Genomic DNA, 71663 nt, shown 5'->3' on the forward strand with positions numbered 1-71663 from the left:
AGAAGGTAGGTTTCGAGCGAAATCAGAAAATATCTCTTAAGCGGAATTAGAAGGTTATGACTTTACGAGCGAAATCAGGTATTTCGCTCCAAATGGACAAGTGATTTCGAGCGGAATCAACTTTTTCAGCGAAGAACTTTTCGAGCGGAATCAGGTTTTTAGGTTGTTTTTACCATTTTTAATCCGATTTTTAACCTGATTCTTTCTAGGCTTTGTTAATTCTATGTTTTACACAATATACTCGAAATTCAGTCCATTTCAACCGTTGGAACTAGTTCAAATCAGAAAAGTATGTGAAGAAGGGAGTAGAAATGAGAAAATCCGGTAGAATCAAGCTGCTATGGTATGAACTCCTCGTCCTGAGCTCTGATACCACTTGCTGGACCGTGTTGTGACCCTAAACAGTCAGTAAAAGGCAGTTCATCTTCATATACAGAGGCGGAATCAAAGTAAATGAAGTCACACAGCTTTATCCTCTTAATTTCCTTTCTATTAATGCTTTCCGAGTCGATTACAATGATTTCTGACAAAATTTTGGCAGCACCTCGACTCTAATTCCGCTCCAAAATTACTGAATGTGATCACACATCAGGTATTTATAGTGATGCTGATTCTGCTCGAAACGGTCTGAGCGGAACCTCATGATCATCATCAGGAGCGGAATCACCTATTATAGTTTGGAGCGGAATCATACATTTGACACCTGGAGTGGAATTAACATATTACCTGATTTCGCTTCAAATGACACAAGTGTCATTTGGAGCGGAATTACATGCTAAAATCCTATTCTTGATTTTCGTGCTCCAATCTGACCTATCTAGACCTAAGACTTTATTAAGACACAGTTAACAGACATTCAGTGCACCAACAGTCGGCAACACAATCAGGTAGAGCTCGAATATACTTCTTGATGGCCATGTCTGGCGTCTTGACTTGATCGGGACAGATAATGCTAAGCTGCTTGAAGCGAGCAGTTAAAGCAGCATTGTCTTCGTCCTTCTGCTTGATGTTCCAAAACTCGTCCTCCAGCTTTTGGCGTTCATGGGGAGGGCAGAATTCGTCCATCATGATGGCCTTCAGCTCTTCCCAAGTCAGCTCATAAGATGCATCATTCCCGCGTTTGTTTCGTTCGGCCGTCCACCAGTCTAGAGCTCGGGACTGGAAAACGCCGGTCGCATTTAGGGTACGGAGATTCTCAGGACAGCCGCTTTGGCGCAGAGTGACTTCAACCAAATCAAACCATTGAAACATGGCGGTAGGGCCATCTTCTCTGGTGAATTCTTTTGGTCCGCATGCCTTTAACTGTTTGAAGCTGAAAACATTCTTGTTGGCATCTTTAGGAGCGTCAGTTCGCGACTCCTCGGACGATTTGCTGACATTTTCATACACCTCGCTTACAGCCTTTGCCACTTGCTTGGCGATGATAGCAGCAAGACGACGGTCTCTCTTTTCTTGGCGGGTAAGAGGGGTTCGGTGTCCAGAAGACGACATGGTCTACAATAGACATTGTCGTGGGTTTCAGACACAACAATTCGAATCTCACCTCACACGTCTACTACTTACTAAAGCTCAGGAACACGATAAGGCATAAATCACATAATCATATAGTCACAAAATCACAGATTCATGTAATCACAGAGGCACAGAAGCACATAGAGCACAGAATCACAGAAGCACATAAGCACCTAAGCACATACACAATTAAGCACAGTTGTAGTCAGATTACATAAACCTATCCTTCCAAGTTCATGTGTCGTTCAAGTAGCATCGTATAGTCGTATGGCATGTCGAGTAGTATAGTATAATCGTATATCGTAGCATAATGTTGTCTAGAATTGCAGCGACTTGTTATCGTCTTGAGATAGAATAGCAACGCTAGTCATGTGTGTCGATCGAAGTGATAGCAAAAATCGAATAATCCTCCAAAAATTCAAACACATAACAGGTAAATACACATAAAGCACAGAAAATCGACAAATTATCAGAGTCTGCGGTTGCGGGCTCAGAATCGAAACACATAAAATCGAAAGATAGATTTTCTGCGGCTATTAGACGTCGACTACCCAAAGCGATTCGACTATTCTCAATAGACTTGTCGTCTCATTTTGACTTTCGGGATCGTGTTTCTGCCTCGATTCTTGGGCATTCAGCACATATTCCCTAGGTCATACTCGTGAGTTTAGGTCGTTGGAGTCCGTCGAGGCTTTGGTGAGATGGGTAAAAGTTGGAATAAGTTGCCAAGGTTTGGGTTTCACCCCTAGCTTAGCAATTTCTTCCTTGTTTTAGCAAAAATTGAGGAGATTATTCATCAAAATATGGATTTCACTCCTGATTTGGTATAATTCTCCTCGTTCGTTAACGAAAAATAATGAGGAAATCATTGATAAATTGATAAACTTAGCATTGGCCAAGCAATTTAGTCGAGAGTTTGCGGTTTTCACACCTAATCTTGACTAAATCGCTCGAGTTCATTTGAAAATTCGAGTGCAGTGAAAGTGCAGGAAATGGCGATAGGTAACACATAAACTTGGTCTGTTGGTTCTTAACTATAGTCTAGGTCTCTAAGACAGCGACCCGGACTAGGTCGTGTCTAGCCTAATTCCCAATAGTTATGGCTCTGATACCAATCTGTCACACCCCAACCGAAGGCGGAATCATCGGGGCATGGCACTGAGCGAAACAGATTGTCCAGAAGTTTCCACAACAACTATTAATACTATTCAGTTAAATGATACGTCCCATACCGTATCCCAAATAATAAAATAAATTATTACAGATAACAACCAGTCAAGTATTTCTGTTAATACAACTCAGATTTAAATAAAATAAAATATTGTTCAAATGCCTCTAGAGACTCAATCTGCAAGATCTACAGAAAACTATGCTCTAGACGCTTATTCTAAGCTCGCCTTCCTAGCAGATAAACACCTTAAATACCTATCACATACGTTAAAATAAAGTCAATACATAAAATGTAAAGGTGAGCATACAAGTTTGATAATAGCATATAGAGTTCAGAATAGTTTACGCATAACCAGCACGTACATAGAGGAAAACGAAGCATGTTAATTCTCGACATGGATCTATCGATACCAATGACTGCAGGTTGACTGTCCAAGACAGTTCGCAATACATGATTACCACCGTAATCCATGCAAGTAATTGTCCTTAACAACCCCCGTGTGAACGGGTGCTGAGTCCAAACTATAGTACTACGTCGTTAAGGCAGGTAGACACCATTCCACGTGTAAACATAAAAACAAGCATTCATTTAGTCACGTAATACATGCAGAATGGTTAGCGTTTAAATAACTGAGTAGTGTGTTCAATTGTGATTTTAGATAAGTAACGTATGTAACACCCAAACGTGCTAAAGCAAAAAGGGTTCGAGTATACTCACAGCGAATGATTGATGGATTGAAGTGAGCGCTTGAGAGTAAGGTTAGCCTGAGTAGTTCGATAGCATAACGATGAGTAACGCGTGAAATGGAAACAAGTGTAAATGGGTCGAACAGCCTGGTCGATCGAACAGTAGGTTCGATCGAACGGGTTGTTCGTTCGGTTGGACAATCCGTTCGGACAGCCTGTTCGATCGGCCGGTAGGCTCGATCGGTTGGGCTGTTCGAGTGGATTGTTTCTTCCTCTGAGTAGGATGTGTTTGTGTATGATGGCTTGTCCTTTTGAAGTTTTCGTTGTAGTATTTGAGAACACTGAAGTGTCCTTACCTTTCAGGTCGATCGATCGAACGGTCTGTTCGATCGGCCGGCTTAACCGATCGGTTAGGTACTTCAGATATGGTCCTCAGCAGGATGTCACCTGATCGAACAGCATGTTCGATCGGGTGGCACTCCAATACGTTGAACGAATTGAAAATTGATTAAGTGTTGAAGCATAGTATCTCATGATCCGATGAGTAATGTTATCGAACAGCTCTTTCGATCGAACATCACTTCGTTCAATACCATACTTCATGAAACTTGTCAAAGTATGGGGCCACTTGCTAGCCGATCGGCTGGCCTGGTCGATCGGCTGACATGTCTGATCGATTGGGTTGTTCGTTCGAACAGCCTGTTCGATCGATCAGCATCCTGACCTGGTCGGCCTATTCGCCTAACATTTGGCTGTCTTGATTGTTTGACGTTTTATCGAGGTACTTTGACAACGAGCTAAACCATGGAACCTTCGTCCTTACTTGTTTCCCCTGCTCGGACAGGAATCACTCAAGTCCGGCCGGTGAACGGTTCGGAACGGAGTCTAGAGTTTAACCTGAGATCGGTGAACCTCGCAGATAGAATCCGAATCCCGAACCACTCAACCATTAGAATGTTTAGTGAGTTGGCTCAAGCTCCGTTTCTACCGGTTTGAAGGCATTGAGTGTAAAAGAGTTGGAAGAAAGTTGGAAAATCCATCTTTCACTCCTTTACATCGTGTAAATGTTTAGATCTAGGATAGATCTTTGTTTGTTTATGTGGAAATCAGTTAGATCCAAGTGATTCTTGGTGGAATGAGGCCAAAACATGGAGTTCTTGAAGAACACCATGATGACATCATCCTAGAACACTTAGATCTTGATGATTTCACGGTTAGAAATCAAGATTTGAAAGATAGAAAGGTGAAGAAGTGTGCATAGATCAAAATCATACAAGAATTAGGATGAAATCTTACCGGGATTGAAAGAAATCTGAGAAATAGTGAGGAACACGAGCTGGTCGGACAGAGAGTTTCCAAAAGTGGAAAGAATGACAATGACAGGGCTATTTATAGGCTTCCAAAAGGGGAAAGTGCTGGCCGATCGGCCAGGCATCCCGATCGGACAGCCTGCTCGATCGGACAGCCTGTCCGATCGGCTGGGCTATTCGATTGGGTGAAAGCCTGATCGATCCGCAGCCTGTTTTGGGTGTTCGGTGCGACGATTTCTGATATTTCGATTTCGATTGAAGACGATACGAATACGATAGAGTTCCTATTCAAATTACTTTTAGTCCCAACTACTATATCTACATACAAGCATCTTCATTCCACATTCGACTTCAATTTTGATTGAGTTCGATTAAGTTTCGAGTTTCGATTCGATTGATCACCACACATAACATAAAGTAAACACGCACAAGTAACACGTAAGGCACACACACACGTATAAATAATACCAAGGTCGCGTAATTTGAGCTTCGAGTTCGATAATGATTCGATTAGCTTGATTGTTGATTGATTTAACTTTATCGCATTGTTACTTCCTACTATTCAAGGTCGATAAGCGTTTCACGTCGATTACATGTTCGATTACTTTGATTCTTCTGATTAAAAACACTTACTCCACATAATACAATTAAAACATAAAAGAGACTATTTACAGTCAAAGGAGTCAACTTGACTTTGACTTTGACTTTGACTTTGACATTCGGTAACACGGGGTGTTACAATATGGTTGAGGGAGAGCCCAATACATATCGCGAAGTGGTTTCCTCTTCAGAATGACCTCAATGGAAAGATGCAATAAGGAATGAAATTGATTCTATATTGCAAAATCATACTTGGGAGTTAGTAGATCTTCCACCTAGTTGCAAACCACTTGGATATCGTTGGATATTCAAAAGGAAGATGAAAACTGATGGAAGTATTAATAAATACAAGGCTAGGTTGGTGATTAAAGGATTTAGACAAAAGGAAGGTCTAGATTACTTTGATACCTACTCGCCTGTGACGCGCATAACCTCGATTAGATTGGTTCTTGCTATAGCGGCTTTAAGAAATTTGGAAGTTCACCAAATGGGCGTTAAAACCGCATTTCTAAATGGCAATTTAGAAGAAGAGATTTACATGGAGCAAGCTGAAGGTTTCTCCGCCCCAGGTCAAGAGGGTAAAGTATGTAAACTCGTCAAGTCTTTGTATGGCTAGAAGCAAGCACCAAAACAATGGCACCAAAAGTTTGATCATGTCATGATTGACAATGGTTTCAAAATAAATGAGTGCGACAAATGTGTGTATTTCAAAGACACAAATGAAGGTTATGTGATTTTATGCCTTTATGTAGACGATATGCTTATCATTGGGAGTAATGATAAAATTATCAAAGCTACTAAAAGCATGTTGAAAGCGAGATTTGACATGAAAGACATGGGTTTAGCGGATGTGATTCTTGGAGTAAAGATCATTAGAACCCAAGATGGTCTTATGTTAAGTCAATCTCACTATGTGGATAAAAGTCTTGAAAAATTCAACTCGGGAGATACGAGTGTAGCTCGAACTCCAGTTGATACCTCCCAACATCTCAAGAAAAATAAAGGAGATGGAGTTGCTCAGTTAGAGTATTCAAGAATTATTGGCAGTCTAATGTATCTAATGACATGTACTAGACCCGACTTGGCTTACGCGGTGAGTAGGCTATGTAGATACACCAGCAATCCGTGCGCGGATCATTGGAAAGCTATCACGAGGGTGCTTAGATACATAAGATACACAAGAGATTATAGACTGCATTATACCTGACAACCAGCAGTGATCGAAGGATACACTGATGCAAACTGGATATCGGATAATAAAGATTCCAAATCAACAAGTGGTTACGTGTTTACACTTGGAGGAGCTGCCATTGCTTGGAAGTCTTCTAAGCAAATGGTCATGGCAAGATCCACAATGGAATCTGAATTTATCGCCTTGGATAAGTCAGGCGAGGAGGCGGAATGGCTACGTCAATTCGTGGAAGATATTCCAAGATGGCCAAAGCCTTTGCCAGCCATATGTGTATATTGTGATAGCCAATCAGCGATTGGTAGAGCACAAAGCTTGATGTACAATGGCAGATCAAGGCATATGCGACGTAGACATAACACGGTACGACAACTACTCTCAACGGGTGTTATCACAATTGATTATGTGAGATCAAAGGATAACATTGCAGACCCGTTTACAAAAGGCTTAAGCAGAGAGTTAGTAGAAACGTCATCAAGAGGAATGGGACTAAAGGCCGTGGTAAATGGGAATATGAGAGAAACCTAACTTAGTTGACTGGAGATCCCAAGATCTAAATTCAATAGGACAACTTAATCATATTACCAAAACGGTCACTATGGGGGAGTACCCCAAACAACATAAAAGGGAGTTATATACTTCCTAGTCCATTCCAATCAGTGGCATTGAAGTGAGGCTAAGCATATTAAGGTTAACGATTTCGGGAAATCAAATAACCATGATGCTTTTAATGATTCAGATGAATCACCTATGTTAGAGAGAAGTGGGGTCGCTTCAAATGGATTTGTGGGGTGCGCAAATCCTAGAGCTCTCGCAGAACCAGGCTAGTGTTCCAGGACCATAATAGGACACGACAATGAGGAGTTGGCCAAACCAGGGAGAGTATTGTGTGAAGTGTATTGTCGTTTACACAAATGGGGGTATGTTCAAGGACATCGCGTCTACAAACCGCTAGTAAGCTAAGTATGCTTCACAAAAGAAGGTTCAAAGGCATCAACCTACCTATCTTGCAATACTCAACTGTCGAAGTTTATCGTTGAAAAGTGTAAGGAAAAGATCGATTTCCATACATGTGGGGGATTGTTGGAAATTTGATGAAAATAGCATTTTTCATGTGGGGGATTGTTGGAAAAAATAGGTGAAAATAGCATTTTTCACAAATATAGGAAAATGATTTTTTCCTATTTTTGGACTAGAAATAAATATAATAAAATGAGCGGGTTTTATATATTTATTTGTGGGTTTGTGTTCTATGTTGGAAGAACTTCGCAACGAACTAAACCACGTCCAAAACGGAGCTAAGATGAAAGAGATATCGATGCTCAAAGTTGGGTGTTTGGAACATTCAATGCTGAAACAAAAGGGAAAGTAGCACCTTGTCCCACATCGGATGAGAGATGGAACTTAAATGGGTATTTAAGGCGGAACTCTCCATCCTTATTGTTTCATGGAAGCACACACTAGTGTCCTCGCGAAGGGTGCGGAACCCTAACTCGCACACGCGCGCGCGCGCGGCGTGGGCGATGAGGCGCAATGTGGCGCTTCGATGGCGCACTTTGCACGCTCGCATCGCCGTGAGCCGCTTGAGAGCCGCCTTTGTATTTTTGACCAGGTGTGCGTGGTAGATCACAGAGGCTGCAAGGACCAAGTGGTAAAGTGGCGTGCGGATTCGAAGCGCGTGACGTGGCGCACGCGCGCATGGCAGTGAGCCAAAAGGACGCACCGCGCATGGGCGTGCAGACCTGGGCGCGCGCGCACCAGTGTGTCTTGCGCAACCATTCTGTTTTGTGACTCAAACCAGTTCATCTCCACCACTGCAGAGCAACACCAAGAATATAACAGCAATTCACTTTCTCTCCACAACTTTTCTGATCTCTCTCTTGCATTTTCAAGGTAACCTTCAGGTTGTAGGCGAACTCCAGCAGTGCTACTGCTCTGGCTGTTGTACCCTGGGAAACAAAACGAGTACTCTTGAGAGACTCGGAATTTGTTTTAAGGGAAGCGTGTTGAACACGTGCCTTACTCTTCTTCTTCTTCTACATTTCTTGTACTTTGGTTATTTTCAGTTGTAATTGTACTAGTTGGTTAGGCTTTCTCATTTCTGTATTGTAATTATTTAATAAAATTTGTTTTATTTTATTTAATTACGCGAACGGTTCCTACAAAAAATTGTAAGCTGATAAAAATCATAGTCAGACTATATAAATATTATTTGGCTTGGGTAATCGTTGGTATATATAAATTTGTTTATATATGTAGAAAAAGTGTATCGTATAAAATGTTTTTTTAACGTACATTGCGTACGCGATTAGAAATCACATGTTATACACAAACCCGGACATGTCTTAATCGCATGATTCACAAACTCGGACATGTCACAAACTCAGACATATCATAATCGCACGTTATATATCAAAATCGCATGGCTGACAAAACCCGGACATGTGTATAAACTCACATGGCTCTTAAACTCGGACTCCCCAAAAAATGGTTGTTCGCATGTTATATATCAAAATCGCATGATCATAAACTCGGATAACCAAAATTACAAAATCGCATGTTATATACAAATCGCGTACGCAATGTACATTAAGGGATATTGTACAATAATCGGCCTCTATATATGTAAATACGTATAGTTTTGTACTATAACTTGATATCGTTGTCGCTCAACAAATGCAAAAAAAATAAACAAGCCAACTGACTGAGCAATGAACCGACTCGAGTTAAAGACAAGCCTAATACAAGTTCAGTTTATGGTATGGCTGGAAAGATCGAATGAAGCCGGCTCGGCTAGTATTATTAATAGCTAAAGACCAAGACCAGGTTGATGTGGTTTTACAAATGTCAACAACTTTTTACAACCTTTATGAAAAAAGTGTAACATCTCCAACTGAAATCAGGTTTACTTCATAGTTTGATATGAGAAGATTTGTATTAAAAAGAGAGAACAGGGTGCATGCTATGAGTATTTCTGTTATTATCCTTCAAACCATACCATAAACGAATCTACCCATATATCCTGTCTTATTAACTTTTTTTTAATACCATATAAATAATCTCCAAACACAGGTCATGTAATAACTAATAATGCCACCAATTTATTTATAAAAATGAGTGTCATGTTTTTTTTTTTTTTTTTTTTTTTTTTTTTTTTTTTTTTTGTAAACAAAAAAACCTAAATTCAAAAAAAATAGTAAAAAAGCTTCATCTCATTTAAAAATTATAATAACAAATTGCATAACATACCCTTTGGGTTTTTGTATATACAATAATAACACATGTAATAGCTCCTAACTCCTGGGAGTGAAACTTTTGCATGGTACAATGGAAGCATCACAAATTTACATATATTTTCTTCCTGAATCCAGCAGATGATAAATCTAACCCAACTCGCTTAAGTTGAACGAGTCGAGCTCAAGCTTAGTTAGGATCGGTTCGGCTCATTTACATACTTTTGAATGACGATGAACCCGTTTTGACCCATTATCCGACCCGTCAATTCTGCCACTGTTAGATACAGAATGTGAGGGAAATAAGAGTTATCAAGTTTCTTCATCGTTTACTTGTGTCTTTTGTTTTCAATGTTCTTGACATCATGTGTTGTTTGGACAAAATCTCAGCCGTTTGTTGACGTCCAAACATGTCTGAGTTCTTTAGTATCAAATTTCGTGTGGACGGATCGACAACATAGCCTTGACCGGACATCCATTCCAGCAACTGAAGTAGCAGGTCCTTCTTTTCTGGTTGAGCTATGTAACGCGTTATTGCCATGGAAAATAAACCCTGAAATTAAAATATTGCAATAGGTAATTTTATTGCGACTTCAAGTCATAATAAGCAAAAGGTATATCTAAATTACCTGACCGATCTTGTATCCGGAGTTATGGATAGCCTTCATGACATCATTTATCAAATTTATATTACCGAATCTCATAAATGAACTAGAAAACCTCTTGAGAGCGGGCCGAGAGATCAACCTTGCATTATCCTAAACAACGTATTACACATTTTTAGCCCTTGACACCAGGGGTGCAGGTTTTAAGGGGCGGGGAGGGGCGCCCGACCCCCCGAACTTTTCGGTCAGTAGTGTTATATATGTACGTTTCGTATAGGATTTTGTAGGTATATACGTTTTCAACCCCCCGGTTTTATAAAAAAAATTAGGTATATACGTTTTCGACCCCCCGGTTTTAATTTTTTTATTTATAAAGCCCAAATAAAATATTTAATTAGCCCAAATATTATAGCCCAAATCATTATATTTGGTAGAATACTAGAATGTATATTAATGTATATCGTTTACCTTCAAATGGTATCAGATCAACAAAGAAAAGTAACGCACCTTGAACACGACATATGCATCTTTATAAAGCCGTCCAGCTATGAGAATGTAAAGAACCTTTTCGTGAAGATCCTTGCACATTGGTTTTTTGCTATATCTCAGCATATTATATACCGTATATGCTTCCGAATGGGCACCCGTTTTACCAAGATGAAACATTAAATTAGAACAAATTTCCTGCAATATGACCAAAATAACGCAATCAGATAAAATTAACTGAAGCCGAATATTGTAACACGCCAAGATAGTTATGGTGGTCATTTGGTCCGTAAGACTATTTTGTTTTGTCGTTATTGAAGGGTATTTTAGATATTTCACTAATATCCAAACATTTTATTAGCTACAAATAATAAAGAAAAAGAAAGAAAGGGGGGTATACTTCATCGGGTTGTTGGCCTCTATTGTGCATATCTTGCAAAGTTTTAAAAGCAAGCATATATAACTTCTCCTTGACAAAATACTTGATTAAAATATGAAAAGTATTTCGGTCGGGATTAATTGCCAATTTATCCATTTTCTTCATCAAATTCATTACATTCTCCATTTCTCCCGTTCTGCAGTAGGCACACAGCATTGTGTTCAATACAACCACATCATATTTTTCGTATTTCGCTTCAAATTCGGATGCTAATTGTTTTGCATCGTCAAGGAGTCCATATCTACAGAAGGCTGAAATCATAATGCTGTAGGCATACCCATCTGGATGTAATTTCAAGACGAAAAAAGTTAGCTTAAACTTGCAAAAAAAATTTGTAATATAGCAAAACAAATATTCAAGAAATCACGGTTATTTTTTTCCCGTCCCTAATGGTACGCGCCTGTTTTCACATTTCTTGTCTTCATTTCAGTAAACACCAACTTAGCTTCGTCTATTTTTCCAGCTTTTGATAGAGCATCCATTAGCAAACAATACGGCATCTACAAAATAATTAGCCACTTAAAGAGTATGAAGATCTTTAAAAGTCGATGGTACGGTCATCAAAAAGGTAAATACTACCTCCTATGCCCCATGAAAATTGCAATGTTTGGCTTGTCATGTAGTCTAAGGAGAAATATTTGATCTTAACCAAATGACTTAAAATATCCCTCCAAAGTTATAAAATTGAAAAATTAAACAGACTCTAGTAAAGACCATCAATTATGTGAAATGACAATGGCCAAGTAAGTGAATATAAATTCATTTTTATTAAAGGAAAATTAGGTTCTAATTGATAGGTTACCCCATAAAAGAAAATCTAATATCGATTGCGGGTAAAGGAGGCGATTTTGACCCATTTACTTATCAATGGGTAAATTTGGTTAACGTTTTATCTTAAACGGGGTAAACAAAAATAATTAGCTAAAAAAATTTTAACACATTAGTTATTTATAGAATAACGCGTATGTTTAATGTATACAATGTCCTAACCGCTTTGTGAAAATATTAAATTATTATTGTAATTCTATAGTTTTTGTAATCATATTTATAGGATAATTTTTATTAAGGACAAAAGAAAAGTGTTAATGGGTCAACCCGAAAAAAAAAAAAAAAAAAAAAAAAAAAAAAAAAAACCTAGTATGACCCATTACCAAACCCGCCCGACGCGTCTCTACTTGTGACCACCGTAAAAAAATTAAGATCCCACTTTACCTCTTCTTCAGCATAGCCTAGGGCTTCTAATTCATTTAGTAACACTCTCGCCTTTTCAAACAACCCTCCTCTAACATACACCTTCAATAACGTTGTCAAAACAACCTGCAACGTTAAGTTGTGAGAAAAGCATCCAAACGAAGTTTCAAAATAATAATGTGTGAAGCATAAGAAGTATACCTTGTTTGGAACCAAGCCTGCTGACTTCATCTCTTTAAATATCTCCTCAGCCTTCTCATAATTTCCTTCCACCGAATATGCATTAAGCAAAGAACTGTAATGGAAGACATTAGGAACGTGGCCTTCGATCTTCATTTGGTTAAAATATCTCTCTGCTTCTTTGCATTGATTACATGAAGCGCAAACCGATATTATCGTCCCATAAATAACACTATCCATCTGCAACCCCTTGTGCTTGAGCTCCTGTACCAGCTCTGTAGCTTTCGTATAACCGTCTTGGACTTTCGCACAACCCGAAAGTAGCTAAAAAAATAAAATAAAAATGCGGGGATTACAGACATACCATATTATAAGTAACATGGGGGGATTATAGGCATACCGTACTATAAGTAACAACATCCGGCACAAGACCGTCATGTTTCATGTGACGAAAAAGTTCAAAGCTTTTCTCGATTTTGCCGTTTCTATTTAAACAACCGAGAACCGAATTGCAAACAGACGGGTTAACCTTAATTAACCTATCTTCAATGCCATTGTATATTTCGAGTGCCTTATTAGGATGGAGATTTTTTCCCATGAGCTTTATGTAACTACTATAAGACGCAAAGTTTAGCTCTCCATGTTGCTGCATCCATTCAAAGACCTGCGGTGTTTCCAAAAACAATACCAGAAGAAATCTTTAGTTTATGTAAAAAGGTAAAGAACACACCCTTTGACTTTTGGAGTCAACTTATAAACTGTCAAACCCAATACAAACGATTGGCTTTGAAACTATAAAAGATGTGTTATGCATTCATCATGAACAGATTATAACTATGCAAACATAATAAGTGAGTTCGTCAAATTTCGAAGAACCTGAGAAAGATCCTTGAATCTATTTTGCTTGCCTAATTGACGCATAACAATATTGAAATCCTGCACTTGCAGCATGTCTCCTGACCTGTACTCATTCTCAAATCAAAACTGAAATAAGTTCCATTAAACCCTTGTTAAATTTATATTTAAAGATTGAATTTTTAATCAGACCCATGTTAATTTTACACATAAAGATTGAACTGTTAAATGTTAATTTTACACATAAAGATTGTATTGTAATCAAACCCATGTTAATTTTACACATAAAGATTAATTTTTTTTTTATCAAACCGATGTTAATTTTTCACATAAAGGTTGAACTTTAAATCAAACCCATTTTGGTTTTACACATAAAGATTGAACTTTAAATCAAACCCATGTTAACATTACACATAAAGATTGAACTTTTAATCAAACCCATGTTAATATTACACATAAATATTTGAACTTTTAACCAAGCCCATGTTAATTTTACACAAAAAATATATTTTTAACCAAACCCATTACCCATGTTAACATTACACATAAAGACTGAACTTTTAATCAAACCCATGTTAACATTACACATAAAGATTGAACTTTTAATCAAACCCATGTTAATATTACACATAAATATTTGAACTTTTAACCAAGCCCATGTTAATTTTACACAAAAAATATATTTTTAATCAAACCCATTACCCATGTTAACATTACACATAAAGACTGAACTTTTAATCAAACCCATGTTAACATTACACATAAAGATTGAACTTTTAATCAAACCCATGTTAATATTACACATAAATATTTGAACTTTTAACCAAGCCCATGTTAATTTTACACAAAAAATATATTTTTAACCAAACCCATGTAAAGATTGAAACTAACACCTTTGAAGAGCCAATTGTATATCACTGGATTGTTGAATGTCGAGTAAAGCTGACTGTCTAGCTTTGTGGGAAACTGAGATGTATTCTTTGGACTTTGGAGAATCTTGAAGTTGAGTTCGAAGTGTTCTAGTGGTGGTGGTGGTGGTGGTGGTACTAACGGAATTTGTGGATGTAGATTGAGAATTTGTGATGGGTCTGGATGAAAAGGGAAGTGACGGTGGTGGTGGTGGGGAAAGTGTGAAGAAAACAGAGTGAAGCCGGTGACCAAAAACAGGGGAAATCTCCATTTGAGAAAGCGAATTGGTGATGAAAGCCGGAGATGAGGGTCGAAAGGATTTTGGATGGGTTTAGTTTAACCCGAAAAGATGAAAGAATAGCCCCTTGAGAATGCGTTTATATCGGGTTCAGTCCTACTGTTTAAAAGACCTCGTATTTATACCCTTCTCTTCCACTATACGGAGCAGGAGGCTTGAAAAGGGGGCGTGAAGCGCCATTTGACAGTGACGTCAGCTGTCAGCAATGTCTATCAGAAAAGTTGTGTGAAAAAAGGGTGAAGTAGGACGGGGAGTGAAATGGTGGCTTGTTTGACACATGGCATACATTTTTTATGTTTATATTATATTTAAAAAAAATCAAATAGAAAAACCAACCACTCAATCAAAACAACCCACATCATCACTGTCTTCTTCACTATCTTGGTGAAGAATCCAACACCCAAATCTCCATGCCATCGACGGGCCGGTGTGCCTGACGTGGAGAGGCTTCCACGCCTCCAAACAAACCCGCTCCGTATGGTCTTATTGTACAAATCATTAAATTGCAATGTTTGTGGGATGGTTTTAATTTAATACGTTATTAGGGGATGTTTTATTGACTTAGTAGCTTTTTGAAAGAAACTAATAAGTAAATAAGTCATTTCTAAAAGGCAGGATTTGAGGCTTTTTTAAATGACTTATTGTTTCCAATAAATTAATAAGTTATTTTTAAACTCAATCCCAAACAACCCTACCTATAGAGTTCTTAGAAAAGTAATGTACAAATCATTAAAATGCAATGTCCGTGTTTTGATGTTTTAATTTAATACATTACTAGGTTATATATTCGTGACCTTCACAGGTTATGAGTTGTGTTAAAAAAAATTATATTTACAAAAGAATTTTTTTTATATGATTTCTTATAAGAGGACCCGTGTTAGATCCGCATTTTTCCTACTTTATAAAATTACTTACTAATGTAATTTAACGGACATCAAAATATAAAACTTGTTGCATAACAAAAATTTTACAAAAATTGGGCATGACCCGTTCGAAACGCGAACAAGCCCCCTGTTTTATACTTGATACGCCAAGTAACCTTCTACGAACTGATGGACATAAAAACTACCAAAAACAAAGACAACAAGTTTTACACATGTACGTCTACTAATTAACTTAGACAAAATAACAAGTCATGGATCAAAAGATGCGGATGAGCTAGCGGAAGCGTTCGGTATAACAAGACGTAAACATGTGCTCGCTCCAAGCTCCAGACCGCCTAAAGTGAGGATTTACCTACATTCAACAACAAGGTTTTAAAAATTAGTCATTATACTTGTTAAACTACTACTCCTTCGTTTTAGTTCTATCCGTACGTGAGCTTTTATCTTTCTTACGCATTCGACTACCCAATACATTGGGTTTAGCATAAACACTCTCGATGAGAGTTAAGCATACATATCCAACTCGTTTAATCGAGTTATTAGCTTTCGACATTACTTTTTTTCTTTTTATCCGCATGACGGATTAAGCTTCTAACATTTATCATAGCATTCAAAACCAACCGTTCAAAACGGATGGAAGCTTATTCTTGATCGACTTGTTCACTAGAACCGGTCGACTTGCATAGCTTAATATAACATTCATAACAACCGAATCCGCAAGGGATTTGCTAGTTACTTACTAATCACCATAACATTTTGACAATAGTTAATTAAGATGTTATAACAAAATTCTAAGTAAGGTTTATTTGTATGTAACGAACATACCTCGGTCTTGTAATCCTTCCGATTTCTTAGAATTCGAACCTTCTTCCTTCACACCTAGATCAACATATTCATTCATTCGTTTAGTACTCTAACTTTCATTCCATCACATTTCAATTTACACATAATTACTCTTTCAAGCATTTCATCAAACACCTAGTGGGCGTTACATTAATAAAGCATAGTGTACAAGCATCCAAAGCACGATTTGCTAATTCATCCTATATACGTCGTCATTACTCAATCTAATTCTTACAATTCCTTTAATCAATATCAATTTATCTAGCATTCGGATACTACAAACTGATTTACATGCCAAATTACATATATTCATCATTCCTATAATCTTCATATTCATAACACAAACTTCACATAGTGGGTTTTCACTACATTCTTTCATGCAACCTAAAATCACACATGATTCTTGTCCTAGGAAGCATTTCTAACTCAGATTTCCCACAATAGATACAAGAAATCGAATTTGGGTTTAAACCCTTACTCTAGAATTCATCTTTTCAAAAATTAAACTTACCACTTCACTATGTATGCATAGATAATCGATAAACTTGAGACATGCAACTGATTTAGACTTGAATTTCTTGATTAATTGAGTAGATTAGCATGAACAAGGGTTTCCACCCTTGTTTCTTCTGTTCGATCGCTCCCAGGTACGCACACAGGAGTGTGTTTGTGGTTTTACCACTATAAAACCTTAATTATTAAAATCTTGCACATTAACCCCCTTCTAAATTGATAAGTATTTAATTTAAGCATTAATTCAAATTTTTAACTTATTTCTTATCATAACCCATTAACTAGGTTACTTTTTGTTCATTTTCATTTACTTTAATTAAATACCGGTTTTTGGGGCGTTACAAATCTACCCCCCTTAAAAGAGGTTTCGTCCCCGAAACCTAGGCACATAACAAATTTTTAAGTGCACATACCAAACAGGAATGGATAGTGCTTCCTCATCTCATCTTCCGCTTCCCATGTGAGTTCCGACCCCTTTCGGTGTTGCCATTGAACCAACACTTGTTTAACGGCTTTGTTGCGGAGATTCTTCACCTTAACGTCCTTAATGGCTATGGGTCTTTCGACATAATTTAACCCCTCTTTCAACTCGATGTCATCGAGAGGTACTAATGCTGTTTCGTCCGCAATACACCTCCTCAACTGCGACACGTGGAAGGTATTATGAATCCCGTCTAGAGTAGGCGGTAATTCTAATCGATATGCGACCCTTCCAACTCGAGCCAAGACTTTGAATGGTCCAATATATCGAGGACCTAATTTGCCCCGCTTGCGAAAACAGATTATACCCTTCCATGGGGACACTTTCAACAGAACGAAATCTCCGACTTGAAATTCAATGGGTCGCCTTTTCTTGCTTGCGTAAGCTTTTTGCCGATCTTGGGCCGCTTTCAGTCGAGCTCTTACCAATTTTATCTTTTCATTTGTTACTGCTATTAGATCACTTGGCGCAAGCTCTCTTTGCCCCACTTCACCCCAACATACGGGAGTTCTACATTTTCTTCCGTACAGGAGTTCATAAGGAGCCATTTTAATGCCACTATGGTAACTATTATTATAAGAGAATTCCACTAGGGGTAGATGGTCAGCCCAGCTTCCCCCAAAGTCTAATGCGCACGCTCTCAGCATATCAATAAGCGTTTGAATGGTCCTTTCTGACTGGCCGTCAGTCTGAGGGTGGTAGGCGGTGCTTATGTGTAACCTCGTGCCCACACTCTCGTGAAACTTTTGCCAGTAACGGGAGGTAAATCTGGTATCCCGGTCCGAGACGATTGACACAGGCACCCCGTGTCGAGATATGATCTCATTCATATATATTTCTGCCATTACCTCGGAGGTGTAAGCCTCTTTGATAGGTAGAAAATGAGCGCTTTTCGTAAGCCGATCTACGATTACCCATATTGTATCGTGCCCCTTTTCGTTCTAGGGAGCTTGGTTACCAAATCCATTGTTAGTTCCTCCCACTTCCATACCGGGATCTCTAAAGGTTGCAACTCCCCGTATGGTCTTTGGTGCTCTGCTTTCACTTGGGAACATGTTAAGCATTTCGCGACATATTTAGCGATATCACGTTTCATGCCCGGCCACCAATAACTGGTCTTCAAATCCTGATACATCTTCGTAGCCCCGGGGTGAACCGAATATCGTGACTTATGAGCTTCTTCAAGTAACGCAGTCTTGACCTCGCAGAAACGAGGTATCCAAGTTCGGCCAAATCTCGTTTTGAGTCCGATCGAATTTTCTTCTAGCTTATCGGTTACACCTTTCAATCTTTCTTTCTTTACATCTTCCACTGCGAGTGATTTTATCTGGGAATCACGTATTGTCTCGAGTAATAGTGGCGTAACTATCATCTTCATGGATTTTACTCGAATGGGAGACGGATATTCCTTTCGGCTTAATGCGTCGGCTACTACATTCGCTTTTCCCGGGTGATAAAGGATATCACAATCGTAATCTTTGATAAGTTCTAACCACCTCCGTTGCCTCATATTCAAGTCTTTCTGCTCAAAGAAATATTTAAGGCTTTTATGATCCGAATAAATTGTGCACTTCACGCCATATAGATAATGCCTCCAAATTTTTAAGGCAAATACTACCGCTGCCAATTCCAAATCGTGTGTTGGGTAGTTTACCTCATGCAGCTTCAATTGCCGTGAAGCATAAGCGATAACCTTTCCCCTTTGCATCAATACGCAGCCTAAACCCTGGTGTGACGCGTCTGAATAGACCACCAGGTCTTCAGTCCCATCCGGTAATGTCAAGACCGGTGGACATGATAACTTCTCTTTTAATACTCGAAAGGTTTCCTCCTGTTCTTTACCCCACACAAACTTCTCTTTCTTCCTTGTCAGCTTTGTTAAGGGCAAAGCTATCTTCGAAAAATCCTGTATGAACCTTCTGTAATATCCCGCGAGGCCTAGAAAACTTCTTATTTCAGTCGGGTTCTTCGGAGGAACCCATTTCGTTACAGCATCGATCTTTGATGGATCTACTAAGACACCCTCCGAATTGATCACATGACCCAGAAACTGCACCTCTCTGAGCCAAAAGGCGCATTTTGAAAATTTCGCGTAAAGTTTCTCTTTACGGAGAACTTCAAGTACTTCGCGCAAGTGTCTTGCATGTTCGGCCTTGCTTCGCGAGTAGATTAGAATATCATCTATGAACACGATCACAGATTTATCTAACATGGGGCGACATACCCGGTTCATAAGATCCATAAACGCAGCCGGCGCATTCGTCAATCCGAAAGACATGACTAAAAATTCATAATGCCCATAACGGGTTCTGAACGCGGTTTTCGGAATATCTTCTTCCCGTACTCTAACTTGATGGTACCCCGAACGCAAATCTATCTTGGAGAACCAACTCGCCCCTCGCAATTGATCAAAAAGATCGTCAATTCTTGGTAAAGGGTAGCGGTTCTTGATAGTTAGCTTGTTTAATTCTCTGTAGTCGATGCACATGCACATTGTCCCGTCTTTCTTCTTAACAAATAAGACGGGCGCTCCCCAAGGTGACACACTCGGACGTATAAAGCCCTTGTCTAACAAGTCTTGTAATTGTGTCATTAGCTCCCGCATTTCGGTGGGAGCCAATCTATAAGGAGCCTTCGCAACTGGCTTCGCAACCGGATTCAGTTCGATGCGAAACTCTATTTCTCTTTCGGGGGGAAGTCCCGGCAATTCATCCGGAAATACATCCGGAAATTCATTCACAATCTCTACGTCTTCAAGCTTCGGGAAATCTCGTTGAGCATCTACCACGTAAGCTAGGTATGCCCTACCCCCGTTAAGTGTATACTTAGCGGCTTGAACGAGGGTACAAAGTTTCGCTTCTATCCTTCTCTCTCCTTGTATAGTTATTCGTTTTCCACTTGGAGATTGGACATGTACTGTTTTGGTTTCACAATTAATTCCCGCTTGGTGTCGGGTCATCCAATCCATACCCACTATCATTTTGAATTCCCCCAAAACCATAGGTATAAGGTCGATATCAAATTCTTCATCTTCTATGGTAAATTTGCAATTTTTACAAATCTCGTGTAACATATAAATCTTACTATCGGCTATTTCTACTTCTAGAGGCATCGGCATTCTTTCGATCTTAAATGAAGGATGTTGTATGATTTCATTAAATAAACGACATAGTGGCTCCGGTATCAAACAAAGCATAAACTGGTATGGAGTTTAATAGAAAGATACCTGAAACCACATTCGGGTGAGACTTAGCCTCTTCGGAGGTGATTTGGAACATCCTCCCTTTCGCTTTAGAGCTTTCTTCGTTCTTTCCTTCCTTCTTTGATCCTTGTTGGAGTTTTGGACACTCCGATTTAACATGCCCCTTTTCGAAACAGTTGAAACAAGTCTTCACGTTATTTGGGCATTGATAGGACGAATGTCCCTCCTTACCACATTTGTAGCACCCCTTCTTGCCTAACAGACACTCCCCAGTGTGAAGCTTTCCACAAGTCTTACAAGGAGTGATACCACCCTTCGACTTATCTTTCCTTCCTTGCTCTAGATACTTTCCCTTTTTGGATGGACTCGAACTTGCACCTTTCTCGCTTGATCTCTTTTCCCCACGTTCTTCTTGCCTCTTAATCTCGATTTCTCTATCCCTTGCCAGATTGATGAGCTCATCAAGGGTATCACATTTCGAAGGAGTAATGAACTCCCTAAATTCCGCCTTTAACACCCCGTAGAAACGATTGATCTTCATCCTTTCAGTCTTCACAAAATCCCCACAGAACTTCATTTTATCCATGAAAGTATTTGATATTTCATTTATCGACTCGTTTTTCTGTCGGAGGCGCAAGAAATCTTCCTGAATCTTATCAATAGCCGACTGAGGGCAATGGTATCTCATAAAGGGTTCCTTAAATTCTTGCCAAGTCATCACTTGGAGTCTATCCTCCCCTATTTCTTTACTGTGTGCGTCCCACCAATCCTTCGCTTGAAGAGTGAGTTGGACAGTAGCGAACATCACCTTATCTTCGTTATCACAACGACTTCGGATAAATACTGCTTCTATATTTGACACCCATCTTTGGCATGCGATCGGGTCGATTTTACCATCGTACGTCGCGGGATTGCACGCCATAAAGTCTTTATACGTGCACCGTCGTTCTTTGCTTTTGTTTTTAGATCCCTCTATCCATTCTTTCAGTTCTTCAATCTTACTAGTTATCATGGCATCCACAACTCCCAACACCCGGCTTTCCACTTCTTGAGCTAATCGTGGAAGATTAGCTTGCATAACCCCTTCTGCCACTTCCGTGACTTTATTGTACATTGCTTCTTGACGAGCGGTATCGTCGTCATCATTAGCGTTTCTTGCATCAGCCATCTACACAATATCATGCTTTTATTTAATGCAATTCACAACTTTTAGTATATCCTTATTCTTTAATCAGCATTTACTTAATCCCTATTGTGTCATTCGGTTCATCACTTATGATTCTTACAATTTATTCTTGTTGTAATCACTAACTGATATTACATACACCTATTAACCCTTTTACGGCCTTCATATAATCATGAAATAAGTTTTCGGACAACCCGGAAACACAAAAGGTGAAAACAAAAGAAATCAGCAAGTTGATCTTTGCGTAAGCCGTCGGCGACGGCTAGTATCCCGTCGGCGACGGGCTCTTAATAGTGGCCGTCGGACAGTTTACCCGTCGACAGTAGGTTAGGGCGTCGGACGAGAGGATGCCGTCGGCGACGGGGGTTAACCCGTCGGCGACGGGCTTCCGTTTTGCAGAAACGCTGCAGGTCCATTTTTAAGCATTCTCATTCGATTCTTTCCATTCCGTTTAGGTTCTACAGCTCCTGAACTTATCATTTGACCTTCTCATATATCTTTTTAATTATTTCCATCAAACTCATGAAAAAAAAACACACTTGCAACTTATTTATAAATTTAAAGTTACCTCTTGGGCGATCTTGGAGCGAGCACTCTTTCGAACGAGCCATCGGTTTGAGTTCAAGCACCGCGTTTAACGCTCGAATCCCTCAAACCTTGGCTCTGATACCAACTTGTTAGATCCGCATTTTTCCTACTTTATAAAATTACTTACTAATGTAATTTAACGGACATCAAAATATAAAACTTGTTGCATAACAAAAATTTTACAAAAATTGGGCATGACCCGTTCGAAACGCGAACAAGCCCCCTGTTTTATACTTGATACGCCAAGTAACCTTCTACGAACCGATGGACATAAAAACTACCAAAAACAAAGACAACAAGTTTTACACATGTACGTCTACTAATTAACTTAGACAAAATAACAAGTCATGGATCAAAAGATGCGGATGAGCTAGCGGAAGCATTCGGTATAACAAGACGTAAACATGTGCTCGCTCCAAGCTCCAGACCGCCTAAAGTGAGGATACCTACATTCAACAACAAGGTTTTAAAAATTAGTCATTATACTTGTTAAACTACTACTCCTTCGTTTTAGTTCTATCCGTACGTGAGCTTTTATCTTTCTTACGCATTCGACTACCCAATACATTGGGTTTAGCATAAACACTCTCGATGAGAGTTAAGCATACATATCCAACTCGGTTAATCGAGTTATTAGCTTTCGACATTACTTTTTTCTTTTTATCCGCATGACGGATTAAGCTTCTAACATTTATCATAGCATTCAAAACCAACCGTTCAAAACGGATGGAAGCTTATTCTTGATCGACTTGTTCACTAGAACCGGTCGACTTGCATAGCTTAATATAACATTCATAACAACCGAATCCGCAAGGGATTTGCTAGTTACTTACTAATCACCATAACATTTTGACAATAGTTAATTAAGATGTTATAACAAAATTCTAAGTAAGGTTTATTTGTATGTAACGAACATACCTCGGTCTTGTAATCCTTCCGATTTCTTAGAATTCGAACCTTCTTCCTTCACACCTAGATCAACATATTCATTCATTCGTTTAGTACTCTAACTTTCATTCCATCACATTTCAATTTACACATAATTACTCTTTCAAGCATTTCATCAAACACCTAGTGGGCGTTACATTAATAAAGCATAGTGTACAAGCATCCAAAGCACGATTTGCTAATTCATCCTATATACGTCGTCATTACTCAATCTAATTCTTACAATTCCTTTAATCAATATCAATTTATCTAGCATTCGGATACTACAAACTGATTTACATGCCAAATTACATATATTCATCATTCCTATAATCTTCATATTCATAACACAAACTTCACATAGTGGGTTTTCACTACATTCTTTCATGCAACCTAAAATCACACATGATTCTTGTCCTAGGAAGCATTTCTAACTCAGATTTCCCACAATAGATACAAGAAATCGAATTTGGGTTTAAACCCTTACTCTAGAATTCATCTTTTCAAAAATTAAACTTACCACTTCACTATGTATGCATAGATAATCGATAAACTTGAGACATGCAACTGATTTACACTTGAATTTCTTGATTAATTGAGTAGATTAGCATGAACAAGGGTTTCCACCCTTGTTTCTTCTGTTCGATCGCTCCCAGGTACGCACACAGGAGTGTGTTTGTGGTTTTACCACTATAAAACCTTAATTATTAAAATCTTGCACATTAACCCCCTTCTAAATTGATAAGTATTTAATTTAAGCATTAATTCAAATTTTTAACTTATTTCTTATCATAACCCATTAACTAGGTTACTTTTTGTTCATTTTCATTTACTTTAATTAAATACCGGTTTTTGGGGCGTTACAACCCGGGGTGGGTACGTGATACCAAAGTATCACGCGTGGAACAATACCACACACCGCCGCCACTCACATCCACCACGCGTGGAAGAGTTAACGCGTTGTGGTGGTCACGCGTTGAAAGTTTGGAACTTTGTGTATGGTGGGTTGTACTCTAGTGCTGAGGAGTTGTACACTGATGGAATAAATAAAAAGGTTGTGATACCATCACTAGTGATACCACCCCCTACATTTCTATCACTAGTGATAGAATATTGGGTGCTGACATGGCATGATTTGATTGGATAGTGGGAGTGATAGAAACTATCACTACTGAACCACCCCTCATCCCCTAAGTGGATAATCATTCATGCTTAGCAAACATTACCAACAAAAAAAAATGTACCATACAGTGCATTTATTTTGGGACAACCCGAAAAAAGAAATTGTTACATATATTTTGAGAGCCTGGAAATTAATATATTAGGCTATCGAACCGAGCCCAAACCAATTCCTCTCTGCTGTAAGGTTTCAAAACAGACCAATTGTTCCAGCAGAAACCTAACCCACTACCAAATGCACCAGACCTCTGTAGCTTGTAATGAAGGTTGCAAACAATAAACTCACCCTAGCCTTCTAAATAGCACCTCGACATGTCTGGTCCTGACCCCATATCCACTACAGAAAGGGCAGAAGAAAGCCCGTTCAATTCCAACATTTTAGCCTTAAAATTTTATTTTCAATCCTTACCCTACCTGCTACTGATTACTGAACGCTTTTCACTTTCTCAATGGCACTTGTGCTTCTTTGATACCTGCATTATGCTAAGTTATGCAAACAGTTTTAGCATTAATCTTGAATTTATAATTCATTTGTGTTAGTTAACTAATTATACAACTTACACATAGGATGTAACTAATATGCAGAGAAACCAATCTGATCAAGAAGTACATGGTAATGAGCGGGTCGGGTGGTTCCCTAAATAAAAAACATGTAATCCCGTCATCATACGTTTTTAGCAATTATAAAATTTGTGGTTTGATATATAACACTCACAATGGGTCCATTCTGAGCGCATAAGTAGAAGCCATTGCATTTAAGATGGCAAACTTTATTGTCAAAAATCGTTCATGGAACCTGTTGATGCAACAAACACGAGACCAAAGATGGTAGCTGAGTCGGTTAGGCAAAAAGGTTGAAGGGTTCAACCTTGCCTAACGCAGGTCGCGGGGTCCCCCACGTTTGCAAAACGTGGAAGGAGGTTCACTAGTATGTAATTGTTGTTTGCTGAGAGTTCTTTCTCCGAGACGTGCTCGAATCCAGAAGTGAAAGCAAACAGAATGTGTGTGGTGGATGTGATAAGGAGTAACTTGAGAGTGAGCAAGTACTCCATGAATGACCAGAAATGAGGGAATCTCAACTGATCGAAGAATGTTTTTTAGGGTGAATGAGTTGTCTTCTTATAGGGGAAGACATATCCTCAAATGGTATGTACAAGACTAGTAGAACCTGTTTGCAGTGGAGGGTTTCCCCTTTTGGGGTTGAAGGCTTTTGTCCCCTTGATAATAGCATGTATTGTTCAGACCTGCTTTGCTTTTGCAAGGGTGGGTTGGTGAGGTGAGCTCGGATGTGATTGATTACTGTTCCCTCCTCACTTTTCCCATTTCACAGCTTTTCAACCATTGAACCGTTTAACCCTTTAAGCACTTGCATGTTTAGTCACTTTATTTAGTCTTGGGCTACCCCCGTCATCAGCCCCCCAAGTCAGAGGCTTTTGGGTAGTATACTCAAAGACTTCTGAATTTTATGCATGTGTGTTATTGTTTGAAGGTTTCAATGGCTCGTTGCTTGATGGGTTGAAAGGTTGAAGACAGTTAATATTTGAATTTGAATTTTATATGATTGACAGTTGATTTGATTGATGTATGGCAGTAGATAGGGTGGCGGTTTTGCAGAAGACTTTAATTACTTTATTGCCCCTATATTAATTCGTTTTATATTTTTCTTTGCTGTCGTTTCATTTTGCATCAAGTGTTTCCTGCAAATCTTTCCCCTTTTCTTTCAAGGTTAGTGTTTGTTCATCCTTTGCTTTACTTTTGTTTCATAATTTTCTTGCAAAAATGGGTGCCCTTAAGGATTTAGCGAGATTCTTTTTCCGGTTAACCCAAGAGGAAGTAGAGTTGTTTTGTAAAAATTATGGCATTGGGGCTGAATTTACACCTACTGCTCCTGCGTGTGACGCTTCGATTGATAAATGTCCGGCTGGTTTCATCGCCCTTTATTGCCGTCACTTTGAATTTTCAAACCTTCGCTATCCGTTTTCTCTGTTTGTTTTGAATTTGTTAGAGTATTACCGGGTTTCCTTTGGTCAGATTCATCCGAAGGGCATGGCTAGGGTTTTACACTTCGAGGTTTTGTGCCGTGCCCTCGGATATGATCCCTCTTTGTTGTTATTCTGTCGTTTTTTCCGACTCGCCAAGAATGGCGATTGGTTTACTTTTGAAGCGTCTAAGGTTGATTCTGGCCTTATTTCATCGATGGTTACCACGCTTGGAACTTGGAAGAATCGTTTTTTCTGGGTTTTGGACACTGTTGTTCCGTTTAAAACTGTGTGGCGTCACCCGGATGCTGTTCTCAATGAACCAGAACCCCTTGAGTCTGATTTAAACGATGCTTTTCTGCAATGTATTCGTAAATGCCCTGCGAGGGTTCGTCCCTTTCCTGAGCATTTGCTGGTTCTATTAGGGGTTAGTAAGCTGTGGGAAAAAGCCGACCGGGATCCGGTTCTGATGAGAGATGGCACGGGTATGCATTTTTGTTTTTGTTTTTCTTTTATTTTTCAAATTTTTGTCTCATGTTTTGTCCGTTTGTTCTTTTCAGTTATGTCTGCCTTGGATTTCATCAAGAGTGATGGCACTTCGGACGTTGTGTTTGAGGATGCTCCATCTGTTCCGGGTGAGAATGTTGTTGTTAGGACTATTGAGAAGGTTTGAGAGTGGTGGTTATGTTAGCGTGTCGACTGTGAAAGGTTTCTCTAAGCCTCTTGCTCCCAAGGCTTCAACTCGACGATCTACTCGCCGTTTGAAAGCTGCTCCTCAATCCACCTCTACTGAACCGGTGGAATTGAGTGACGATATCGAAGAGTCTGAGGACCAAGGTGTTGAGGCGGGTTCCGAAAGGGAAGGGAAGTTAGTTGTTCGTGACAAAAAGGATTCGGCCAGGAAGGTTGCTGCTACACCTGTTCAAGGTTCTTCGAGTATGGACGTTGAAGGGTTGAATCCTGATGCCGTTTATGTGCCAAGCTGGTCGGTGAAGGTTGATGATAGCTTTAAAGATGCTTCTGTCTGTGAAGAGGCCCTTAGTCATATTGCTCCTCCTTCGGTTCATAAGACTATCTCTGAGATGGACGATGATGTGATGCTATCCCGGATGATTCTTAGTACTTGCAACCTTGCAGCCATGCTTCCTCAGGGGGTTGCTCGTTTTCGCCAAAGGATGCGAGAGTATGAAGACTTTTCTAAAAAGAAAGATAAAATGAAGTCTTCAATGGCGTCAATGAGAAAGGAGATCAGCAGCTTTGCTGAGAAGGAGGAGGCTTGGTCTAAGAAGGTTGAAGGCTTATCCAGGCAGCATGAAATTGAAATGACCGACTTTAAGAAGAACTTCGAGGCTGATCGGTTGAAGCTAAAGGCGGACAGGGAGGCTTTATCTGTTGCTCAGAAAGCCTTTGATGAGGAGAAAAAGAGTTTGAAGGCTTCAGTGTCTCGTGCCACTAGCGATAACCAGTGGTTGATTGAGCAGGGTTTTCAACAGGTTGTCACTTACCTACTTCACTCTACTGAGTTTAACTCTGCTCTTGGTGAAGTGTATACAAAATTGCTCAACTTGGGAAAACACCAAGGTCTTGTTGCTGGTTATAAACTGCATGAAGCTGGGCATGCTCTGGAAAAGTCTCCCTTATTTCGCCCGGATTCTTCTGATGTATTCAAGAGCTCAGTTGAACAAATGGAGAGGCTAACCTATCCCTATGTTCATCAGGTCTCCTCTTGCTTTGGTAAGCCTTTATCTGTTTTACAGGATATGAAACCTGAGGGTCTGAATGAAAAGGTGTGTGCTGAGGTTTTGGGCTCCCTCTCCAAGAAGAGATCTTATTCCGGAGATAGTGATGATACCCTTTCCACTGCCTGATGCTTCAAAGGATGTTGGTTTAGAGACCTCCGCGGTTGGTGGTGGTGATGGCGCTAAGGCCAAGAAGTCTAAGAAAGCCAAGAAGTCCAAAGCTGAAGGTTCCAAGCCTTCTGCCATTTGACATTTATTCGTAGCTTTCTTAGCAAAACACTTTATGTCTGTAATGTTTTAAACAATATTAGGTTTTCAGGAACCCTTAAGGTTCCTGTTGGTGGTTTGTTAGGCCTGTATGGCCATTTGAACAATAGTTTCTCTTGCAAGTTACTAGAACTTGCTTTAACTCTTTTCTGAAGGTCTCTTATGACCTTCCTAGTTATGGTATGATGGTTATTATGTTACTTGTGTTATGTTTGTTTACTTGCTTTGCTTGATTTGTTCAGTAGGCTCTTAACCCTTCGAGCCTTTTGGTTAGCTTCTTTTGGGTTGAAGCCTTCGAAGTTTCGAGCTTATTATCTGGGTGGCTTGAAGCCTTGATAGCTTTTGGTTTGGTTTGCATGTTTTATTGGTGGGCCTGCTTATTTTCCCTTTGTCAATTATCATTTTTTCTTAGCCTTGTCTTTTGTTGAGTTTACTTTGTCTTTTGTTTTTTACACTTTAAAGGGTTCAGTGCTGCAGACACTTAGCCTTAGTGTTTATGAACAAGAAGACGTAGTATCTATCCTTTTCATTATTATTTTTTTTTGTGATTTACTTGATTTCGTAAGCCTATTTGTTGATTGCATTTCTGAGACTTAAGGAACGATTGGTGTAGGCTGTTCAAACCTGCCTATGAGACATTGTTATTTTCGCTTAATAAGTCTCATGGAGTTGTATTGATTTAGGAACTCACCCCTTATATAGGTTCATTCAACCCTTGAACCTATTGAGCGATATGGCCTGGGAGCTCATCCCCTTACATGGCCCTTGCCATGGAGTTTTTTGCTAGGTTCTCAACCTGATATTAGGATAGAAAGACAAGTTTGATAAATCAACTTCATTCATTCAAGCAGTACCTGCTTTTTACAAAAGGTTTTCATTTTGATACAAACCAAACTTTTTTGTCTAAACATAGAATTTTCTCAGGGTTTTTCCGTTCCAATGTCTTGGAAGCCTTTTGCCTTCTGAGTCTGCTAGCTTGTAGGATCCACCCTTGTGTGCTTCGAGGATGGTATATGGACCTTCCCATTTTGGGCCCAGCTTCCCTTGATTTTCCTTTTTGCTAGCTTCGTTGTTTCTGAGGACTAGATCCCCTGGTTTGAATCGTTCATTCTTAACCTTCTTGTTGTAGTAGGCTTCCATCTTTTGTTTGTATTTGGCTTCTTGTATTGCCGCTTGATCTCGGGCTTCCTCTAGGAGTTGAAAATTCAACATGGTCTCTTGTTGATTTACTTCGGGATCCATGTTGACAATTCGTTGGGTTACAACTCCTATTTCAGCAGGGATTACGGCCTCGGATCCAAATACCAAGCTGTAAGGTGTTTTCTTGTGACTTGCTTTTTCGGTTGTTCTAATTGCCCATAAAACGCTAGGCAATTCTTCGAGCCAATTGCTTTCATATCTTCCCAATCTTGTTTTGATGCCTTCCACAATGCTTTTGTTGGTTCTTTCGACCTGGCCGTTTGACTGCGGGTAAGCTACTGAGCTAAAGATCTGGTTGATCCTGTATTCCTTGCACCAAAGGCTGAAAGGTTTCTCGGCAAATTGCTTTCCATTATCGGTGACAATTACCCCCGGCAACCCATAGCGGCAGATGATATTTTCCCAAACGAAGTCTATGACTTGTTTTCCTGTCATCTTGGCAAGGGGTTTAACCTCTGGCCACTTGCTGAAGTAGTCGATTGCTACCAATAAGAACTTTACTCCCCCTTTGCTTGGAGGGAATGGCCTAACAATGTCCATTCCCCATTTATGGAATGGCCATGCCGAGGTTATTGGAACAAGGTCATGTTTGGGACTTCTTGGAATTGGGGCATGAATTTGACAGGCATCACATTTCTTCAATTGTTCAACGGTGTCACGATGCATCGACGGCCAGAAATATCCAAGGTTCATGAGCTTTGCAAACACCGACCTAGCTCCAAAATGAGCTCCACATATTCCTTCATGTACTTCCTTAATCAAATACTTGCTTTGTTCGGGACCCACACATCTTAGCAAGGGTGCAAGGTAACCTTTTTTGTAGAGGGTTTCTCCTTGCAACACATATTGTCTTGCTTTGATTTTAACCCTTTCGGCTTCTATTTGATCATTGGGTAGTTCATTATCTTGGAGGAATTTTTTGATGGGAGTCATCCAATTTGGATCTTCCTCGGTGACTACATCTTGTACTTCCAATTCATCAATCGATGGGGCCTTCAACACTTCAACCAACACCTTTTTCGTGAGGTGGGTGAATGTGAGGGATGCCAATTTGCTCAAGGCATCAGCCTTTTTGTTTTGGGACCTTGGAATTTGTTTAATGCTGCATGTTTGGAAGGTGTTCATTAACTCCTTGGACTTCTCTTTGTATCTTCTCATGTTGGGTTCTTTAGCGATATAGCTGTCGATAACTTGGCTTGAGACTAGTAATGAATCTGTGAACACTTCAAGCTTCTGGACTTTCATTTCTTTGGCCAGTCTTAAACCAGCGATCAATGCCTCGTATTCAGCCTCGTTATTGGTGGTCTGAAAAATTAAAACGGAGAGCATATGTGAATTCTAGCCCTTCAGGGTTGATTAGAACTAAACCAGCTCCTGACCCTTCAACGCTTGAAGCCCCATCAGTGAATAATTTCCAGGCTTCAGGGTTGGAGGGTTCAGCGGTTGTGGTGTTTACTTCGTCAATTGTTTGGCTTGGGACTTCAACCAGGAAGTCAGCCAGAACCTGAGCTTTAATGGCTTTTCGTGGGACATAGGTGATGTTATGTTCACCTAGTTCCACTGCCCATTTTGCTAGCCTTCCCGAGTTCTCAGGTTTTTCAAGCACATTCTTGACAGGTTGATCAGTGACCACTTGTATAGGATGTGCTTGGAAGTATCTCCTAAGCCTTCTAGCTGTTTGAACCAGAGCTAGGGCAAGTTTTTCGAGGGGAGGGTATTTGGTTTCAGCTAATTTTAGAGTTTTGCTGAAAAAATAAACGGGTACCTGAGCCTTGTCTCTTTCAATGGTGAGAACTGCACTGATGGCTTCGTCGGCAATTGAAAGGTACACCGATATTACCTCCCCAGTTTCTGGTGTTGCAATATCTGGTAGGGAAGCTAAGTGCTGCTTCATTTGATTGAAAGCTTCTTCAGCTTCATCGGTCCATTTGAAATCCTTCTTGTCTGAGTAGTTCTTGAGCGTTTTGTAGAAGGGTAGAGATCTTTCGGCCAATTTTGAGGTAAAACGTTTCAAGGCTGCAAGCTTCCCATTTAAGCTTTCAACATCCTTCTTGGTTCTTGGTGGTTTAGCTTCGAGGACGGCTTTTACTTTGTTAGGGTTGGCCTTGATGCTTTGCTTTCCGACGATGTGACCCAAGAATTTTCCTTCCTCGAATCCGAACGAGCATTTCTCCGGATTGAGCTTCATGTTGACCTTTCTGAGGTTCTTGAAAGTTTCTTGAATATCGTCAAGCATTTGGTGTTCCATTTTGCTTTTAATCACCAAGTCATCAACATACGCCTCCATGTTTTTGCCAATTTGGTTTTCGAAGGCCTTGTCAACGAGTCGCTGATAGGTGGCACCTGCATTTTTGAGGCCAAAAGGCATCTTTTGATAACAAAAGATACCTTTGTCCGTGTGAAAACCTATCTTTTCTTCATCCTCCTTCTTCATGAGGATTTGGTGATAACCTTTGTATGCATCAAGAAAGCATTTAAACGAATATCCTGTGAGGGAATCGACTTTGAGATCGATTTCCGGCAGTGGGTAACAATCTTTGGGACAAGCTTTGTTAAGATCTTTAAAATCTATGCACATTCTCCAAGAGTTGTCGAGTTTCTTGACCATGACCGGGTTTGCAACCCATGATTGGTACTTGACTTCTCGGAGAATGCCGGCCGACACAAGTTTTTCAACCTCTTGGCAAGCTGCCAGGCTTCTTTCGGGTGCCAGGCTTCTTTTCTTTTGGACCACCGGTTTGACATCCGGTGGTATTCTTAACTCGTGTTCGGCAATGTTCCGGGGGATCCCAGTCATGTCTTCAAGACACCAAGCGAATACATCACTGTGATGTTTTAGCAGCTTTTCAAGGTATGAAAGGGTCTCCTGGGAAAGGTTTGGGTTGACCCTTATTCGTTGCTCAGGGTATTTAGGGTTTATGACCAACCCTTGCCTGTCTTCTTCACTGTTTGAGCTTTCACCCTCAATCATGTAAGCTTCCTGCGAGGGTTGAAGGGTTGCTATCCCTCTTTCAGTAGGGAATTTGACTGTGCCATGGCCAACAGACACTGCCATGTAAAATGCACATTGTCCGGGCCTCCCTATGATTACGTCATAACTTGAGGGGATGTTGATAACCACAAAGGTTAATGATCGGGTTCTCTCTTTCGATCCTTCGCTGAAACGAACATCAAGGGTTAGCTGCCCCAGAGGCTTGAGGGTTATATCAGCGATACCTTTTATGGAGGTTCCGGAAGGTTGAAGCCTTGAACGTTCTTCATTGCTTAAATGGTTGAAGAACTTTTCGAACATGATTTCAGTGGCTGCCCCAGTATCTATGTATGCTTTACATGTTTGTAGTGTTCCCACGGTGGCTTCTACCACAAGGGGACTGGGAAGTGGATCCTTCCTCATTGGGGGGAAGCAGACACACTGAAGCTCCCAGGCTTCCAACCGCTGCTTCTTGTGAGGAACCTTTTCATCAGAGTATACCATATTGACTTCCTTTCCCTTGCCTTCAGCCATCTTGTCTCGAACTCCTTTTACCAAATGGGCGAGTTCTCCTAACTTAACAGCCTCTTCAATTCTCTTTTTTTAGTTGGAAGCAACCGTTGGTGTGATGTCCCTTTTCTTCATGAAACTCACAGAATTGCGTGGCGTTCTCATTTTTTCTGCTTTTGGGGAGAGGCCTGGGAGGTCTAAAGTTTTGTTTGACTTCTTCTGTTGCCAGGATTTCTTAAGGGGTTTTGGTGAGGGGAGTGAAACTCATGCCTTTGTCTCTGCTTGAAGGGTTCCGACCTTCAGCCCTTCGAGAGTCTGAACCCTTTGGGCGCCTGTCATAGGAGTTGAAGTTTCCCCTCTTTCTGGCTGGACTATTGCTTCGCCAGCCAGACCCTCTTTTCCTTTGTTCCTTGATGTCTACAGCTTCCTCTCCCCGAATGTGGGCTTCGGCCCTTTCAAGGGCTTCTTCCAAGGTTTTGGGCAGAGATTTGTTGAAATCTCGTGTGAGGTATTTAGAGGTTATGGCATTCATAAAGCCAGCCACTCTCATTTTCTCGTCAGCCCCTACATAGGTCAGACCTTCCTTCTTGTATCGTTCAATGAATGCTCGAAGACTTTCATCATCACGTTGTTTTATCTGGAAGATTACTGTTGCGTCCTTGACATATCGCCTTTGTTGGGAGAAGTTTGCCAGAAAACCCCTGCTGAGATCGTCAAAGCTTCGAATGCTTTGAGCAGGTAGGTCGTTGAACCAGATTCTGGCGGATCCAACAAGAGTCTGCATGAACATTAGGCAACATTCAGCATTTGACCATTTTTCTATTCGAGCAGCACCAGTGAAGATCTGGAGGTGGTCCTCGGGATCTTCAGTCCCATCATACGTTCTGATGTGGGTTGGCATCTTGATTTTTTATTGAAAATCATAATCGGCTATCTGCCTTGAGAAGCATGAAAGGTTGCTTGGCTTATAGGGTTTAGCCAAGTCCTCTTCAGGCCTTGTATCCACATTGTTACTATTGCCATGATTCCCCTGAGTGGCTAGCACTTGGTTAATGAAGTGTTGCCACGGGAAGCTGGCCATCATCTAGGTCATCATATTGGGCATGAGGTGGAAGCCTTGAAGGCTTCCTGGACCAACTGAGCAGTTTATTGCAAGAGGGGTGCTAGTAACAGCACTTCGTGCTAAAGGGAGCACGGACAGAGCCTGCTCCCATGTGGTTGTTACAGAAGCTGGATAGCTTGTCACTGGGGACTGTAGGAGCTGGTCAAGTGTTAGCTCATGTCCCAGAGGAGCACCACTAGTAATTGGTTGGGAAGAGAGGATAGGATGTACCGTAGGATTTGTCATAGTGGATAGATAAGGGTGAGGGTTTGAAGGGTTGCTGGGACCAGCCTCACTTCTTGCGGTAAAAGGTGGTAGGGGTGGTCCGGGAGACAGCGTTGGCTCAGGTTCGTCATAATCTAAACGAATCCTTATGCCCTTTTCCCTTTCTTTACTCACATGTTGGTTAAGAAGTGACCTTAACTCGAGGAAATTATTAGCGACCCCCTCGGGGGTAAGTTCAACACGCGCCGGGGTGTCAGATACACCGACATTGGGGGATGGAGCCCCGGATCTGGATGGGGTTGGTGTGTTGAAGGTAAGAAACTCGGGTGTGCTCCCCGGAGTCGAGAAAGGTGTTGTTATAGTCGTATGAGCTTGGCCACCACCCGGGGTGGAAGTGTTAGGGATCTGGTTCACTTCTCCCGGAGATCCACTTTCTGACATGGTGACTTTGAGTGAAGAGAGCTACACTACTAGGTCTTTTTTGAGAAGAAATAGCGGCGTAGCCCCACGGTGGGCGCCAACTTGTTGATGCAACAAACACGAGACCAAAGATGGTAGCTGAGTCGGTTAGGCAAAAAGGTTGAAGGGTTCAACCTTGCCTAACGCAGGTCGCGGGGTCCCCCCACATTTGCAAAACGTGGAAGGAGGTTCACTAGTATGTAATTGTTGTTTGCTGAGAGTTCTTTCTCCGAGACGTGCTCGAATCCAGAAGTGAAAGCAAACAGAATGTGTGTGGTGGATGTGATAAGGAGTAACTTGAGAGTGAGCAAGTACTCCACGAATGACCAGAAATGAGGGAATCTCAACTGATCGAAGAATGTCTTTTAGGGTGAATGAGCTGTCTTCTTATAGGGGAAGACATCTCCTCAAATGGTATGTACAAGACTAGTAGAACCTGTTTGCAGTGGAGGGTTTCCCCTTTTGGGGTTGAAGGCTTTTGTCCCCTGGATAATAGCATGTATTGTTCAGACCTGCTTTGCTTTTGCGAGCGTGGGTTGGTGAAGTGAGCTCGGATGTGATTGATTACTGTTCCCTCCTCGCTTTTCCCATTTCACAGCTTTTCAACCATTGAACCGTTTAACCCTTTAAGCACTTGCATGTTTAGTCACTTTATTTAGTTTTGGGCTACCCCCGTCATCAACCTACACTCTGAAACTTCCTTCCAACCTGTATACAAATATACATTCTTTAAACATAACACTCTGAAACTTCCTTCCAACCTGTATACAAATATACATTCTTTAAACATAATATTAACCAAGTAGGAAAATACATTACCTCCTTTGTTCATGAAATACACATTACACTATATTCTATGCTTCTCAATCAATATAAAAAATATAAGTAAAATTCGATTTAAGATCACAAAATACAACCAATATTAGATAGGGGGTAGTATGAACTCACATTGGTTTCTCGTGTCCCTACATTTTGAATCTTCATATCACCTTGTTGACATCCTAAAGTCAAACATCATGAGTACGCATATATTATGCTTAAGTTCAATATTCATTAACCATATAACTAATTTTATGACTTTATCATTTATGCACACTCAGATTAGGCACAATGATGTTGGGATTTATTTTACCCCAACTAACATGTAGTAGAGAATATGAACTACCAACTTCTTTAAAAAACTCATTTGACCCGTTAGAGAATATGTTGATGCTGCCATGAAAATATATAGTTTTTTTTTTTCATAATACAACCTGGTTTCAACTCAAGCCTGACCTTTTGGTCAAAAATCCATTTCGACCCAATCCCAGTTCCACCTTACTCTCATTCATTAGTAAATCACTTAAAATCAATTGAAGAAGAAGGCATGAAGCCTGTTAACTTGATAAGAAGTTATAATGTCACTTCGTATATCAATTAATCACATTTTAAATCTAACAATATCATATTCCATGAAGCTATAAGTTAAAACACATTTTAAATCTGTCAATATGATATATCAATTAACAGTCCACATGAAAGCTAAAATGTACTTTAAATGTGCACTTTAACTCTCAGATAAAAAAAATGAGAAAAAAAGGACTTATTTAGTCAAATTAAACGGGTAGAAACAAAGTTACCAGTTCAGTTGCTTCCACATTTATTATCTACTTTGATGATTGTTTATACATTGTTTGCAAAGATGTATTGCTTTCCAACATGGCATCACAATCATATAAACTATTGTTGAGACAACAAAATATAGACCGAGGATAGTAGCAAGGGTGGTTAGGCAGAAGGGTTAAAGGGTTTAACCTTACCTAACGCAGGTCGTGGGGTCCCCCCACGTTTGCAAGACGTGGAAGGAGGTTCATTAGTTTATGTTTCTTGTTTGAAGATCCAATTCTGAAGTGTTATTCAGAAAAGGATTAAGGAACAAAAAGAATAAGCGTAATGTGAATGTGAGTGAGGGACACTTTGAGTGAAGTGAATGTACGATGTGAAGGACCAGAGTTTGAGAGAACAAATCTGATCTGAGATGTCTTTATTAATGAATGAAGTGTCATTATATAGGAGAAGACATGTCCCAAAGGAGTATTCATTTGACTAGTGAACCAGCTTGCAGTGAGGGGCTTACCCTTTCGGGGGTTGAAGCCTTTTGACCCCCGGATAATAGCATGTATTCTGTGGACCTGCATTGCTTTTACGGCTGTGGTTGGTGAGACTGTTTGGGGATGTGACTTGTTCACTGTTCCCGTGTTACTTTACTCCATCTCCTCAGCTTTTTCAAGCGTTGAACCTTTTAACCTTTTAGGTGTTTACATACTTGGTCATTTTATTTGGTCTCGGGCTACCCCCGTCATCAGCCCCCCAAGTCAGAGGTTTTTGGGAGTAGATCAAAGACTTCTGACTTTTTTAAGCATCTATTTTATTCCCTGAAGGTTTCAAGGGTTCAAGGCTTGAAGGATTGGAAGGTTGTCGGCAGTTAATGTTTGAATTTTGAATATCTGACAACTGATTTGATTGATGTTCAGCAGTTCCTAGGGTGGCGGTTTTGCAGGGTGCACTGTTTACATTATTGCCCCTATATTAACTTGTTTATATTTTCTTATTTGCCTTTTCAATATTCCATCCAAGTTTTCTCTGCAAGTCTTCCCCTTTTCTTTCAAGGTTAGTGCTGGTTTCCTTTGCTTTATTTTTTTCATAGTTTCTTTACAAAAATGGGTGCCCTTAAGGATCTAGCAAAGTCCTTTTCCCGATTGACCCAAGAGGAAGTAGAGTTATTTTGTAAGAAATACGGTATTGGGATTGAGTTTACACCTACTGCCCCTGCGTGTGATGCTTCGATTGATAAATGTCCAACTGGTTTCGTCGCCCTTTATTGTCGTCACTTTGAGTTTTCAAACCTTCGTTATCCATTTTCTCTGTTTGTTTTGAATTTGTTGGAATATTACCGGGTCTCCTTTGGACAGATTCATCCGAAGGGCATGGCTAGAGTTTTACATTTTGAGGTTTTGTGTCGTGCCCTCGGATATGATCCTTCCTTATTGCTTTTTCGTCGTTTTTTCCGTTTGGCCAAAAATGGCAATTGGTTTACTTTTGAAGCATCTAAGGTTGATTCTGGCCTTATTTCATCTATGGTTACCACACTTGGAACTTGGAAGAATCGTTTTTTCTGGGTTTCCGACGCTATTGTTCCGTTTAAAATGGTGTAGCGACACCCGGATGCTGTTCTCAATGAACCGGAACCCCTTGCATCTGATTTGAATGATGCTTTTCTGAAATCTATTCGTGAGTGCTCTTCAAGGGTTCGTCCCTTTCCTGAGCATTTGCTAGTTTTATTAGGGGTTAGTAAGTTGTGGGAAAAAGCTGACCGGGATCCGGTTCTGATGAGAGATGGCACGGGTATGCATTTTTGTTTTCTCCTTTCTTGTATTTTTCTTAATTTTTGTCTCATGTTCTGTCTGCTTGTTGCTTACAGTTATGTCTGCCTTGGATTTCATCAAAAGTGATATGACACTTCGGATGTGGTTTTTGGGGATGTTCCTGTTATCCCTGATGAAAATGTTGTTGTTAAAGGTGCTGAACAAAGGTTTGAAGGTGTTGGGTATGTTAGTGTTTCGAATGTTAAAGGTTTTTCTAAACCTCTTGCCCCCAAGACTTCAACCCGGCGATCTACTCGCCGTTTGAAAGCCGCTCCTCAATCCACTTCTACTGAACCGGTGGAGTTGAGTGATGATGTTGAAGAGTCTAGGGATCAAGGTGTTGAAGCGGGTTCTGAAAGGGAGAAGAAGTTAGTTGTTCATGGCAAAAAGGTTTCAGCCAAGAAGGTTGCTGCTACACCTGTTCAAGGTTCCTCGAGTATGGACGTTGAAGGGTTGGATCCAGATGCGGTTTATGTGCCATGTTGGTCGGTAAAGGTTGATGATAGCTTTAAAGATGCTGTTGTTTGTGAAGAAGCCTTGAGTCATATTGCTCCCCCTTCGGTTCACAAGACTATCTCCGAAATGGATGATGATGTGATGTTGTCCCGTATGATTCTCAGTACTTGCAACCTTGCTGCCATGCTTCCTCAGGGCGTTGCTCGTTTTCGCCAGAGGATGCAAGAGTATGAAGAGTTTTCCAAGAAGAAAGATAAGATGAAGTCTTCGATGGCATCGATGAAAAAGGAGATAAGCAGCTTTGCTGAGAAGGAGGAAGCTTGGTCGAAGAAGGTTGAAGGCTTGTCCAGGCAGCATGAGATTGAGATGATCGACTTTAAGAAGAGCTTTGAGGCTGATCGGTTGAAGCTGAAGGCAGACAGGGAGGCTTTATCTGTTGCCCAGAAAGGCTTTGATGAAGAAAAGGAGAGCCTGAAGGCTTCGGTTTCTCGTGCAACTAGTGATAACCAGTGGTTGATTGAGCAGGGCTTTCAACAGGTTGTCACCTACCTGCTTCATTCTGCCGAGTTTAACTCCGCTCTTGGTGATGTTTATACAAAGTTGCTTAATTTGGGAAAACACCAAGGTCTCATTGCTGGTTACAAGTTGCATGAAGCTGGGCATTCTCTGGAAAAGTCCCCCTTATTTCGTCCCGACGCTTCTGATGTTTTCAAAAGCTCAGTTGAACAGATGGAGAGGCTAACCTATCCTTATGTTCATCAGGTTTCCTCTTGCTTTGGTAAGCCTTTGTCTGTTTTACAGGATTTGAAACCGGAGGGTCTAAATGAAAAGGTTTGCACTGAGGTCTTGGGCTCACTTTCGAAAAAAAGATCTTATTCTGGAGATAGTGATGATACCCTCTCGAGTGTGTCGGATGCTTCGAAGGATGTTGGTTTGGAGACCTCAGCGGTTGGTGGTGATGGTGGTGCAAAGGCTAAGAAGTCCAAGAAAGCCAAGAGGGCCAAAGCTGAAGGTTCTGGTGTCTCCAAGCCTTCTGCCATCTGATGATTATTCATAGCTTTCTTAGCAAAACAATTTATGGTTTGTAATGTTATTTTGAACAATATTAGGTTTCCAGGAACCCTTAAGGTTCCTGTTGGTGGTGTGTTGGGCCTGTATGGCCATTTGAACAGTAGTTTAACTTGCAAGTTACTAGAACTTGCTTTAACTTTTATTTGAAAGTCTTTCATGACTTTCTTTGCTATGGTATGATGGTTAATTATATTATTTGTGTCGTGTTTTTGTGTTTATGCCTGCTTTGCTTAGTTTGTTTGGTAGGTTTTAACCCTTCGAGCCTTTTGGCTAATCGTAGTTGGGTTGGAGCCTTCAATGTTTCAAGCTTGTCATGGTGGGTGGCTTGAAGCCTTGATAGCTTTTGATTTGGTTTGTATGCTTTGCCGATGGATTTTTACTTGTATTTTTCCTTGGATAATTTTTTCCTTTTAACATTGTCTTTGTTGAATTCGCGCTGTCTTTATGTTTTTACACCTTAAAGGGATCAGTGCTGCAGACACTTAGCCTTGGTATTTTTAACAAAAAGACATAGCACCTATCCTCTTTATTATTTCTTTGTGATTTGTTTTACTTCGTAAGCCTGTTTGTTGGTTATATTTCTAAGGCTTAAGGAACGATTGGTGTAGGCTGTTCAGACCTGTCTATGAGACAATTTTGTTTTGACTTAATGAGTCTCATGGAGTTGTATTGATTTAGGAACTCACCCCTTATATAGGTTCATTCAACCCTTGAACCTATTGAGCGATGTGGCCTGGGAGCTCATCCCCTTACATGGCCCTTGCCATGGAGTTTTTTGCTAGGTTCTCAACCTGATATTAGGATAGAAAGACAAGTTTGATAAAACAACTTCATTCATTCAAGCAGTACTTGCTTTTTTACAAAAGGTTTTCATAGTGTTGTTCGAGGTACATTTTGATACAAACCAAACTTTTCTGTCTAAACATGGAATCTTCTCAGGGTTTTGCCGTTCCAATGTCTTGGAAGCCTTTTGCCTTCTGGATCTGCTAGCTTGTAGGATCCACCCTTGTGCGCTTCGAGGATGGTGTATGGACCTTCCCATTTTGGGCCCAGCTTTCCTTGATTTTCCTTTTTGCTAGCTTCATTGTTCCTGAGCACTAGGTCCCCTGGCTTGAATCGTTCATTCTTAACCTTCTTGTTGTAATAGGCTTCCATTTTCTGCTTGTATTTGGCTTCTTGGATTGCGGCTTGATCTCGGGCTTCTTCTAGGAGTTGTAAATTCAACATGGTCTCTTGTTGGTTTATTTCGGGATCCATGTTGACGATTCGTTGGGTTACAACTCCTATTTTAGCAGGGATTACAGCCTCGGATCCAAATACCAAGCTATAAGGTGTTTTCTTGTGGCTTGTTTTTTCAGTTGTTCTAATTGCCCATAGGACACTAGGCAATTCTTCGAGCCAATTGCTTTCATATCTTCCAAATCTTGTCTTGATGCCTTCCACTATGCTTCGGTTAGCCCTCTCAACCTGGCCATTTGATTGCGGATAAGCTACTGAGCTGAAGATCTGGTTGATTCTGTACTCTTTACACCAAAGGCTGAAAGGCTTTTCAACAAATTGCTTTCCATTGTCGGTGACAATCACTCCCGGTAGCCCATAGCGGCAGATGATGTTTTCCCAAACGAAGTCGATGACCTGTTTCCCTGTGATCTTTGCAAGGGGTTTAACATCAGGCCATTTAGTGAAATAGTCTATTGCTACTAGCAAGAATTTTACTCCTCCTTTGCTTGGACCTCCAATTCATCAATCGATGGAGCCTTCAACACTTCAACCAACACCTTTTTGGTGAGGTGGGCAAAAGTGAGGGATGCTAGTTTACTTAAGGCATCAGCCTTTTTGTTTTGGGACCTTGGAATTTGTTTGATGCTGCATGCTTGGAAGGTGTTCATCAATTCCTTGGATTTTTCTTTATATCTTCTCATATTGGGTTCTTTAGCAACGTAGCTATCGTTGACTTGGCTTGAAACTAGCAATGAATCTGTGAACACTTCAAGCTTTTAGACTTTCATTTCTTTGGCCAGTCTTAAGCCGGCGATCAGTGCCTCGTATTCAGCCTCATTATTGGTGGTCTGAAAATCAAAACGGAGAGCATATGTGAATTCTAACCCTTCAGGGTTGATTAGAACTAACCCAGCCCCTGACCCTTCAACGCTTGAAGCCCCGTCGGTGAATAGCTTCCAGGCCTCAAGGTTGGAGGGTTCAGTGGTTGTGGTGTTTACTTCGTCAATTGTTTGGTTTGGGACTTTCACAAGGAAGTCGGCCAGAACTTGGGCTTTAATGGCTTTTCGTGGGACATAGGTGATGTTGTGCTCACCTAGTTCCACTGCCCATTTTGCTAGCCTTCCTGAGTTCTCAGGTTTTTTGAGCACATTTTTGACAGGTTGGTCAGTGACCACTTGTATAGGATGTGCTTGGAAATACCTCTTAAGCCTTCTAGCTGTTTGAACTAGGGCTAGGGCAAGTTTTTCGAGGGGAGGATATTTAGTTTCAGCTAATTTTAAAGTTATGCTGAAGAAGTAAACGGGTACCTGAGCCGTGTTTCGTTCGATTGTGAGGACTGCACTTATGGCTTCTTCAGCAACTGATAGATAGACTGATATCAATTCTCCCGTTTCTGGGGCTGCAATGTCTGGCAAGGAGGCCAGGTGTTGTTTCATCTGGTTGAATGCTTCCTCGGCCTTATCGGTCCATTTGAAATCCTTCTTATCAGAACAATTTTTAAGTGTTTTGTAGAAGGGTAGGGACCTTTCAGCCAGCTTTGAAGTGAAACGCTTCAGGGCAGCAAGTTTCCCGTTTAAGCTTTCAACCTCTTTTTTTGGTTTTTGGTGGCTTGGCTTCGAGGACAACTTTTACTTTATTTGGGTTGGCTTTGATGCTTTGTTTTCTGACAATGTGACCCAGGAATTTTCCTTCTTCGAATCCAAACGAGCACTTTTCAGTGTTAAGTTTCATGTTAACCTTTCTGAGATTCTTGAAAGTTTCTTGGATGTCGTCAAGCATTTGATACTCCGTCTTGCTTTTGATTACCAAGTCATCATAGGCTTCCATGTTTTTGCCAATTTGGCTTGTAAAAGCTTTATCCACCAGACGTTGGTAGGTTGCTCCGGCGTTCTTTAGCCCAAAAGGCATCTTCTTGTAACAGAAGATTCCTTTATCAGTGTGGAACGCCGTCTTTTCTTCGTCTTCCTCTTTCATGAGTATTTGGTGATACCCTTTGTAAGCATCAAGAAAGCATTTGAAAGGGTAACCGGTGAGCGAGTCAACCTTAAGGTCAATTTCTGGTAGAGGGTAGCAGTCCTTAGGACAAGCTTTGTTGAGATCTTTGAAGTCTATGCACATTCTCTAGGAGTTATCAGGTTTTTTGACCATAACCGGGTTTGCAACCCATGATTGGTACTTGACTTCTCGGAGAATACCAGCTGATATAAGCTTTTCAACCTCCTGACAAGCAGTCAGGCTTCTTTCTGGTTCTAAACTTCTTTTCTTTTGGACAACAGGTTTGACATCAGGAGGTATCCTCAACTCATGTTCAGCAATGCTTCGGGGGATTCCTGTCATATCTTCCGGACACCAAGCGAAGACATCGCTGTAATGTGTCAACAACTTTTCCAAATAGGAGAGAGTTTTTTTGTGAAAGGTTTGGGTTGACCCTTATTCTTTGCTCAGGGTACTTAGGATTTATGATAAGCCTTTGCTTGTCTTCTTCACTTTTGGCATTTTCACCTTCGATCATGTAGGCCTCTTGGGAGGGTTGAAGGGTTGCTATCCCCCTTTCGGTTGGGAATTTTGCCATGCCATGCCCAACGGACATTGCCATAAAGAAGGCACATTGCCCTGGTCTCCCTATGATTACATCATAGTTTGAAGGTATGTTGAGGACTACGAAGGTAAGTGGCTGAATTCTTTTCTTCTGACCTTCAGTGAAGCAAACATCTAGTGTCAGTTGTCCTAAAGGCTTGAGGGGTATATCGGCAATACCTTTTATGGAGGTTAAGTCTTGAACGTTCTTCATTGCTTAAGCGGTTGAAAAATTTCTCCAACATGATTTTAGTGGCTGCCCTAGTGTCTATGTATGCCCTATGTGTTTCCAACGTTCCAATGGTAGCTTCTACGACGAGAGGGTTGAAAGGGGGCCTTTTCTGTTGGGGGAAAGCAAACACATTGAAGCTCCCAAGCTTCGAACCGCTGCCTCTTATAAGGAACCTTTTCATCAGAGTTTACCATATTGACTTCCTTTCCCTTGCCTTCAGCCATCTTGTCTCGAACCCCTTTTACCAAATGGGCGAGTTCACCTGACTTAACAGCCTCTTCAATTCTTTTCTTTAGTTGGAAGCAATTGTTGGTGTGGTGACCCTTTTCTTCATGAAATTCACAGAACTGTGTGGAGTTCTAGTTTTTTCTACTTTTGGGGAGAGGCCTGGGAGGTCTAAAGTTCTGTTTGACTTCTTCTGTTGCTAGGATTTCTTGAGGGGTCTTTGTGAGGGGTGTGAAACTCATGCCTTTTCCCTGGTTAGAGGGTTCTGGCCTTCAGACCTTTGATGGTCTGAGCCCTTTTGCCGTCTGTCATAGGAGTTGTAATTCCCTCTTTTTCTGACCGGGCTATTACTTCGCCAGCTAGACCCTCTTTTCCTCTGTTCCTTGATGTCAACTGCTTCCTCTCCCCGAATGTGGGCTTCTGCTCTTTCGAGGGCCTCCTCCAAGGTCTTAGGCAGGGACTTGTTGCAATCTCTTGTGAGGTATTTTGAGGTGATAGCGTTCATGAAATTGGCTACCCTCATTTTTTCGTCTGCCCCTACGTAGGTTAGACCCTCCTTCTTGTATCGTTCAATAAACTCACGATGACTTTCATTGTCTCGCTGTTTTATTTGAAATATGACGGTTGCATCTTTGACATATCGTCTCTGCTGGGAGAAGTTGGCCAAAAAACCCTTGCTAAGGTCGTCAAAGTTTCGAATGCTTCGAGCAGGTAAATCGTAGAACCAGATTCTGGCAGATCCGATAAGGGTTTGCATGAACATTAAACAACATTCAGCGTTTGACCATTTTTCTATCCTTGCTGCACCGGTAAAAATCTGAAGATGGTCCTCTGGGTCTTCAAACCCATCGTACGTTCTGATGTGGGACGGCATCTTGATTTTTGTTTGAAAATCGTAATCGGCTATTTGCTGTGAGAAGCATGAAAGGTTACTCGGCTTGTAGGGTTTAGCCAAGTCTTCTTCGACCCTTGTACCCATATTATTATTACCATTGTGGTTCCCTTGAGTGGCTAGCACTTGATTGATGAAGTGTTGCCATGGGAAACTGGCCATCATCTGGGTCATCATCTAGGACATAGGGTTGAAACCTTGGAGGCTTCCGGATGTGATCGGGCAGCTAACTCCAAGGGGGGTGCTCATTACCGCACTCCGTGCTAATGGAAGCACTGACAGGGCTTGTTCCCACGAAGTGGAGGTGGAGGCTGGAAAGCTTGATACTGGGAATGTAGGAGCTGATCTAAAGTCAGCTCATGGCCCAGAGGAGCACCACTTGTAACTGGTTGGGATGAAAAGAAGGGATATGCTGTAGGATTTGTCATGGTGGATAAATATGGAACGGGGTTTGAAGGATTACTGGGGCCAGCCTCATTCCTGGTTGTAAAAAGTGGAATGGGATGTCCGGGAGACAGTGTTGGTTCAGGTTCATCGTAGTCTAGACGAAATCCTCACTCCCTTGTCTTTTTCTTTGTTCACATACTGGTTGAGGAGGGTCCTCAACTCAAGAAAATTATTAGCAACTCCCTCGGGGGTGAGTTCAATACGTGTGGGGGTGTCCGTGACACCGACGTTAGGGGAAGGAACTCCAGATCTAGAAGGAGTTGGAGTGTTAAAGGTGAGAAACTCGGGTGTGCTCCCCGGAGTTGAAAAAGAAGCTGGGATAGCCACATGGGCTTGACTACTACCCGGAGTTGAAGTGTTTGGTACCTGGTTCGCTTCACCTGGGGATCCACTTTCAGACATAACAACTTTGAGAGAGAAGAGCTACACTACTAGGTCTTTTTGAGGAGAAATAGCGGCGTAGCCCCACGGTGGGCGCCAACTTGTTGAGACAACAAAATATAGACCGAGGATAGTAGCAAGGGTGGTTAGGCAGAAGGGTTAAAGGGTTTAACCTTACCTAACGCAGGTCGTGGGGTCCCCCCACGTTTGCAAGACGTGGAAGGAGGTTCATTAGTTTATGTTTCTTGTTTGAAGATCCAATTCTGAAGTGTTATTCAGAAAAGGATTGAGGAACAAAAAGAATAAGCGTAATGTGAATGTGAGTGAGGGACACTTTGAGTGAAGTGAATGTACGATATGAAGGACCAGAGTTTGAGAGAACAAATCTGATCTGAGATGTCTTTGTTAATGAATGAAGTGTCATTATATAGGAGAAGACATATCCCAAAGGAGTATTCATTTGATTAGTGAACCAGCTTGCAGTGAGGGGCTTACCCTTTCGGGGGTTGAAGCCTTTTGACCCCCGGATAATAGCATGTATTCTGTGGACCTGCATTGCTTTTACGGCTGTGGTTGGTGAGACTGTTTGGGGATGTGACTTGTTCACTGTTCCCGTGTTACTTTACTCCATCTCCTCAGCTTTTTCAAACGTTGAACCTTTTAACCTTTTAGGTGTTTACATACTTGGTCATTTTATTTGGTCTCGGGCTACCCCCGTCATCAACTATATAAATTGATATTACATAATAAGGTTCCTACTAAAGGGATTTGATTACTTACAAAACAAAGATGTAATGAGATTTATCTCCAAAGCATATTAGCCATGGCTTGCGGGTTGCTGTGATCCAAAGGGCTCCTGAGCCCACCACCTGATGATCCAATATAAATAGTAGATTGCTTTTAGTGCCTGTAATGAAAATTATAACATTTCAATCACACACACAAAAACCTAAGAATAAAAAAACATTAATCAAAACTCAAACCACCACCTATTAAAGTTCAGTTTGATGTGGTTGTGATAGTAAATATAGCTGAATAAGACAGTTACAACCTGGATTTTATTTGAAATTTTAAAAACAAACCTGTGTGTGAAATATGTTGTCCAATACAGAGAATCGGAATAAGCCTCACAAGTTCTCTCAAGTTTCTACTACCCAAAATGGAATCAATGTGTTACCTTAATTGTGTCCCCTGTTCAAATATCGTTTATCTTAAATAGTAATAGAACAATATTTGATATTCAATTGCAATTATTAATGCCAATGATCTCTAGATCAAGTGGTGGAGGGCTTGCATTTCTCTTGAGAGATGCAAATTCGACTCCCACTTGGTGCAGAGTGAGGCATTGGTGGGCAATGATGGGAAACCCAGGGAAACCTGGGTTGGATCCTTGAGCCAAACGGGTTTTACCGGTAATTTCACCGTCGTGCCTACGGGCGGGTAGGTTACCGGGTTTTCCCCGGAATTGGTGGTGGACTCGGGTTACTCTCGGAGTACTCCGTTTGTCCAGTGGGTGCCCCGAGAGTGCTCGGGATTGAGTTTGTTGGCCGTTCAAAAAAAAAAAATTGCAATTATTAATAGGATATAAAGTTTTATAAAATGCAAAACCTCCAACATTTGAAGAGTTTAACCTTACTCACTGAAGGCACACTCTTTCACGGCTGAAATTTCTTTTATTCCACTAAAATGACAACATTTAGTTAGCTAATTAATTACAATTAGAAATTTATTTATATACCCTTATTAATTACATTAGATAGACATATTAAATGAAGTAAAATGAAAAACATTTCTATTAGTTTAAAACTTATTATTTTTATTCTTACAAAATTTTTCTTCTTATTTGAACCTAGCGATATATATATATAAATTCCGCCAACGTTTGGGAGTGAGGGTTTAAAGCAGAGGATATGTTTTGTTGGGATATTTAAAATTTAAAGTTTAAAAGTATTTTTTATATCTCAGATATTTTAACTCGATATTTAAATATACTTATTATATGTTTTTATATTTAAAAAGGGCCAACAACACTCGTAAAGTAATAATTAAAGGAATAATGGATTTTAATAATCCCAACCATTAGCCGTTGGCCGATAACGGTTCCAACTTCAAAAATAACCAGTGGTGGTCTCACATTTTCACATATTGTAAACTAATAGACCTTTACTAAACCGAAAAAGATAAGAAGACAAAAAGAAATTAAGGTTATGTTAGTAAAGGTCCCTTAGTTTACAATATGTGAAAATGTGGGACTACCACTGGTTATTTTTGAAGTTGAAACCGTTGCTGGCCAACGGCTAATAGTTTGGATTATTAAAATACATTATTCCATAATTAAAATATCTTAATATCATAAACTAATATTTTTTATTTATTATAAACGATTATGCTTAGTTTGTTATTTTTCTATACTGTTTATCTGGATGGATATCATAGATGTTTAAATATGTACCTTTCAAAAAAAAAAAAAAAAAAGAATTAGATATTTAACTATGTCACAGGATTGTTATAGAAATATTTAGATTTCCTAAATTTGGCCTTAAAGCAAGGGTAAAGTCGGCATAGTAAAAGAATAGGGGTTAATATAGTCAAAACACAGCAATACTGACACATTCATTAGATCTTCAAGTCCTAGACACTTCTGTTCGAGTTCTTCAATCTTTTATTAGGGTTTTCACCTCTTCGCCCAAATCGGAAGATTTTTACTCCGCACCGGAACATGAACGGAATACATCCCGGCGTGAAGGTACTGAAGCCGGAAGAGATGAGTGCGAAAGAAGATTGGTTGTCAATTGTTAAGGGATTCGAACGTGAAGAAGTCGATGAATTATTGTCTCAAACGTTTTGCGGCCACTGCGAGCGTCTTCTTCATGACCGTGTTCTGTCCATAGCTAACAGTAAGATTTTAATATATCTTTTAATTAAGTTTAAGTGTGTGTTTGTGTTAATTACATTTATAGGAGTTTATTTAATTTGAGTTTTAATGGATTGTAATTTGTTATCCCAATCCCTAAAAAAGGTTTTTGACTTTTAGAAGTCAAGAGTACTTCAATGTTGTTATGGATGTAGTTTGGCATGTTTACCTACTTACCAAAGTGGTGCGTTTTCTGGTTTTTTTTTTTTTTTTTTTTTTTTTTTTTTTTTTTTTTTTTTTTTTTAAAGTTTTGTAAGGTGGGCTTTCGTAAGTTGTGAATGATGGATAATACATTCAAGAATAATCTAGATCATTTATAAACTAAAAAATAACAACAAAGTGCTGCACACTGATTTTAAATATAGTTTGCTATTTGTAAAACCATGTTTTTTCTTTAGCTTTAAAAGTACTTCAAAGTGGATGTACTTATTGTCTGTTCTTCTTTTATTATGCAGGAAAACGCGCGAAGAAATTGTCAATATCGAGTGTGGATTCTACTCAATCTGACGATATTCCGGATGGATGTTTAGAATCTTGTATACAAGTATCTTTGAACAATAACGGGTCTTTTAAATCTCCCGGAAACATTCACTCAGGAAGTCCGAAAAGCTATGTTGACAAGATATCCCCAGCGTTAATGGACTACAAGGGCGTAACGTCATTAAGTCTATCAAGATCCGGTACATCGCTTGAAAATGGAATGCATGAAAATTCTCCCCGAGAAAATGAATTGCAGGCTGAGGAACAGAAGGAGAGGTTAAGGTTTCTCAATGTTGGAAGAAAGACCAACTTTACACACTTTGAGAGGGTTAACGGGAAGAACATAAATGTGGTTCAAGGGCTTGAGCTACACACTCAAGTCTTCAGTGATGAGGAGCAAAAGAAGATTGTTGAGTCCGTGTATGAATTTCAACGCATGGGCCAAAAGGGGCGACTTAGAGGTTTGTATTCTTTAACGGTAGAAAAATGGGTGGGTTGGTTAACGGGTCCAGACGAGATACTTTTTCATCCAAGATTAATGTGTGTCGAATATGACCACAAAAACTACATTATCTCAACCAAAACATGTTTTTGAAATAGAAGAATTTAGGAGGTTTGTTGCATTAATAAATCAGTTTTTGCTTACTTCTGTTCGGATTAATCTGTCTTCTTTTATTCGGTTTTTTTTTTTTTTTTTTAATTTACTTTCTCTTAGAGATAAAAAAAACCTAAGTCAGTCAATTCACAAAAACAAAGGTAAAAATTGCCTTCTATATTTTTTATTTTTCTTACACATAGAAATTGTATATATTATAAACACCTAGTGCCAAACCCTAGAACCGACTCATTTCCTGTACTAATAATGATGAAATTTTATAGAGCGGACATACACAGAACCTTCAAAGTGGATGCGGGGAAAAGGGCGTATTACAATTCAATTTGGCTGTTGCTATAATTATGCAGTGGTATGTATACATTTCATCACTCTTTATATTTCCTATTTTTGTGTCCACATTACAGGGTTTTGTATTGACTTTTTGTCAAATTCTCCAGGATAAAAATGGGAACCCTCCAGGCATAATTAGAGACGAAGAAGTCGATCCCCTACCTCCGGTATTCATAGATATGATCAAAAGGTTGGTGAGGTGGCACGTTCTACCTCCAACATGTGTCCCTAATAGCTGCATCGTGAATATATACGAAGAAGGGGATTGCATTCCTCCACATATTGATCATCATGACTTTCTCAGACCATTTTGCACCATTTCGTTTTTGACCCAATGCAATATACTATTTGGTTCAAATCTCAAGATTATCGGCCCTGGAGAGTTTGCAGGCCCGTTTTCCATACCTTTACCTATCGGGTATGAAGTTATACTTCCTCGGTACTTTTAGTTTTTGATTACATGTATATAAAACAAATGCTGAATTTGATGGTTGAATTTTCGAACGTGCATAATGCAGGTCAGTACTCGTGTTAAAGGGTAACGGAGCTGATGTCGCCAAACATTGCGTTCCAGCAGTACCAGCCAAAAGGTATGATCTCGATTTTCAAATGACCATTGCCATGTATAAGTATTCAATTCATCATTAAATTTGTATCTTGATTTCAGTGTTCTGTTGCAGAATTTCTATCACTTTCAGGAAAATGGACGAGAGCAAGATTCCTTACAGTTACTCACCTGATCCCGAGCTACGGGGTGTGTCGCCTTTGACCATAACACCACTCAAATCACAATCACAACAAAAGGAGATCAACGCTAAAGAAACATCTCATGTTTCGGTTCCTGTTCGGGTTGTTTCAAAACAAAGCAAGCCGTCTCTCTTTAATGGAGAAGATGATTTCCCACCACTGGGAGCTGCAGTTGGAAGCCGGCATTCGGGTCATAAGAAGAATGTTTCCAAGGCTTAATGTTTGTGTCTATAAGCTGCTGGCAAATTTCCTTGGGTTTTAATTGGTATTCGATTGGACCTTAATTTCATGGTTATTTGTTATGATTTTTTGTTGTACATCAGATTAATAATCATTTGATGAAAAATAACCTTTGTATGAATTAATGAAGTATAGTGGACAATAAAATAGCTATTTATGAATTATATTGTATTATTGTTTTGTTTTTGAATAACAATTTTGCAATATAGATATTTATATGAGAATTGGGTATGTATTTAGTGCACAATAATATAATGTGTCAGAAAGTGATGATAAATGATGTACATCATAGTCGGTTTTGAGTTGATTGTAGTTTGCTTATCTAAGGGTGTTCGGTATCGTTGCGGTGAACTATTCGGGAATTGGTCTTCACCGATCGGTTGCTGGCTCCAATTCAGTGAGCGGGGAAGGGGTTAATCGGTGTATACTCACCGATGCGGGAAGAGGAGAGAGGGGGGTTTTAATGGTGGGTCCCAACCTCTTTTAACCAATCACATTTTTTTTAAATTCTTTACCACTCTCCATGTGTTTGACCATTGAGTGCACCTAAAATAGAGCTCATTTAGTTATCGAGCCCGAGCTCGAGCCTGAAATACAAAGCTCATTTAGGCTCGCGAGCCTAAACGAGCCCAAACAATAATTTATTTATTTTATATATAATATAATAATAATGATGATAACATTGGCGAGTTGAGCTCGAGCCGAGCTTTGGCTCGTTTAAGTGATATTAAAGCGAGCTCGAGCCGAGCTCGAGCCTCATAAAAATATGAGGAGCCGAGCTCGAGCCCAGTAAAGCTCGGGCTTGGCCTGGCTCGTTTACACCCTTAGGCATGATATTATTGGTTAGAGAATAACTCAAACACCCTAATAGTGATTGACCACTCCATCCACCCTAAATCCCGATAAATAACCAGATAATGATCGTTACTAAAATCTGCTATATAATTGAATAGCTTAGTGATTTCAATATCAAATAACCAATAATTTAAAGGTAATAATATACAGACACCCCTATAATCTTATTTTCACATCCCCTAATGTATACGGGCCGTAGAAGGTTATACGACCCGTATAGAATGATGTTGCACAGAAATAAATGCAGTGGAATCTTTATTTTGTTTTACATGTATATGGGCTGTATAACATTATACGACTCGTATACATATGTATACGAGCAATATAATGTTACACGGTCAAATGTGTTTATTTTTTTTAGGTTTGATCAGGTTTTTGGGTTTTAAGATCTGTATACGGGCCATATATATATATATTTTTTAATTTTTAATTTTTTTTGTGTAAAAGCGAACAACCGTTTAATAAATTTTAGTAGTTCTTTAGATAACGTTTTCAGTATCCGGAGTTTGTTGGTTTGTTTGTAGCTAGGGTTCAGAATGGTTGAATATTTTGATTGGAACACTGTACACTGCATGTAAACACAGTGGCTTTGTGATGCAAGGATCTTCGAATGCGGTATGTACTTTAAGTACGAATACTACAGCTGCATTTGGAACAAGAAGTCCATCAATTTGTTCATTATCTGTTGTTGTCTCAATGCACACAACACGCAATCGTTGATGGGCTTTGCGGGATAACGTTTTCAGTATCCGGAGTTTGTTGGTTTGTTTGTAGCTAGGGTTCAGAATGGTTGAATACTGTGATTAGAACACTGTACACTGCATGTAAACACAGTGGCTTTGTGATGCAAGGATCTTCGAATGCGGTATGTACGTTAAGTACGGATCCTACAACTGCATTTGGAACAACAAGTCCATTAATTCGTTCATTATCTGTTGTTGTCTCAATGCACACAATATGCAATCGTTGAAGGGCTTTGCGGGCCTATTCGTAGCTAGGGTTCAGAATGCTTGAATATAGTGATATTAGAAAAGGAAAAACACTACCATAGGTTAACCTTCTTGAAGAAATCGGAGGCTGATACATAAACCCTATATGACTCCCCCCACCTTGTACGACATATTCATTTATTTTCAATTTTTATTTACTTCATACCCCACCACGTTAACTAAAGAATTACTAAAATTTATTAAACGATTGTTCGGTTTTATGCCCGATGATCGTCTGTTAACTACCGGATGGAGTACTTTCATGGTCTAATCATATCAAGTATTCACTACATGGAACAGATAACGGTTTGTTGGGTTGTTTGTAGCTAGGGTTCAGAATGCTTGAATATGGTGATATTAGAACACTGTATACTCCATTTAAACACAGTGGCTTTGTAATGGGAACCACATATTCGTGTGTTGCAGTTTGGAAAGATGACCGAATACAAATTAGATATTGAAATTTGTGAGCCTTCAGATTATTCTCAGACAATTCCTAACAACTGTCCATGTGAAAGTTAGGGTTTGTTGGGTTGTTTGTAGCTAGGGTTCAGAATGCTTGAAGCATATTATATAACTTTTTAGATGGTGTTTGTAAGGTTTAATTACCTTGTGTAACTTTGATTGACATCTATCATTGACATCTATATACGGAACGAGATTCTTCGAGAACTAGAAAAGGAGAAAATACGGAACGACCGGGAATTGCAAACCTCAACCGTTTTTTACTATGGGAAATACAAACCGCAATCGTTTGTGTCTATGGGAATGGTGGCTATGGGAAACACAAATTTTCTTTTTGAGCTTGATGGATGTCCATTATCTCAATGCTTCTCCTTACATTACTGATCTGGAATTGGAGAACCGTTGTATATTTGCTTACTGATTGTTGAAAAGATTTGTTGAAATCGAAGAAAAGAGTAAAAAAGATGAAATGAGGCGTGTTAACGCAAATGCAATACTTACAATTAACCAACATACATTGATTGTGGATTTAACTTGCAACATACATCAAAGCTTATTTTGTTTTTGCTTTATGTTTATCAACTGGTCGTTTGTTTGAGTCTTAACAAACTACTTTCTATTGATTACCGGTATGTGGAATTGACGAAAACGCAGTCGGTATGTATTCAGAACATGAAATAAGATCAAACTTATTTTGCTTTTGCTTTATCTTTATTAACTGATCGTCTGTTTGAGTCCTAACAAACTACTTTCTATTGATTACCGGTATGTGGAATTGACGAAAACGCAGTCGGTATGTTTATGAACTTGTCACCTTAACTCAAACCTTTCATCATTTCAAATTGTTGGAACATGAAATAAGATCAATCTTATTTTGCTTTTGCTTCATGTTTATTTGGTCACCTTAACTCAAACTTTTCATTATTACAAATTGTCGAAACTATAAGTCCCGAAAACAGATCTTTCAATGATATCAAACAATCACCAAGTTTGTGCGGAATCCAAACTTGGTAAGATTCAAGAAAAACTGAAAATATAAAGAACACACCGAAATCACTTTTAAACTTGCACATGATTCCATTACTATGAACTAGCAAAATCATCTGGTACAAGTTCTCAACCAAATCGCCTCCCACTCTCTGTGGAAATTTCTGTAACAATGAGGCTCAAAACCTAAAACAAGTTGAAAACTTGTTTATATACCTACTCAAGCCCACTTCCCTACATGGGCTCCCTTTGGGCCTGCTTGGCCCACATGGCCTAAAGCTTGGCCCAAGTGACCTATAAAGGTCCAAAACCTAATATTAACTAACCCGATAAGACACAGTTCATAACAATAGCCCGTTGTATTAATTTGATGCGTCAGTCTCACACTTTAGGGCCTAACAATCTCCCCTAGACTATGCCATCAAATTGTCTTCATAATCTGAATTCAGCGACGTCTTCAACGAAATCTATGGTTGTCGCTATGCTGTAGATGTTGTGAAAGTTTTTGACTTCTGAACTTTAACATTCTCATTTTTACCATATAAGAATTTTAGGGTTGTTTAAATTTATTAGCCACTAGTAACTAGTTTTATTTTTAATATAATTATTCGACCCAAATAGTTTTAAAAACTATTTAATATATAGTTGGTTGGAATATTCTACCAATTAATTGGCTTGTATATGAGTGACCATTCTAATAAAATAAAAGTATATAAAAACTCATATAATTAGACGGATAGATTACGGGTAAGTTGATTGTTAGAAATATGAAGTACCTAGACGGGCCTAGTGACCGTCTAATAATTAAATTGTAAAAATATATTATATTTGGATTTACTCCGTTTTTAATAAAACTTGGTTCAAAATGTAGACACAAATATTCTCGTTCTAATAACATATTCATCTTTTTATAAAACATCATATTTTAGAAGTTATACGCGCCAAATAAGTGAAGCAGCTGAATTAATTATAATAATATAATAATAATAGTTAAACTTACAAGTTACAATTCAATTGAAAATGAATTGTGAATATACATGTCTGTATACTAAAATGTGAGAATAATAGTAACTAAAAGGAAATCTAGAAAGTTGGATGTATCCAACATAATTTCGAAATATATACTTTCAATCACTACGTGTCCCATTTAATAATATTAAAAGAATAAATCATAAAGTACACGTATGTATGACCATTTGAAATAAAGGCAAGTGTCCTTAGTAGCTTAGCCTTCAATCTACAATTAATATAAATAGGAATGGAAGAGGAGCATCCAAAACTGCTTTAGTCTCGCCAAACTTTCCATCTCTCTAAAAATCTATAAAATTTATTTCACCCTATAATAATAATAATAAAGTCATGCCCCGTTTTAAGTATTTTAACTCCCGATCACCGCTACTCTTTCCGATTGATCTGGATCCCCATAACGCATGTCAAGGCTCTGCCCGACTAAGTTCGTTTGGGTTCGGTCTCGTGACATAGGGATAAGGTTGATTTAGGGGTACTATAATTAACACAAGTGAATATATATATATATATATATATATATATATATATATTTAAAATAGCTCGGGAGTTATATCCAAGATTTATACCAGGAGGCTTTCTAATTGAACCCTAAAGTTACAAAGTGAGTCCATTCTCTTTTCTCACCGTTTTATTCCCTTTTTGTGATATAATTATATTCAAAAATGTCCCAAACCGACCTATAAGTAAAAACCCGGACCCCTAAAACCCTAATCCATATCAAAAATCAAGAAATCAAGATTTGTGGTCTTCAGACGGGCCGCGTAAAGATTCAACATAGTCTTACGTGGGCCGCGTCAATGTGGAGTTGTCTGGATAAGCGTCTAGATCCACGTGTCACCCACGTGGCACACCTACTCGTGACCCAGCAAGCCTACACGTAGACTAGACCTCCTCGCGGGCCGCGTAAGGTTGGTCTTAAGGTTCAATTCGGGCCGCGACAACCCTAGAAATCAGCTATACATAGTTTGGACATGAGCAGTTCGTCTGTGTTCAACAAATTCTCTCAAAATGAAGATTTACTGCATAAAATCATATTTTCTATTAGGGAGGCGCTGCTACGATACATGGTATTAACTCGATCGCTGCTACGATTCAATATCCGATCGATTGAAACTATCCGAGGAATGTTTAAGTGCTGCTCAAACCCGGGTTATACTTTGTGTCACACCCCAACCGATGGCGGAATCATCGGGGCGCGGCACTGAGCGAAACAGATTGTTCAGAAGTTTCCACAACAACTATCATACAATTCAGTTATATAACACGTCCCATACCGTGTCCCAAACAATAACAAGTTATCATAGAAATCAACTAAACAATATGGGAACTGTTCCGACAACTCAGATTCTTAATTATTACAGACCGAATTTAAATATTGTTTTAAGACTTCTAGACGGCTAACGGTAGATCTTACTGACTACAGGTGCCAGTACAAGATCTACAGAGAACTATGGCCCTGGAGCAGGTATGTGGACACTGTTCTAAGGTCACAGGCTCCTAGAAGCTTATTATTGCCTCGCTTCCCTAGCACGCTAGTAGCTTAAACACCTGTCACATACGTTAAAATAAAAGTCAATACATATAATGTAAAGGTGAGTACACAAGTTTGATATAGCATATAAAGTTCGAAAAGTTTACGCATAACCAAGCACGTACACAAGGGCAAACGATGCATGTAAATTATCAACATGGGACCATCGATACCAACGACTTCGAGTTGACTGTCCGAGACAGTTCGCAATACATGATTACCACTGTAATCCATGCAAGTAATTGTCCTTAGCAACCCCCGTGTGAACGGGTGCTGAGTCCAAACTATAGTACTACGTTGCTAAAGCGGGCAGATAGCACTCCACGTGTAAACATAATAAACAGCAATCATTTAGTCGAGTAATACATGCAAGTAGGTTAGCGTTCAAATAGTTGTGTCGTTTGTGAATTTGATAGATTACGTATGTAACACCCAAAAGTGCTGAAAGCAAAAAGGGATCGAGTATACTCACAGTGGTTGGTTGTGGATTGAAAGGAGCACTGAGAATAGGTTAGCCTGAATAGTTCGATAACAATACAATGAGTAATGCGGAAAAAGTGAACAGTGGAAAACTGGATCGGATAGACCATTCGATCGGACGGCTGTTCGATCGAGTGGGCTGTTCGATTGGGTTAAAGTCCGTTCGAACGTCCCGTTCGATCGGCCGGCTGGCTCGATCGGTTGGTTCTTTCAAGTGGATTGTTTCTTCCTTTGATGTGAAGGATGTGTTTGTGTATGATGGTTTGTATTACCTTTCAAGTTGGCCGATCGAACAGTCCGTTCGATCGGTTGGTCCAACCGATCGGTTAGCATTGCACACTTGGCAAATTGTCACTCGATCGGGTGGCATGCTCGATCGGGTGACATCCAAATGTTTCGAAGAGGTTTAGCGTTGAAGTGTAGTATCCCATGATTCGATGAGTAATGTTTACAATCGAGTGGCTCGATCGATCGAACAGAACCCTGTCAATATTACACCTCATGAGTTTGTGGCCAGATGCTAGTCGATCGATTAGCCTAGTCGATCGGCTGGCGTAGTCGTTCGGTTGGGCTGTTCGTTCGAATAGCCTAACCGTTCGGCCAGCCCCTGACCTGGTTAGTCCATCACCTAGCATTTGGTCATTTCCCGTTATTTTATCGATGTTTTAAAGATAGTTTGACCACAAGTTGAACCACCAAAAACCTCAGCCTTTACTTTACTCACTGACTCGGCTGGAATCACCCAAGCTCGGTCAGGGAGCGTTCAAGGACCTAAGTTTAACGTTTAACTCGTGATCGGTAATCTCCTGGTGAAGTCCGAATCTTGAACCATGTGTTTGTTTAGAATGATTTATAGGTCGGTTCAAGCTTCGTTTTCGCCGGTTTGAGTGTAAAAGAGTTGAAAGATTGGTGAAAACCGTCTTTCAATCCTTTTCCACCGTGAAATGTTAAGATCTTTGGAAGATTTTAGGTTGTTTATGTGGAAATCGGTTAGATTCAAGCTATTCAGGTCGGATTGATGTCAATCTTAGTGTTCTTCAAGAACACCATGATGACATCACCCAAGAATGCTTAGATCTTTGTGATTTCACGGTTGAAATTCAGATTTTGAAAGATAGAAAGATGGAGAATCGATCAAGGATCAAAAACGTACAAAGATTGGAGTAAAATACTTACAGGTTTGAGAGAAATCTGAGAAATGGCGAGAATAGAAGGCTGGTCGGTCAGAGCTTTTCCAAAAGTGGAAAGCTTGACAAGGACAGCCCTATTTATAGGCTTCCAAAAGTGGAAAGGGGTTAGCTGATCGAACAGCATCCCTGATCGAGCGGCTGCCCGATCGAACAGCCTGTTCGATCGGCTAGCCTGTTCGATCAGATTGCCCTGTCCGATCGGCTTGCCTGGTTTTGAGCGTTTCGCGACGATTTTTGATATTTCGATTTCGATAGATTGAGGAGTAGGGTAGGATAGAGTTTCTATTCAAATTACTTTCAGTCCCAACTACTATATCTGACATACAAGCATCCTTACAGCCTATTTTCAAAGTCGGTTTCGATTGTGTTTGATTATCCTTCGAGTCTCGATTGATTTGATTGATTCACCACACCTTTTAACATAAAAGTAACATGCACAAGTAACACGTAAGGCACACACACACGTATAAAAGCATTAAAATTATCCACACTTGAGTTCGATGATTGATTTGATTAGCTTGATTATTGATTGACTAGCTTTATTGCATTGTTACTTCCTATCATTCACAGTCGGTCGTTGATTCACGGTTCGATTATCGGCCGATTAGTTTGATTATACAACACTTACTCCACATAATATGGAAATCAAAAATGAAACTAAAATAAAATTAATCTTTATTGATCTTTAATTCCAATAACAGTCAACTCTTGACTTTGACTTTGACTTTGGGAAAACACGGGGTGTTACAGTCTCCCCTCCTTTAGGGAATTTCGTCCCGAAATTAGGCCGAGAACCGTACATCGCCGTGTGCTTTTACCAATTTGATGCTTCAGATCTATCTGAACAACTGCGGGTACTTGGCCTTCATGTCACTTTCGAGTTCCCAAGTGAACTCCGCGCCTCGTTTGCCTTCCCATCGTACTTTTACAATAGGAATGCGAGAGCGTCTGAGTTGCTTGGTCTGTCGGTCCATGATTTCGACAGGCTTTTCCACGAAGTGTAGCGTCTCATTGACCTGAAGATCGTCGAGTGGTATTATTGCGTCGTGGTCGGCTACGCATTTTCGAAGGTTTGAAATATGGAAAGTCGGGTGGACATTGCTGAGTTCCTCCGGTAATTCGAGTTTGTAGGCAACTTTACCGATCCTTTCCAGAATCTTAAAAGGTCCAACAAATCGAGGCGCAAGTTTCCCTCTTTTGCCGAATCGGACTACTCCCTTCCAAGGTGATACCTTTAGGAGTACGTAGTCGCCAACTGCAAATTCGCGGGGCTTGCGTCGTTTATCGGCGTACATCTTTTGTCTGTCCCGGGCCTTCACCAAATTTTCCCTTATCTGGTGGATCTTGTCAGTCGTTTCTTGCAGAATCTCGGGCCCAGTCAATTGTGAATGACCGACCTCGTGCCATACAATAGGCGAGCGACATCTCCTACCATACAAGGCTTCGAAAGGTGCCATTTCGATGCTGGAGTGATAGCTATTATTGTACGAAAATTCGACCAACGGTAGGTGTTTGCTCCAACTACCACCAAAATCGATAACACACGCACGGAGCATGTCTTCAATAGTACGAATCGTTCTTTCAGTCTGCCCGTCGGTTTGCGGGTGGAATGCGGTACTCAAATTCAGCGTCGTACCAAGAGCTGCTTGAAAAGTTTCCCACAATCTCGATGTAAACCGAGCATCGCGATCAGAAATGATGTCTCGAGGCGTACCATGATTCTTAATGATCTCGTCGGTGTAGATTTGGGCTAACTTGGCCACCTTATAGTCTTCTCGTATTGGCAGAAAGTGGGCTGATTTGGTTAGACGGTCGACTATAACCCAAATACTGTCGTGACCTGATGGCGTGGTCGGAAGCTTAGTTATGAAATCCATAGCTATGCTTTCCCACTTCCATACGGGTATCGGAGGTTGTTCGAGTAAGCCTGAAGGTCTTTGGTGTTCAGCCTTGACTCTTGCACAAGTTAAACAGCTACCAACATATAGAGCAATATCCCTTTTCATCCCAGGCCACCAGTACTTGTAGCGAAGGTCCTGGTACATTTTGTCCGCACCGGGATGAATGGAATATCGGGATTTGTGGGCTTCGTTCATGATGATCCTTCGCAAATCTGTCCTTCTCGGAACCCAGATTCGGTCCAGATAATAGAATATCCCGTTGGCTTTGCTCACGAGCTGAGTTCCATCGTGATAGATTCGTTCTTTCTTCAACGTACGCTCGTTAAAGCAAGCGTGTTGTGCTTCGCGGATGAGAGCTTCGAGGTTATACTGAGCCTGGATGTTTCGAACACCTATCACGTAATTCTTTCTGCTCAGGGCGTCTGCAACTACATTCGCCTTGCCTGGGTGATAACGGATCTCACAGTCGTAATCGTTGAGAAGTTCTACCCATCGGCGTTGACGCATATTGAGTTCTCTCTGGTTAAAGATATGTTGTAGGCTCTTGTGATCGGTGAAGATCGTACACTTTGTACCATACAGGTAGTGTCGCCAAATCTTTAAGGCAAAGACAACTGCGCCTAGCTCAAGGTCATGGGTTGTATAGTTCTTCTCGTGGATTTTGAGCTGTCGAGATGCGTAAGCTATAACCTTGTCTCGTTGCATGAGAACACAGCCAAGTCCAAGGTTTGAAGCATCACAATAGACAACGAAGTCATCGCTTCCGTTCGGCAGTGTAAGAACTGGTGCATGGCACAGCATGTGTTTGAGGGTTTGGAAAGCAGTCTCCTGCGCGGTTCCCCACACAAAAGGCTTGTCTTTATGAGTAAGGGAGGTAAGCGGTACAGCAATCTTTGAGAACCCTTCGATGAATCGCCGGTAGTAACCTGCTAATCCGAGAAAAGAGCGAACTTCTGACGGATTCTTTGGCGTAACCCATCCCTTGACTGCCTCAATCTTTGCAGGATCAACGTGTATACCCCGACTATTCACAATGTGACCCAGAAATTGAACCTCCTCCAACCAGAACTCACACTTGGAGAACTTGGCGTAGAGTTGGTTTCCCTGAAGCAACTCGAGAACCAATCGCAAATGCTGCGCATGTTCGGCCCTCGATCTGGAATAGATCAGGACATCGTCGATAAATACAATGACGAAACGGTCTAAGAACGGTTTACACACGCGATTCATCAGATCCATAAAGACCGCGGGTGCGTTGGTCAAACCAAAAGGCATGACAACAAACTCGTAGTGGCCGTATCGGGTTCGAAAGGCGGTTTTGGGTATGTCTTCCTCTTGAATCCGTAACTGATGGTAGCCTGAACGTAGATCAATCTTGGAGAAACACTGAGCACCTTGTAATTGGTCAAACAGATCATCGATTCTTGGTAAGGGGTATCGGTTCTTGATGGTCAGCTTGTTTAATTCCCGGTAATCGATGCACATTCGGAACGACCCGTCCTTCTTTTTGACGAAAAGGACTGGTGCGCCCCATGGAGAAGTGCTCGGGCGAATGAAGCCTTTTTCAAGTAACTCTTGGAGTTGGTTTGAGAGTTCTCGCATCTCAGATGGAGCGAGTCGATACGGAGCTTTGGCCACTGGGTTGGCTCCTGGAATAAGGTCGATTCGAAAGTCGATATCACGACTTGGAGGTAATCCAGGAAGATCATCAGGGAACACCTGAGGAAATTCTCGGACAACGGGAACATCCTTGACTTCAACTTTCCTTTTCTTGTCCGTCTCTGCTACAACAATGTTGGCCAAGAAGGCTCGATATTCCTTGCGGAGATATTTGCGAGCTTGAAGACATGACATGAGCTTGAGATCTTTTGCAGTAGTTTCACCATAAACACATAGAATATCACCACTAGCTAGCACAAAACGAATCATCTTATCGGAACACACAACTTCAGCATGGTTTTCACGAAGAAAGTCCATGCCTACTATGACATCGAAACTTCCGAGCTGCATTGGAATGAGATTAATCGGAAATATATGATTGTTGAGCTCGAGAGTACAATCACGGAGCACAGAATTGACAGCAATGGTTCTTCCGGTAGCGACTTCCACTTCGAAGGGTGACGAAAGATAAGAGCGCTTACGTCTAAGAAGCTTCTCAAATTCAAATGACACAAAGCAGTTATCGGCTCCAGTATCAAACAAACATGATGCATATATACCATTCACAGGGAACGTACCATTGACCACGTTGTTATCAGCTTGAGCCTGGCGTGCGTTGATGTTGAAAGTTCTGGCGTGAGCGGCTTGTTGTTGAGGCTGTTGTTGTTGTTGCTGGGGTTGTTGGGCTTCTTGTTTCACCACTCTGTTCGGGCACCGGTTTGCGAAGTGGTTAGGGTCACCACATGCAAAGCAGGTCCGAACATTGTTTGCCGGGGCCTGTGCAGCTTGAGGAGCTTGAGGAGCAGGTAGCAGGGCTTGGTTAACAGCGGCTTGAGCTTGCGTTTGACGAGGACCATAGCGGCAATTCGCAGTGAAATGCCCGTAAACGTTGCAGTGGGCACAGTAACGGCAGGCCACACCCACCGGGTGATGATAAGAACATGTAGCACAGAGTGGGTGGGGGCCGGTGTACGCACGCTTAGCCGGCGGCGCATTGATCACTGGCGCAGTGCGCTGTGGTTGTTGCTGTTGTGGCGGTACTGACTGAAGAGGAGCAGCATTGGTTGCGGCGGCGCAACTCTTGTTCTTCTTTCTTCTCCTCGAGGACTTGGAGGCTTGAGCAGTAGGGTTGTCGGTTGATGCGGCAGTCACTTGATGCAACGACTTGGATGGCTTATCCCAGACACCAGCCTTAACTCGCTTGTCGTTAATCTCGGCAGCGAGTAGGTAAGTTTCCTCGATTGATGCGGGTTTGGCGGCGAACACAAAATCTGCAACACAATCCGGAAGAGCACGGATGTATTTCTTGATGGTCATTTCGGGAGTCTTGACCTGGTCTGGACAGATAATGCTCAGTTGTTTGAAACGGGCGGTGAGACCAGCGTTGTCGCCCTCCTTCTGCTTGATGGTCCAGAACTCATCCTCCAACTTTTGGCGTTCGTGGGGAGGACAGAACTCGTCCAGCATGATAGCCTTCAGTTCCTCCCACGTCAGCTCGTAGGCAGCGTCGTTCCCGCGCTTATTCCTTTCGGCTGTCCACCAGTCCAATGCCCGCGACTGGAAGACACCGGTAGCATTGAGAGTTCGAAGATGATCCGGGCATCCGCTTTGACGAAGGGTAACTTCCACAGAGTCAAACCAGTGAAATAAGCCTGTAGGGCCCTCTTCACCGGTGAACTCCTTCGGTCCACACGCCTTAAATTGCTTGAAACTGAACGGAGCTTTGCTGGATTCAGTGAGGGTTCGGGATTCTTCCGACGACTTGCTTGTGTTTTCGTACACCTCGCTGACAGCTTTCGCTACAGACCTTGAGATGAGCTTGGCGAGGCGTCGGTCTCTCTTTTCCTGACGGGAAAGGTTTTGGCGAGTTCTTGATGATGACGACATGGTCTGCAATAGACATCGCCATAGGGCTTAACACAACGAATTCGAATCTCGCACGTCTTAGTTTACTAAAGCTTAGAATCACGTCGCATCTCACGTCACGTAACACATGTAAACACATAAGCTCACAATCATAGAGGCACATAAGCACAGAAGCAATTAGAGCACATAAGCAATTAAGCAAATAGAGCACTTAATTTCCTAAACACGTACGCAATTTTATCACAGTGGCTGTCAGAAAACAGAAACCTATAACCACAAGTCGAGTGTCGTTCGTTTTGCATATCGGATAGCATCACATTGTATCGTTTAACTTAGTCGTATAGCGTAGCATAGCACACTGGTTTCGTTTAGATCACATCAACAGGGATTTGAATCGGGATAGGATAGCAACAAAAGTCACGCAGTTTGATAACAAATGGAGCAATCAACGAATCTTAAAACACGTAAACAGGTAAATCATATAAAATCAACAAAGCAACACTCAAAATCGGAAAATGGATTGTCTGCGGCTACTAGACTTTGACTAACCATGGCAATTTAACTATTCATAGTTGACTTGTCGTCACTTTCGACTCTAGGGGACATGTTTCTGCCTCGATTCTTGGGCATTATGCATGCGCATTCTAGGCCATACTCGTGAGTTCAGGTCGTTGGAGTCCGTCAATTGCCTTGGCGAGATAAAATAAAGTTGGAATAACTGCCAAGGTTAGGGTTTCACCCCTAGCTCAGCAATTTCTTCCTTGTTTTAAGAAAATTTAGAGGAAAGTTTTCATCAAATTACGGGTTTCAGCCCTGATTTGGTATAATTCTCCCCCGTTTGTTGATAGAAATTTGCACAAAATAATTGGCAAAAATTTGTAATTTAGGCAGGAATTCGCGGGTTTCACTCCTAATCCCGTCCAATACTACAAAATTTGGCTCGGAGTTCGGATGTAATGATAGAATAGAAGGAAACAACATAAAATAAGCACATAAACTTGGTCTCTTGGTTCCTAGCTATAGTCTAGGTCTCTAAGACAGCGATCCGGACTAGATCGTGTCTAACCTAATTCCCTATAGTTATGGCTCTGATACCAATCTGTCACACCCCAACCGATGGCGGAATCATCGGGGCGCGGCACTGAGCGAAACAGATTGTTCAGAAGTTTCCACAACAACTATCATACAATTCAGTTATATAACACGTCCCATACCGTGTCCCAAACAATAACAAGTTATCATAGAAATCAACTAAACAATATGGGAACTGTTCCGACAACTCAGATTCTTAATTATTACAGACCGAATTTAAATATTGTTTTAAGACTTCTAGACGGCTAACGGTAGATCTTACTGACTACAGGTGCCAGTACAAGATCTACAGAGAACTATGGCCCTGGAGCAGGTATGTGGACACTGTTCTAAGGTCACAGGCTCCTAGAAGCTTATTATTGCCTCGCTTCCCTAGCACGCTAGTAGCTTAAACACCTGTCACATACGTTAAAATAAAAGTCAATACATATAATGTAAAGGTGAGTACACAAGTTTGATATAGCATATAAAGTTCGAAAAGTTTACGCATAACCAAGCACGTACACAAGGGCAAACGATGCATGTAAATTATCAACATGGGACCATCGATACCAACGACTTCGAGTTGACTGTCCGAGACAGTTCGCAATACATGATTACCACTGTAATCCATGCAAGTAATTGTCCTTAGCAACCCCCGTGTGAACGGGTGCTGAGTCCAAACTATAGTACTACGTTGCTAAAGCAGGCAGATAGCACTCCACGTGTAAACATAATAAACAGCAATCATTTAGTCGAGTAATACATGCAAGTAGGTTAGCGTTCAAATAGTTGTGTCGTTTGTGAATTTGATAGATTACGTATGTAACACCCAAAAGTGCTGAAAGCAAAAAGGGATCGAGTATACTCACAGTGGTTGGTTGTGGATTGAAAGGAGCACTGAGAATAGGTTAGCCTGAATAGTTCGATAACAATACAATGAGTAATGCGGAAAAAGTGAACAGTGGAAAACTGGATCGGATAGACCATTCGATCGGACGGCTGTTCGATCGAGTGGGCTGTTCGATTGGGTTAAAGTCCGTTCGAACGTCCCGTTCGATCGGCCGGCTGGCTCGATCGGTTGGTTCTTTCAAGTGGATTGTTTCTTCCTTTGATGTGAAGGATGTGTTTGTGTATGATGGTTTGTATTACCTTTCAAGTTGGCCGATCGAACAGTCCGTTCGATCGGTTGGTCCAACCGATCGGTTAGCATTGCACACTTGGCAAATTGTCACTCGATCGGGTGGCATGCTCGATCGGGTGACATCCAAATGTTTCGAAGAGGTTTAGCGTTGAAGTGTAGTATCCCATGATTCGATGAGTAATGTTTACAATCGAGTGGCTCGATCGATCGAACAGAACCCTGTCAATATTACACCTCATGAGTTTGTGGCCAGATGCTAGTCGATCGATTAGCCTAGTCGATCGGCTGGCGTAGTCGTTCGGTTGGGCTGTTCGTTCGAATAGCCTAACCGTTCGGCCAGCCCCTGACCTGGTTAGTCCATCACCTAGCATTTGGTCATTTCCCGTTATTTTATCGATGTTTTAAAGATAGTTTGACCACAAGTTGAACCACCAAAAACCTCAGCCTTTACTTTACTCACTGACTCGGCTGGAATCACCCAAGCTCGGTCAGGGAGCGTTCAAGGACCTAAGTTTAACGTTTAACTCGTGATCGGTAATCTCCTGGTGAAGTCCGAATCTTGAACCATGTGTTTGTTTAGAATGATTTATAGGTCGGTTCAAGCTTCGTTTTCGCCGGTTTGAGTGTAAAAGAGTTGAAAGATTGGTGAAAACCGTCTTTCAATCCTTTTCCACCGTGAAATGTTAAGATCTTTGGAAGATTTTAGGTTGTTTATGTGGAAATCGGTTAGATTCAAGCTATTCAGGTCGGATTGATGTCAATCTTAGTGTTCTTCAAGAACACCATGATGACATCACCCAAGAATGCTTAGATCTTTGTGATTTCACGGTTGAAATTCAGATTTTGAAAGATAGAAAGATGGAGAATCGATCAAGGATCAAAAACGTACAAAGATTGGAGTAAAATACTTACAGGTTTGAGAGAAATCTGAGAAATGGCGAGAATAGAAGGCTGGTCGGTCAGAGCTTTTCCAAAAGTGGAAAGCTTGACAAGGACAGCCCTATTTATAGGCTTCCAAAAGTGGAAAGGGGTTAGCTGATCGAACAGCATCCCTGATCGAGCGGCTGCCCGATCGAACAGCCTGTTCGATCGGCTAGCCTGTTCGATCAGATTGCCCTGTCCGATCGGCTTGCCTGGTTTTGAGCGTTTCGCGACGATTTTTGATATTTCGATTTCGATAGATTGAGGAGTAGGGTAGGATAGAGTTTCTATTCAAATTACTTTCAGTCCCAACTACTATATCTGACATACAAGCATCCTTACAGCCTATTTTCAAAGTCGGTTTCGATTGTGTTTGATTATCCTTCGAGTCTCGATTGATTTGATTGATTCACCACACCTTTTAACATAAAAGTAACATGCACAAGTAACACGTAAGGCACACACACACGTATAAAAGCATTAAAATTATCCACACTTGAGTTCGATGATTGATTTGATTAGCTTGATTATTGATTGACTAGCTTTATTGCATTGTTACTTCCTATCATTCACAGTCGGTCGTTGATTCACGGTTCGATTATCGGCCGATTAGTTTGATTATACAACACTTACTCCACATAATATGGAAATCAAAAATGAAACTAAAATAAAATTAATCTTTATTGATCTTTAATTCCAATAACAGTCAACTCTTGACTTTGACTTTGACTTTGGGAAAACACGGGGTGTTACACTTTGTCATTCGTCGTGATTCTGACAGGATGTTTGAGTACCGCCCGAACTCAGGCTATACTCTGTCATTCGTTGCGAATCCGCTGGATGTTTAAGTATCGCACTTTGTCATTCGTTGTGAGGGTTTTAATCTCGTGAGCTTATCGTAAAAGTTGTATTCAGTTACTAACCTAGTTTTTGTATGCGTTATTATTTGAATTAGGTTACAAGGCTAATCAGTAGGCTAAACTCTGCCCATTTAAATCTGCAATGTGAGTCATTCTCTTTTTATCAATCATGCTTTACAATACTCCAAATTATTTTCAAAAGTTATAATTACAGGGATTAAGTCGTGGTTATCTTAATTCAGTGGCTAGTGGGGTATTGTGCACATTACTAATTTCTCACGGTTAGGCTAATAAATCCTAACAGTGATAAACGTCACTACTTGGGGAAAGACCCAATAGTGGTATGACCATCGTCACCAGGTGACACGGCGCCAGATAAAAATAAGATAAAAGCCATTGTAATCGCTCTTATGCTGTAATTTATAACTAAGGGTCATTTTATAAAAAGGAATAAACTCACCAGTATTTCCTGCTGACAAAACCTTTTTAAAACGCGTTTCAGGTAATTATAGTAGATCGGAATAAGAGTTGGATACGACACCAAAAGGCTTACAGAAGTGGCTTGATTTATCAAATAAATTAAATTAAGAAAAGTTGTTTTATGTAATCGGGTTTATCCCATATGAAAAGCTACCTTTGTAAAACATGGGTTTTATCCCATCTATTTAATAAATAAAAATCCGGTGTTTTCTAAACTCTGATATTTTTCCTAATTCACGGTCCTGATGAAATTTCCGCTGCACTACTTTTCTAAATAACCACCAGTACCACTTGGCTGCTCGCGGCTCCCGATTCTGTCCAGGGTGGGGTCGGGGGTCGTGACAGAAGGTGGTATTAGAGCCACTGAATTAAGTCAATAGGTGTTGTGATAATAATACTTAAGCTTAAATGAAAGAGTTAGGAAATTGCTATTAAATGGTAGCACACATGATAACATTTAGACTTGAACTTAAGAAAAGATGCCTTAGTATAAGCTTTGAGATAAGCTAAATACTTGTGTAAATAAAGTGTGATGGGTTTTGGTATGCCATGAGAATGATAACTAGAACGTTGCAAGTATAATAAATAAGCAATAACACTTGACCACTGTTATTTCTTATTTGTTGGTACTACTTTGTTCTAGAACATGATCTGTCATGTGAAGACTAATTTGCTCAGTCTTTGTTGAAAGTCATAATGCACTTTCCAAATCATGATTTAAGAAAGATCTATTCATGGAAAAACTAAATTTTTCTCCGGCAAGACTGGGTATGGTGTAGCAGACTCTCCAGCTTGTCCGGATATACTGAGGTTACCTCTCCGGTTAGAACCGGGTAAGCAGGTATATAATATGTCAAACAAGTGACAAGATTTCCCTAAATAGTATCATGACCTGATATCTGACTTGTTTTTGGAAATATGAATCTATTAAATACATTGACCTTACTAAAGGTATGTATATTACAGCATGTGAAATATATGATTATATAGATATTTATATCTATAAGGAATTTCAAAAGCCAATTAAGAATAAAGCACAAGCATATGTGTCCATAATAATTTTAGATTTCTTTATCAAGAATCTCTTGCATATAAATTCTGATATCAAACATTATTTCGTTTGATCATCTACCTCGTAACTCGTGTGACAATATAAACAATGGAAACCCTTTAAGTTGGGACACCATCAAAAGTATAAGAATTTCCAATGCGTTACCATAAACTATTAACGCAAGTAAGAAGCATGTAAAGTTGTGCTAGTGCACAAGAAAACACATGAAACTTAAATTATATGTCCACAGACGTTGAAGTATATCACACACGACTTTCAAGGCAAGACCTTTGGAAAATATGATTGGGCACGACAACAACAATGCTAATCCCGGCAGTGGGAGAACTACTGATAAAAAAGAGGCACTTTGCCACATGATCCTAGAAACGACATGAATCTCGCTGAGGTACGTTGGAACAAGATTTCACAACCATCGGTGCACAGTCTAATCAGAGTCATAATTATTAGCATTACAAAAGGAGTCACATACCTTTGCAAATCCCCTATTTCATTCGACATTCCTTGGTAATGTCACTTAACAACGGTTATCACACAAAATCCCATATAAAATTCTTAAATTTCTTTTGTTAGAATTCTGACCTCTGTAAATAGACTTTTGCATTGCTACTTCCCCTTAATGGTCATTATACCATGAGGATTTCTTTCATAGTAGCGAATATTGAACTGCTTCATTTCTTGGTAAATCCACACATTACACATACACTGTTTGTTGAGCATGTGGTTCGTTTGATTTATGAAGACCACTGGAGGACTTCATTCTAATTTGTTGTTTTATCAAAACTCAAATATCATTTCGCTAATACTTGATTTTTAGCACTATGAACCACATTATTGCAAAAACGATGACTCTTTGATATCGAGTCAATGAATTTCTTGAAAAACTCAATTTTCTTTGGCATACATGGTTTTTGTTGTGACCATGTTAGAACTTTCTTATTAATACATGAACTCATTTTGTTTAAACCAAGTTCCATTGTTTGTACTTGCTCGCATTACATATTCAATTCAAGGTCCCATATGATGAATTGAAGCCATCATATTCGAAATAATCCCAACAAACACTTCAATTCTCTTAGAACATAACATGCTTGTTTGGTCTTCGACTTCATTGAATCATTTCTTTAATCACGATCACCTTGTGGTGACGTTTTCACAAATCTGAAGCTTGCGCTAATCTCGTTTGCACATATCATATACGGATTTAATTATTTATTCATATTGAATCCGCTTTGTTGGTTTATCCTATAAAAGCAATCTTAACACAATCATGTGCTAAGATAATGTAAGGACCTTCAAAAACATCTCTAGAATATCTGTATGTGAAAACCCGAACCCCTAAAACCCTAACCTACATAAAAATCAAGTAAAATCAAATTTTTGGGGTTTAGGCGGGCCGCGTAAGATATAACTCAATATCACGCGGCCCGCTTAAACCTATAACTAAACCGGATAAGTATTAAGGGTCCGGGCGGGCCGCGTACAAGCTAAACGTAAGTTAATGCGGGCCGCGCCAGCACATAGTTATCCGGTAACGCAAACGGGCCACGTTTTGGGCCACCTGTTAAACCTAGCCCATGACTAATCAGGCCTACGCCTAGATTAGGCGGCAATGTGGGCCGCGTAAGGCCTAAGCGTAATCCCACGCGGGCCGCGTCAGGACCATTTTCAGGCTATAAATAGCCTAGCCCAGGAGCTTTCAATCCGTGTCGTTCAATTTCGTTTTCAAACGAAAGTTTACTGTGAAAAATTATAATTTTCATATAGTAACGAGGTGCTGCCACATTACCGGGTAATAACTCGATCGCTATTACGATTTGATATCCGATCGATTAAAACTATCCAACGAGTGTTTAAGTGCTGCTCGATCTGGGTTTATACTTTGTTATTCGTCGTGATTCCAACAGGATATTTGAGCTATGCTCTGTTATTCGTTGTGAATCCGCTGGATATTAAGTATCGCACTTTGTCATTTGTTGTGAGGGTTATATCTCGTGAATTATCGTAACTGCTG

At 40.4% G+C, this 71663-nt stretch overlaps 5 protein-coding genes across 7 annotated transcripts; 1 reads left to right on the forward strand and 4 right to left on the reverse strand.

The window, feature by feature from the left end:
• Window positions 1–9662: 9662 nt before the first annotated feature.
• LOC110884741 (pentatricopeptide repeat-containing protein At1g10910, chloroplastic) lies at window positions 9663–14713 on the reverse strand. 2 transcript variants are annotated; one of them, XM_022132453.2, is made up of 10 exons: window positions 14351–14713; window positions 13479–13563; window positions 13003–13266; window positions 12624–12926; window positions 12444–12548; window positions 11632–11731; window positions 11193–11512; window positions 10814–10990; window positions 10331–10459; window positions 9663–10254 (listed from the first exon to the last, which is right to left on the reverse strand). In XM_022132453.2, the coding sequence occupies exons 1-10, from the start codon at window positions 14635–14637 to the stop codon at window positions 10024–10026; spliced, it is 2001 nt and encodes a 666-aa protein (XP_021988145.1). In that variant the 5' UTR covers window positions 14638–14713; the 3' UTR covers window positions 9663–10023. The 2 variants fall into 2 exon arrangements, with proteins under 2 accessions (XP_021988145.1, XP_035834392.1); XM_035978499.1 differs by having other exon boundaries at window positions 13479–13586; window positions 14351–14479.
• Window positions 14714–17303: 2590 nt separating this feature from the next.
• Window positions 17304–17933, reverse strand: LOC110881338. Its single transcript, XM_022129625.1, has one exon. It carries the CDS (start codon window positions 17931–17933, stop codon window positions 17304–17306), a length of 630 nt encoding a protein of 209 aa, XP_021985317.1.
• A 2607-nt stretch (window positions 17934–20540) lies between these two features.
• Window positions 20541–21755, reverse strand: LOC110881339. The gene has a single exon (XM_022129626.1). It carries the CDS (start codon window positions 21753–21755, stop codon window positions 20541–20543), a length of 1215 nt encoding a protein of 404 aa, XP_021985318.1.
• Window positions 21756–44343: 22588 nt separating this feature from the next.
• LOC110881341 lies at window positions 44344–45084 on the reverse strand. The gene has a single exon (XM_022129627.1). It carries the CDS (start codon window positions 45082–45084, stop codon window positions 44344–44346), a length of 741 nt encoding a protein of 246 aa, XP_021985319.1.
• A 3347-nt stretch (window positions 45085–48431) lies between these two features.
• LOC110884742 (RNA demethylase ALKBH9B) lies at window positions 48432–51316 on the forward strand. 2 transcript variants are annotated; one of them, XM_022132455.2, is made up of 6 exons: window positions 48432–48722; window positions 49195–49680; window positions 50099–50184; window positions 50273–50583; window positions 50684–50755; window positions 50833–51316. In XM_022132455.2, exons 1-6 carry the CDS (start codon window positions 48545–48547, stop codon window positions 50903–50905), a joined length of 1206 nt encoding a protein of 401 aa, XP_021988147.1. In that variant the 5' UTR covers window positions 48432–48544; the 3' UTR covers window positions 50906–51316. The 2 variants fall into 2 exon arrangements, with proteins under 2 accessions (XP_021988147.1, XP_021988146.1); XM_022132454.2 differs by having other exon boundaries at window positions 48434–48722; window positions 50846–51316.
• The last annotated feature ends 20347 nt before the right edge of the window (window positions 51317–71663 follow it).

This window comes from Helianthus annuus, chromosome 10 (genome assembly GCF_002127325.2).
Source record: "Helianthus annuus cultivar XRQ/B chromosome 10, HanXRQr2.0-SUNRISE, whole genome shotgun sequence".
In the NCBI taxonomy this organism is placed as follows: domain Eukaryota; kingdom Viridiplantae; phylum Streptophyta; class Magnoliopsida; order Asterales; family Asteraceae; genus Helianthus; species Helianthus annuus.

What these genes read in the sequence shown, in the direction of transcription:
- LOC110884741 (XM_022132453.2), bottom strand. Translation starts at nt 14,637, where the DNA reads ATGGAGATTTCCCCTGTTTTTGGTCACCGGCTTCACTCTGTTTTCTTC. An exon ending in GAGGCCAACAACCCGATGAA is followed by an intron (nt 10,991 to 11,192) that starts GTATACCCCCCT and finishes GTCATATTGCAG; the next exon opens with GAAATTTGTTCTAATTTAAT. An exon ending in CCGGATACAAGATCGGTCAG is followed by an intron (nt 10,255 to 10,330) that starts GTAATTTAGATA and finishes TTTTAATTTCAG; the next exon opens with GGTTTATTTTCCATGGCAAT.
- LOC110881338 (XM_022129625.1), bottom strand. Translation starts at nt 17,933, where the DNA reads ATGGCTCCTTATGAACTCCTGTACGGAAGAAAATGTAGAACTCCCGTA.
- LOC110881339 (XM_022129626.1), bottom strand. Translation starts at nt 21,755, where the DNA reads ATGGCTGATGCAAGAAACGCTAATGATGACGACGATACCGCTCGTCAA.
- LOC110881341 (XM_022129627.1), bottom strand. Translation starts at nt 45,084, where the DNA reads ATGGGTACAAGGGTCGAAGAAGACTTGGCTAAACCCTACAAGCCGAGT.
- LOC110884742 (XM_022132454.2), top strand. Translation starts at nt 48,545, where the DNA reads ATGAACGGAATACATCCCGGCGTGAAGGTACTGAAGCCGGAAGAGATG. An exon ending in TGTTCTGTCCATAGCTAACA is followed by an intron (nt 48,723 to 49,194) that starts GTAAGATTTTAA and finishes TTTATTATGCAG; the next exon opens with GAAAACGCGCGAAGAAATTG. An exon ending in CCAGCAGTACCAGCCAAAAG is followed by an intron (nt 50,756 to 50,845) that starts GTATGATCTCGA and finishes GTTCTGTTGCAG; the next exon opens with AATTTCTATCACTTTCAGGA.